Source organism: Rhipicephalus sanguineus, unplaced genomic scaffold (genome assembly GCF_013339695.2).
Source record: "Rhipicephalus sanguineus isolate Rsan-2018 unplaced genomic scaffold, BIME_Rsan_1.4 Seq654, whole genome shotgun sequence".
Classification (NCBI taxonomy): domain Eukaryota; kingdom Metazoa; phylum Arthropoda; class Arachnida; order Ixodida; family Ixodidae; genus Rhipicephalus; species Rhipicephalus sanguineus.
In genome coordinates, this window is record NW_023615699.1 from 22,776 (window position 1) to 94,864 (window position 72,089).

General features: G+C 45.0%; 3 protein-coding genes and 1 pseudogene across 4 annotated transcripts in view; 2 read left to right on the forward strand and 2 right to left on the reverse strand.

Annotated features, from left to right (window-relative positions):
- The window catches only part of LOC119378006 (uncharacterized), a 9,655-nt gene extending 8,816 nt beyond the window's left edge, over positions 1-839 (forward strand). The window contains exon 6 of the mRNA XM_049411690.1: positions 13-839. Within this exon, the coding sequence (XP_049267647.1) occupies positions 13-239 (227 nt within the window). The 3' untranslated portion in view covers positions 240-839. The remainder of the gene's footprint in view (positions 1-12) is intronic.
- A 1,973-nt stretch (positions 840-2,812) lies between these two features.
- Positions 2,813-44,189, reverse strand: LOC119378001 (inner nuclear membrane protein Man1-like). The gene is given in 15 exon segments (XM_037647273.2): positions 2,813-3,108; positions 5,609-5,687; positions 9,614-9,719; positions 15,175-15,228; positions 15,230-15,430; positions 16,432-16,477; positions 16,480-16,518; positions 18,179-18,280; positions 19,838-19,989; positions 21,550-21,608; positions 22,628-22,719; positions 32,740-32,821; positions 36,696-36,781; positions 38,486-38,632; positions 43,316-44,189. Coding segments are annotated over 15 exon segments (1,959 nt in total). The 5' UTR covers positions 43,878-44,189; the 3' UTR covers positions 2,813-2,956.
- Positions 44,190-45,303: 1,114 nt separating this feature from the next.
- LOC119377998 (uncharacterized) lies at positions 45,304-52,060 on the forward strand (annotated as a pseudogene).
- A 10,731-nt stretch (positions 52,061-62,791) lies between these two features.
- Positions 62,792-72,089, reverse strand: part of LOC119378002 (uncharacterized) — a 15,808-nt gene continuing 6,510 nt past the window's right edge. For both annotated transcript variants that reach the window (XM_049411693.1, XM_037647274.2), the window contains exons 8-11: positions 66,070-66,184; positions 65,499-65,658; positions 63,429-63,523; positions 62,792-62,982 (exon numbers count right to left, since the gene is read on the reverse strand). In XM_049411693.1, the coding sequence (XP_049267650.1) occupies positions 62,891-62,982; positions 63,429-63,523; positions 65,499-65,658; positions 66,070-66,184 (462 nt within the window). In that variant the 3' untranslated portion in view covers positions 62,792-62,890. The remainder of the gene's footprint in view (positions 62,983-63,428; positions 63,524-65,498; positions 65,659-66,069; positions 66,185-72,089) is intronic.

The following is a 72,089-nucleotide window of genomic DNA, read 5'->3' on the forward strand; positions in this document are numbered from 1 at the left end:
CTTTCATTTCAGAGCACGACCACATGCAAGGAAACCAATCCACCAAGTCGGCAAGCCCAAACCAGAATATGCAGTCTTCGTCAAGCCCAGCTGTTGGTGGCAATACAACTACAGTCGCCACCCCAGGTGCTGCATCAAATGCTTCCCAAAGAGCACGAGCCCAGTATGACGCCCCACTTCTACATCAACGGACAGACATTAACGTCCCGCAAAGCCGGCCACGTATTGTGATCTTGTAGTCTGGAATGCCATTGAACTCTGGAAATTTGTTGGTTAATGGGCAGATTATTCTATTACTAGGGAAGAACTGCTCCATAAAGTAGTTTAAAACGCATAAACGGGGTGGAGGGATGGTGAAAAGCAAGCTTGTGGCACGCTTTAGTACAGAAAACCTACAGTGCTTGCCTATTGATGAGAAAGGTTGCTGCCTCTACAATTGTACAGCCGTACCTGCACAATGTGAATAACACAAACTCCAGCACCACTTGTGGTTCGTTCTTACGAAATGCATAAACATAAACGTTGGATGTTCAAAAGTGAAGCTTCAGCACTTATGGCTGGTTTTTACAAAATGCACGAACATAAATTCAGAAGTGCAATATACAAGACAAGCTGAAAACGAGGCGGGAAACAAGTGCTCATTGCTTTCATCTTTGGCAGTGAAACGATTTCACTGAAAACGATGTAAACATAACTGCAAGTGCAAGAAGCTTCAGTCATGAACTTAAGGAAGGTCACAAACTTGCATATTAGTTATCAACAATGCAATGGCAGTGTTCACGTCTCTTGCACAACTGCTACAGCACTTTTCTCCCCAGAAGGCCACGTACAAGCATTCCTCCAAAAATCTCTTCACACAGAGCAGTGCTCCTCTTCCTTCCTTCCTTCCTTCCACACATGCACGCACGCACACACGCACACGTCTGGGTGCTCTCCTGGTTGCCACCTCAGCTTGGTGTAGACCAAAATTGGCACGGGAGGGTAAGAGGGTTTGACAAATATGACTGTCTGGTCATGACATGAATAACGTAAAAATCCTCTCACATACGTTGTCAAACCCTTTCCTCCAGACATGTGTGGCACATACCTGTAAATGGTAAGCAGGTATACGCCGCAGGAGATTGACGGTTTATATCTTCCCAGGAACGGCGAGAACAGACAATGGTAATTTAAATGCGAGAGCATAAAAAAAAACACATCAGCAGCGTTGATCCGACGAATGCAAAGAATAAAAATCAGGATACCAACAGGAATCGAATCCAAGCATTCTGCGTGGCAGTCGGGTATTCTACCACAGAGCCATGCCATGTCTTGAAACTGCTTTGGAAAAAGACTCTATGCAGGCATAATGTCGGTGCAACGTCAATTGTGGTTGCAGTGCAGGCTATCTAATTTTGTAACAAAGCAATAAACATTACATATGTAATCTTGTGATACAGGTGTCGTGCCGGGTTAACATCGATTGTGGTTCTAGTGTTGGCTCCGCTTTCATAGAAGTTTAATAAACATTAAATTTGTAATCCTGCGATTCAGCAACTATATATCCAAGCGTTGCTTGGTCCCCAGAGGAATACGCTAACGAAAGTTACGCATAATATTCACATCATCGCACCGTAAAGTGCACTTCGTTTCGATAATACGTCTGTGCTCTAACTTGAGTGCTGACATTACGTCAGACCATGAGTTACCCTTCAAACGCCAGTGTAGTCGGCGTACCTGGTAAGGCCACGATGTGCACACAATTGCTGTGCTTACAAAACCACGTCAATCCACCTTGTAATGCTTGGCTCAAAGCCAAAAAATGCAGCATAGACTCACAGATTGCTTTGCATGAAAGCGATTCCTACAAGGCGTGGGATCTGCCACACTTTTTATTGAGAGAAACTGAAGGTGAGACTTTGTCTTGTTTTCTCCCATGCTCAAACCATGCCTACAACAACATAATTATGTGAAACCCAGACTTTTCAGTAAGGAAAGCAATTTCACATCACAGTGCCAGCAGAGAATCAATGTTTAGGCTTCTCGCTTTGCATTTCCCTCACGCTCAAACGTCGGCCACTGGGACCACATATCTTCCCAAATTTCAGTCTTCCCCCAGTCTTGATCTCGTTTTGGAAGGAAAAGCCACTGAGATTGCTCTTTTTGACAATAAAATTAATGGTAGACCCGAACAGAGATTACCACTGTTTGTCGCATTACATTCTATTACTTCAGGAATCTGAAAATGTTGCACCGTGGCATTCATTTTGTTTACCGCTTATACTAAACTTTTGTACTACCTTGTCAAGTGTGACCATTCCAAATGTTCAACCTCAAAATGCAGCTTCGTCTATGGTATGGAGGTCCCTTTATATAATTTCTTTATGCAGTTGGGAAGGATTGCAACATTGGATTGAAAGGCCAAAGGTTAAAAGGCCTTCCAAAGTACCCATGCGTTAATATTTTTGTTTGCAGTGGCCATAAATAGCCTGATGATGATGATGTTACTACCAAAAGTAACACGAGGCTGAAGCTTGGAGGATAACAAAAAAAGAAGAAACTTGACAAGCTGGAATCAAGAACACTTTACAGCAGTGCCTGCAACGAAATGTTATAAATGTTTTGAAACATTTTTGAAGATGTTAAGGGGCACTTTGACATCCAATGTGTCGGCAAATGCTGCCTTCACGATTGTTTTTCTCGTGCACTGCACACGTCGGCTGCACCACACTGCGACTGATGATTGCTGTGCAGCAAACTATACAAAAATCAAATGCCCACCATTTTTCACACCTGCACTCTAGAAAAAAGAGACGCCGCTCCATTTCAGCTGTTAATTATTTTCATTTTTTATTATTATAATCAAGCTTAAATTTTGAGTGCTCTGTGCAACTCAGGCGAGCTGGACCACGTGCCCAAAGCCCGCAACAAAGCAAGAGTGATAATTAGTCAGTCATCCTAAAAGTCACCAGGTGCCTCAGAGTGTGTCCTCCTCGGGGTTGGGTGGGCTGCTGTCCATTGAAAGCCTTAACGAGTTGCTGGGCCGGAGCGAAGAGTGGCAGTATCGTGCCTCTGGAAAGCGATCGTGGTATCGCTCCAGCCGCAGGTACTTCACTGTGATCAGGTTCCCTGCAGAGAATTCGTAAATAAAAAAAAGAAATGAAATCATGTGATTTAATGTTCCAAAACTGCACAGTACCGTAAAAATTCAGAGCGATAGCCCACAAAAAATTTAGTGAAAGTATGAGGTGGGCTAACTTTCAGATAGCAGTTAAAAAAAAGAAGTCGAAGAATGTACAGCAGCCACAGAATGAACGTCCATTTATAAGCACTGAATTCATTTGCCATTAAAACCTTTGAACTAACAGCCGCTCTCATTGTCCAACAAAAAGTCGACAACCTTCTCGCGCACGGTGTTCAACGTGATTGACAGGGCATCGGAAGTGGGGACCACCAAAGCGAGCCGCTCTTCGTCTTCAGATCCATCAAGGGCGGTCTATACCACTGCACTCTCTTCTGACAGAAATTCAAAAAGTTCATAATCAATCTCCTTGGGAAAACACAGGTTGACTGCTGTTTGATAACCGCTCCTGAAGGAGAGTTTCATAAGCAGAGTTCCACTACCCGACTTGCTTTCGATTTAGCCCAAGTTGGCATGCAGTCTTACTCGTGATGCTGCCAGCTAAAGCTGTGCGAATAGCAAACTTTTGGGTGCGAAGCAAATTTGAATATTGAAGTGTGAGTGCGAATCGAATCGAATATTTTTCGAATATTTCTCAAATATTTCTAGAATATTTTTCGAATACTTCGAAGCGAAAGTGCAGAAAAAAAAGTTAGAGAGGATTCCTAAGCATATTCTTATGAGGTAGCAACATGAAAGTGTTTCTTTTCGCTAGGTTGATGAAGCACTGGTGCGGTGGTGTTTCATAGTTGTCTCATCAAGAATGAGGCAATGTAGAGGCCGAATTCTATTTATGTACATGATTTAGTGCAACCAAAGTGTTGCCAACAACACTTTACACGTGACAGGCAAACATGCCATTTTCTCAGCCTCTCCTCCTCTTTCAACTTCTGTGGAAGCCCAACTGATGTGGTGGACAAGGGTGTGCTCCCTTCAAGTCCGGAGTTCCAAATCTGCCTCGTAGACGTCAATATATAAGAACATCTGAAATTTTGGATGCTAAAAGCTTCGGCGTCCGATTTATCAGACTTTCTGCCCAAATTTCAGGTCCAAAGCAGCATTAATTGAGCCCCCAACTCTGCCACATCTTTCATCTCCATGTTGGAACCAGCATTTTTTTAGTTAATACATTTGCGACCGTAACGGAGCTTGAAAGGCAGCTTTGCCCCAATACCGGGATGTGATGAGGTGAAGCATATTGAAAATCTAGGGACCACTTCTAATCGGACGTTGACTGTCTTGGCAAAGTCCGACAGTAACGGAGCTCGAAAGGCAGCTTTGCCGCAATACCGGGGTGTGATGAGGTGAAGCATATTGAAAATCTAGGGACCACTTCCAACTGGACATTCTCTCTTAGCAAAGTTCGACTGTAACGGAGCTTGAAAGGCAGCTTTGCCGCAATGCGAGAGTGTAATGAGGTGAAGCATATTGAAACTTTGAAGGGGTCACTTTCAATCGGGCGTTGACTGTATTTGTTTTGGGAAGTTCGAATAGTTCGAATAGTAAAATTCCAGTGCGAATCGAATCGAATAGGAAACACTATTCGAAAAATATTCGAAATTTCGAATATTCGCACACCCCTACTGCCAGCCCTTCAGTGCCATCAGACTATACCTCCAGTTTCTTTCCGCTGTGAAGCTGTGCTGTATCCTTGTGTTCCCACCTCGCAACAAAAACCAATATGACGGGACCCAGCACATGTTATATTATAGATCCTGCATGTGACCTGTTATCGCAGCAAGTTTCCGGCAAGAAGCTATTGTTCGGGTCGCCTCCCACGCTAGCTAACCTCGTTTCCGTGGTCATCGTTACTGAAAGGAACAACGTTTTGGTCAGGGGTGGGTCATCTTTTGGGGATGGGGCCTCTCTTGGCATTTCACGGTAGGGTTATGAAGGCTACTGCAGTAGGAGGTTCCTCAGAATCGATACCGACTGCCGCTATCCACCTAAACCTATGTACGCAAGCAGTTCTACATTATGCCTCATTGTAATCGACACCCACGCCACAACGGTAATATACAAGTCTGAACGCTTTTCCAAGTACAATCTGTACCACATTTCCTGTTAACCCAAATCTTGCAGCTTCCAGTGCTCTTGCTAATTACAGCAAATTCCACAGACTTAGTAATGATCATGTTGTAGAGTAATTAATGAGATGCAGTATTAAAGATAATTTTATTTATTAGCATAACCTAATAACTATTTTAAAGGGCGAATCATTAAATATACATGACTTTATTTGTATGATTTGGTGATGTGCATGACTGAATGAAACACCCCTCTTCCTCTTTTTTCATCAGTCAGGCATCATCTGGCAAAAAGAATACATTTGGCCATTATAAGCATGCCTGCTGATATCAGCGAAAAAACGTATAGATTTCACATCGACCTTGTGTACCTGTGTACATTATATTTGTGCACATAAAGAAAAGAAGAAATAACACTTACCATCAAACCAAGAGCCATGCAGGGAACGATATGCTTGTCCTGCTGACTCCAAGCTGGAACACTTCATATAGACACAGCCCTGTTCAATAGGAAAAGATCGTTAAATGATGGTCATGAAGGGGAGACCCCGCTTCAGAAACATGTTTTTTTTTTGTTTTTGAGCATATCATTATGAAATTTTCACAGCTTATGTATCTTTATGTGCTGATTTCAAAGGTGCAATTATTGTTCTAATACAATATGTACCGCATACACTCAACTAAAGGCCGTACTCGTGTGAAGGCCGCTCTCCCCAACTTGGCAGTCCAAATTTCGAAAAAAATAAAAAGTAAAAAAATATTGGCAGCAAACGACAGCGTCGTCATGTGCCGTGTACGGCACATTTCGCAGGAGCCACCAGATGGCAATACCTGTCCTGCAGCTTCGTCACGCAGTGCGATCTGTGAGCTTCGGGTGCACAGCACTATCTGGGAGATCTTGTCGCTTTTCTCGTCAGCGCCCTTGATCCTTTGTGCCGCCATTCGTTTTGACGACTGCCTAGATGCTAGACGCCAGATATCCCATCGTTAGGTATACATGGCACAATTAAATAGGTTTCTCCATACGTGCATCGAAAATGAACAAAAATTACACTTCCGTGGAAGGCGGGCCCGCACCCCATCATAATCGCGGAAATAAAGTGCGGCCCTTACACGAGCGTATATGGCAGTTTTAAAACTATTAAACAGTTTTTGTATTGTTGAGAGCAAGCTTTATTTCTAAACTATGACAGTTATGAAGCAAAGCAAGTCAGCATATCACAATAATCTGGAATTGAACGTTGAACATTTGCAAGTGAGCGATGTCAAGCTAGGTTAAACTTGGATCAAGCTGGGAATGTTCAACGTACCATAACTTTTGTTCAAATGGGCCTAGAACATCTATTCTTGTTTTACTGCACACAGTATTCATTCCAGATTATTGCGATATGCTGATTTGCTTCATAACACTCACAATTTATAAACAAATCTTGCTCCCAGCAATATACATGAAACGTTTGATATCTTAAAAACAGCAAATTGTACCAGGAAAATAACTGCAAATTTGAAATCAGGACATAAAAATACATAAGCTGCAAAAGTTTCATAAAGAGGTACTCAAAAATAAAGAAATATGTATCTGAAGCAGGGTCTCCCCCTAAATGATCACTAAATGCAAAGCCATCCTTAAATAACTCTCAGAGAGGACGACCGCTGCGGTCGTTCTGTCTTTCTTCGTTCCTTGTCGTGCCTTGTCTAAGTGCGCTGCTTCCCACGTAAACATTAAATAACTCTAATGATTGTCTTCCTTTACGTTCCTTTCTTGTATATCTGGCAGCTTTCAGTAAACAATATGGCAGCTGGCATTTTGTAATGATCACTAACATGGTCCATAACAGGTGGAATGTGAACAAAAAACATAAGAGAAAAAATGGATAGAAAAAGAAAGTTGCAAAACCTGGGCCAGGTACGACCAATCTGATATTTGGAGGGTGCTTAAAGGGGTAATGACAAAAAAAATATTGGTCTCGTGTTTTTTTGCTGCAATGTGTTGCTGGGGGCCTGTTAATTATAACACGGCACATCACTTGCTGCAGTGCACAACAGATAATTAACTACAGGCTCCTCATTAGTGACCAGTGTCAGTTTCGGTTTCAAAAACAACATGCCTCCGGGTGTAACTATCACCACCTAGCGGGTGCAGCGTTTGATCACGTCAGCACACAGAACTGTGACGCACTTCCATGCGGTTCGCGAGCAGCCGCCGAGAAGTAGGCTGCTGGAGCAAACGCGGCAAAAAAAAAAGTGGTGGCTATGACGTCGTCATAACTTGTTGCAGCGTGGTCACGTGAGGGAAGTAAGGGGGTCACCGAGGGTCACCTTTGAGGGTTCCAATAGCGCGAGGGTGTCGATCACTCACGCAAACTTCAAAATTCATTTAAAATGCCTTCCAAGCTATATTCGATGTTGATATTTTGCAGATGATATACGCATGTTCACGGGAATTGATCCCACAGGCTGTCTTGGCAGCGAAATTTTGTGTCAGTAGCCCTTTTAAAAGGCCACGGAAAGTGATTAATACTAGTTATTTACATTTTGATGGGCATTTGCTTTTAATATGCAGCTGTAGTAACCACAGTACTTGGAGAATAGAACTTGTGCATAAAGAGATAAAAATTTCTCTTGCCATTTGAGAATCATTGTCTTTATGCATTCAGGTATCTAATGCCCTGACGACACGACCATGAAGCGTTAGTCGTCTAAGAGTCCAGCTTCAATACCAAGAAAGGTGTCCTTTTTTTTTTTACTTGTTTTACACAAACCAAGGGCCATAATTTCCAACAATTATTTCATTTATGTTCTTTTCGCCCTTTGTCATCTACTTGGTGCAATGCACAACAACAAAAGAAAAACAAAGAATGAAATGAAGCATTAAAAAATATGGGATGTAACATGAGAGTTACCATCTGTACAAAAATTCACAGTGTCCCTTATGAACACCCCTAAGATGACTTGAAGGCGGAAGCCATCCGGTCTGGCAATTTTTCACCGTGCACTTCATATCACACAAACACAGCTTTTAAAAATGTTTAGTCATGTAAACGCTGCAAAGACCAAGTGAATGCACCGCTCACGTGCATCGATCTACGCTCGAGAGGAACACCTCTTCTTTGTTTATTTTGTTTATTTTATATTTTTTTATTTTTTATACCTGTGACACACGGGCATGTTTGAAAGGCCATTGAGTCAATGGCCATCGAAACGCTACAACTCCATCGAACTCGATGGAGTTCTCGCGTTGCCACACGACGGTTTTCAACGGCCGTTGAGTGATTCAGGTGTTTGTCGCAAAAATTTTGTGGCGCTGCTAATCTTATTTTCGTTTTCATGTCGTTGTAAGTGAACTAAAATAAATCCACTTATAAGCACATATTTGTGCGTTGTTTTGTTCTAAAATATAAAAAAAAAATGTTTATACATAATTATAAGTGCATTATTAGTCATAAGCAGAGGTGGTTATAAGTTTGTTGAACAGCGAAACTGTGGCTACGTTACAACCGCTTTACCCGTCCTGCCACTTTTCCGGGTTTGCCACGTAGTTTTGCCGTTTTGCCTGGTTTTGCGGTTGCATGTACTCATTTCGTTTCATTACGTGCTTGTTCCGCTGTCATGAGTGACCGCGAAACAGATGACAAGGCCGCTATGGTGTTCTACATGGCTGTGATCATGCAGCTTGATGCTGGGATCGAAGCGGCGAAAGAGGAAGCCGACGCCATCGAGGATGAGCTGCTGCTGTTATCGCGAGCATGCGCAATTCCTACATTCCAAATGGCACAAATACGTTAGTAAATAAGTTATAACGCCCATGCACACTACTTTTAATGCATACTCGTTAATTTTTTTTTTTTCTAATCATGGGTATGAGCACACTGGGAACGAGAGGGCGCGGTGACGCTGTTTCCGCTTCCGCCGCTCGATGGCCGTCGAAATTTCAATGGAGTTGTGGAGTGCTCCGTCGACTCGATGGGCCACTGACTCAATAGCCTTCGAAATTGCCCGTGTGGCAGCGCGTGCATGCCCGTTGAGTCAATGGACCATCGGTTCAATGGCCTTCGAAACACCCGTGTGACACGGGTATTAGTCACATGAACACCACAAGGACGAAGTGAATGATCAGCTCACAGAGTCATGTGATATTTGCGCTTCTTTTTTAAAATTTTTTAGTCACGCAAATGCCGCAAAAACGAAGTGAACACGTAGCCTACGATCACTACGACATCTTTGCTTCATTTCGCTCAAGCTGACTTCATTCAAGGTCATGTTCGCGCGAGACATACAAGGCTTTCGTCTAATTCTTAGCCAAAAGCAATGCCGCACAGTGACTTTCACATCCTGGATGCAGACACATAACAGGTCATGTAGTACCACAGAACGGTAAAGTCTGCTGCCACTAGCCGCTAATGCCATCACCCCGGGTTGTGCTTACCTCTCTAGATGATGTGTCCACATGTATGTGTACGATGCCTGTGTTTCCTTCACACTTCTCTAGTATTGCATTCTCAATCTGCTTGGGCCAGTCGTCCTCGTACTCCCTGCAGTACCATCGGATACAGCAAAAGTTAGACAGTGCAGATACGCTAATTACAGCCGATCCTCATATAAAAAAGCTGTATCCAACATGAAAGTACTGTAAAAACCAGAATATATAGGCCAAATTTTTTTCAGAAAACAGCCTTAAATGTCAACCCCCGTATTATATACCGGTCATTGGTAGAAAAACTTCAGAAGTCTGGCCACTATGAGCAACTGAAGTCAACCGCCTCCATCGACATCGCTATCATCGGCGTCGCTTTGTTTACTACCAGCCTTGTGCCATGGGTGGAGTCATTTTGCGCTTTTGTTGTTGTCTTGTGAATCTATTTGGACTCCGAGCTGCTTTTTTTTTCTTGTTCTCGACCAGTGGCCGACGAGAGAAAACAAAGCACGAAGAAATCTGGTCTGAAGTGTGGGAAAGATGTGTTGGGATGCTAGCACACGTGAACACAAGCGGAAGCCGTGACTCACAAACAATAACTGAAAGTTTATCTTTCAACAGGTGTTCACGTTGCTCGATCGCCGGATACTCTTTCTTTGTTGCTTCCTGCAATGCTGGCAGGCACGTATGGCTATGATCAGCAGGCAGATCGAATGCATCACAGAAGCGTTCGCTAATGGTGGATGCTGAAGGATCACATCACGACACGCCACACGCAGCGATCAGAAGAAAACTTTGTTACGGTGCCACACGCAGCGTATCTAGAGCTGGAGACGAAGGTTGCTCAGTTTAACCGGGAGCCGCGCTTGCGCTGTGATTGCTACTGGTGACCTCAGAGTGCATCCAAATTACACCTGTCAAGATGGTTGTGATGTTTTCCGAAGATAATGCTTGACCCCATCTTTTGGCTTTCTGCCATGTGGAACTTACGTGTAAACGCATGTGTAAATAAATAGCATTTCCACTGTGCACCATTTGAAATTGCGTTTGTTTCACGGTAAAAGCGCCTTCTGATATTTTGGCCATTCCATGCACTTTGTATTTATTTCAATTTTCAGTAGTTAGAAGTGGGGGGGGGGGGGGTCGACCTATATTCAGGTCCGACCTATATTCCGGTTTTTACAGTAAGTTTTTATGGTACCTGATATTCATAACAGGTATACATTTGCAACATGTTAACATATATAACACATTTTAAATTTGCTTTTTTATGCAGTGAAGGACTGATTTTTCGGACATGTTCGATAATTCCGACACCTTTACAGTGTTGCCATGTGCCGGATAGAGCGAACGCATAAAGACGCCTGAAATGTCAAAAGTTAAAACCCCTTGCAATTTGATTTTCATCACTCTTTGCTACGGCTGCAGCTTATAAATGCCATTAACTGAAGCCACCACCGCCTCTGTGTTATTTATTTCGCAGCCCCAAAGCAGCGCTCTTGCATGCTGGTCCGCTGATAACCGTAGCAGATTCTAAAAGACTGCTTCACTGCAGTGCAGAAGTGTGGCCTAGTCAAACATACACAATATGTTGCCGTGGTGCATGCAAAGAATGAAAAGGGGCTGTAGCCACAGGGCATTAGCATGCACCTGCCGTCTACTGTCAAAGTACGAGCACTGAGACACTTTGAAGTGTACCAGCAGAGACACTTTTAAATGTACCCGGCACGCCTTCCGAACTATTCCAGATATGACTGAGGAGGTTAAATACCTTAAGGGGAGATGCGGGTCGAAAAATGCGAGTTTTCTAAAAAATTATCGAATTTTTGTTTTCAGCTGTTTTGTTAAGATTAGTACCTCTACTGTTCTGAAAAAAAAAATCAATGTCGAGACTCAACTGGAAATGCTTTAAAATTGCGTCTAAAGAGCACAAGGTGGCTGTCAAAAGGCCGAAAGTGTGTCATCTTCGAGCACCTTGCCGCTGATAATGCGCCGCCGCTCGCCATTGTCTACCGCATGAGGCGAAGAGCCGAGCCTCACTCTTCAAATAACGACGGTTTCCCGCGCTGCTGCAGCACAAGAAATAATAAAGAGAAGCACGCTTTTGCCGCCTTTTTCGAGCGCCGCGACTGGCTTTAAATCACGTGGTACGGATCGGGAGCCGCCATTGGCCGCTGCGCGCCTGTGTGTGCTGTGAAGCCTACTTGCAGGATCCGTGTCTCGTCGAGCAGCGCAGCTGAACAACGCTTTTCTCGAGTGCTTATCCGTTATGGATGAAGAAAGCCGTAGGAAGCGTGGTCACCGGCCTGTGAAGTTTCACGCGGCGCACAAATTTCGAGGACGCCGGCGCAAATCAAAGCCGAACACTCAAACCACGAAAAGATCGTCTGCGCCGAAGGCGTAGTGGCAGTGACGACGATGCATCCGACGAGTTTGCTGCAGCATTCGAATATGTGAGTGCCTCCCAGAAAAAGATCGGACTCTTCGAAGACGAAGAAAAATCACAGAGCGACGAGTCTTCATTGATTGCTGATATGACAGCACTGAACGTGTTGGTTTAATCGAGGGCACTCCAGTTTTGAACGTGTTCTGGAAGAGCTTGGCGTGCTACCGCCTCATGATCTGGTTGCTCTTGGCTCATTACGGGACAGCACACGCCAGAAAAAAATGTCTCAAAAACTAACAGGAGAAGCAAGGGCTCGTCGGTGTGCGCTCAAGAAAAAATCTCTTGTCGAGGAGTCAGCTCGAAAGAGCCGTGAGGGCCAAACCTATGGTGCTGGCGCATTTTAATGGCAGTGGCCACTGCAAGGAGGATTGTTCTTTCTTGTGTACAAATTTCGTCGCATTCAATGACATCTTTGATAAATAAACATGCAATTTTGACTTTAAAACTCGTTTTTCTCAAAACACAAATTTTGCCATTTTTGTCAATGTGCCCCTCCTTTTTCGGGTACTTCTGGTGCTCAGATCTGCATGAAATTTTCCCAGATTTTTTCCAATGTACGAGAAATGCAATTATCTTGTTTAAGTTTCAATATTCTTATTATATAATAAAAAAATGTTATGTAAACTTTTACTAGGGTAGGAGAAATATGAACTTCCCACATTAAAATTTTTCACGTCTAGTACATATTTTGTATGGACTTCCTAATTAGTTATTTGCATTCCACACTTTATTTGAAACATTATGAACTATCAATTGTAAAAAATTATTGAAGTTTAGGTCTGAAAAGAGGGGGGGCAAAAGGCTTAAGTTTTTCACTTTGTCATGTTGCAGAACTAAAAGTATGCAACTTGCAAGAAAACTAATTATATTTTGAAATCAGCATAAAAAGTTCTATAAGCAGCTCAAGTTTCATTGCTCTAGGGTGAATATTAAAGAAAAAGTGTCTTCGAGTAGCATCTCCCCTTAAGGGGAGATGCTACTCGAAAAATGGCCTTTTTTGTGGAAATTGTCACTTTTGACATTTCACTTGTAAAATTATGTTTGGTCATTAAACTTTTATTTCCCCGAGTATCAAGGCTGAATTCAGATTAGAAATCGGTGAAAAATCTATTTTATTTGGGCAATGTCACTCTGGCCTCAGCCACAGCCGGTGCTGAGGCAACAGTGTATGGTAAGTAATGTGGTAAAGGGGAAAGCATGAACCATGTGGCCAAGCACCAAGGCAGGGCACTCCGTAAACTGCCATTACCATCTGCATGTGGGGATAAGTTGAAAGATGATGCAACACAAGAGCTGCAAAATTGCTACGAAATTGCAATAGCACCCACATTAAATGTCCAGGAAATGTATCTTGCCATGCGAGCATCCTACTTTAATTCTAGCAACATGGCAGGAAGTCACCAATTCTGTTCAGAAGGAGTGACTTCCTGGTGTAAGCACGGGCGAGCCAGAGCTCTTTGGGAGTCCCTACCAGATTACACTCTAATCCTGGCCAATGAACAGGTGTTGCCTGTACATCCATTATATAAGCACCTCACAGATGAAAAGCTCTTGGTTCACTGTCTACAAGGAACGATGCAAGGTGCTGTAGACTTGCTCAACAGCAAGGTCTGGCTTCTGTGTACAAAGACAACACTCCCATCCTGTACAGCTGTGGAAGCTGCAACAATGGCTACCTCGTTCTTCAATAAGGGATATTCAAACTTTGAGCACATCCTTCAAGAGCTTGATATACTGCCACCTGAAGAACGTGTCACCCTGGGCCACTCACATGACCAGAGGCAAATCAAAAGAGTGTCTGTCTGCATGCAAAACAGCCGAGGCATGAGCTCATCACTGCCACATGGTGAAGAAAGTGCACCTTTATGGCTAATTTAGGGGCTGGGAGGGATTAACATGTGGAGCCGGATGTTTTTAGGTGCGCTCGCTGTTGAGTGTGGACTGTTCTATGCTCTCACAATGCTAATCACACTGTATATTGAAGAATACACGCATTTATAACTTTCAAATGCATTTTTCTCAATTTCCATTCTGAGGCAATTCTGACATGGTGCACAAACTTTCATGCACTTAAAATAGTTCTATCGTAACGAAATTTCACACAGAGCTTCTTCAGCCCTTCTAAAATACAGATATCTATATAAAGTTGCACTATATTTACATATTTTTGGTTTCATTATTGATATGCTGATAGGGGAGATGTAAAATATACATTTGGTACCCTCGATTTTTTTTATAAAAGGTAGCAAGTTAAGCAGACATTTGAGGTACTTTTCAGTACTGTACTGCTCATGTGCAGCAAAATGAGCCATCTTGGGATTCTGTGTGAAAATTTTTAATAAGCTAAAAAGTGTGCACAAAAAACCCAGTATTTCGTTGTCAAAGTTGTAGTAACTCTGGAACTATTACAGTTACCAGAAAACTAATTACAGTTTTGAAATCAGCATCACAAACTACTATTACCTAAAATTTAAAAGTTCTAAGTCAAAAATTTTTTAAAATCTTTTTCGAGTAGCATCTCCCCTTAAGAAAAAAGAAAAAGCATGCATTACTTTCAAAATGCCCCAATTTCAGAACAATTTCAGAGTCCCTAGAAAGTACGAAAAATCAGACATTAACTGTATCTGACAATTTTCTATAGCCCACTTTGAGGCTTGATTGAACTCTTTTTCCTCAAGCTGATAACAGGCTTCAAGTACTCATACTGAGAGTTAGTGGCAAAATGCAACACTGTATGATTATTGTTAAGGCTTCATGTATCGTTAGATGCATTCAGATCAACACCTCCTCTAACTATATGCCTGGACCGTTGCTCCTTTTTCCATAGAGAGCCTCCTTCCGAAACCAATCACTCAAGCCAAGCCTCCTGATGCATGCTGCATGCAGGTGCCGTGGGAGAGCGATCGCGACCGTACTGCTTAGCCACGTGGCATAACGTTGGCAGCTGCAAGAGCTGTGCGTGTTTAAAAGGGAACACTAGAAGCCACTGTACCAAAAAGGAGGAGAGAGCAGGCGAGGGAAGGTCAGCACGTTCGTGGCTCACGTGCCAGGCATTATGTTATAGGAGGCGTTGACTCCGCTAGACAGTTCCTCCCAACAAGATGCCAACCTCGTAAGACATACTCACACTTCAGGGTCGAACATGTGGCGAATCTTGAGGCAAGTGGCTGGCACGCAAGGCGGTCCCGGAGGGGCACCCGTGGCCCCCTCTGGCTTTCGAATGCCTTTCCCTGCACACCTTGGAGCGTGGTGGGGAAGCCGTGCCCAACCAGCGCCACACCAGGTAGCTCTCTCCCTCGATGTGCTGTCGCTCCGTGCGCAGGCGGGATTCGTTCCGCTCGAGGAATGTGACCGCACTCTGCCACAGGCTGCTCAGCTGCTTCCTGCAGTCATTCCAACAGTGGGTAAGACTCAGCCCTCATTCAGAAACCAACCGTATCCAGTACAACAAAAATGAATGTTCTAAACCCATTTGAACAATAGTCACGGTATATTGAACATTCGCGAGTGAGTCAATGTCAAGCTGGGATTCGCACACAAATGTTCAACATACCATAACTTCTGTTGAACTGGGTTTAGAACATCCAGTTTCGCTGTACTGCATACTGTTCCGATTCCAAGTTATTGTGACATGTGATTCACTTTGTAATTCTTCAGTTTAGGAAAATTTGCCCCAAAAAGCACATGAAATGTTTTACATTTTAAAAACTACATATTTACTAAAAAAAATAATTCCATATTGAATGAGTACACAAATGCCCATACACTAAGCAAAGTTTCATAAAAATCGATCATGGAAAAAAAAGTTGAGTGCCATGTACCCCCTTATGAATCTTGAGTGCCAATGCAGCATTTGATAGACGTTCAATAAGACTAGGTATATCGTTCCACATTTTAATACCACAAGCAATATTGTATGACAACTGTAAATATTGGGAAACTATCAGCAGGTTAATGCTATGCTCTGCCCTCTGGGTGTTACCATCGGGTTTCATTAAAACGATATTAAACTGAACAATCTTGGAAACTATTGATGTGTTAATATTATGCTCTTATATTGCCTAATGAACCAGATGGCATTATTTTGAGTACTGTGGCTCAAAACATGTGTGCTTTGTATGCTGTCACGTGTTGCCATGTAAATGGTCTCCTGCGTCCTGTCAAGCTGTTATTTTGTGGCTTTTAGCCCATGAGCCCATCCAGAATATTTTTGTTCTATTAAAAGAGAATTTCACTGAACTTATTGAAATGGTGGCGTAGCCATGCCCATGTGAGAGAAATAAGCATTAAAACTTGCTCCTATCGAATGTGATCATGCAACATGCTCCCATCACCGGGATCCCCCCCCCGTCAGGTGATATCATGTAAGGAAAATATGACGTACCGTTGGGAAGGGCTGATAAGCTGTCTCCCGTGCATTGTGCGGGAAGGGTTCTCTGCGTTGGCTGCTCTGCGTACTCCTTCACAATAGCTGAAATGGTATAAGTACAGTCTGTGACGTTCTGACATCCCCACTGGCATTTGAGCTAATCTAGTGCCTGGAATTTAACAGAATACTCCTCCCCCTAAAAGAAAAAAAAAGCATGCTGCACTAGACTCCTGTCAAGTACAAATAATACTGAAATAAACAGATCGATTGATTAAGCTACCATTTGCACAATAATAGCACCCTGCTTATGATATATACATGTTACAAAGTTTTAGTTTGCAATTTTCGTGAACCTAACCTAACCTAACCCAACTCACCAAAACCTAACCTAAACTAACCCAACACACCATCTGCACTGGTTGAGCGAAAGGAGCCATACTGAAAGTTGTCATCATTTGCAATACTAGACGTAAAAATGAGCGCGGTATCAGTGGTGCCATCCGGCAGCACAGAAATCAACCAGGTAAACATTACAGTAAACAAGTACATTCTCATCACTGTTGGTGTGAACGTAAAGCAGTGTAATTGCGAGTGCATTCCCTAATTTAATGTTTCTATTGCAAGAGCAATTTTCAAACACACAAAGAATGCGTCTATAAATGATGTTGCACGAAGCTCCACAATATGTCCCTATACTTGCAACAACCTATCTTGGCAGTGGAGCGAAGGCTACGGAGGGGGAATCTGCACATTTCTGTTATTACGCAAGCAGTTTGACAGCTTGTAGCTGATTTCAGTTCCAGTTTCGGTTTTGCTTGCTCGCAGCATTCGTTGACCATTCAGGCTGACGGCACGTTACCCCAACATAGACATTGCAGATAACTCGCATGGTCTGTTTTGACAGACATCTTATGTTACATTTCGAGTATACCTTCCTCGCAGAACAAAACAGCGAGTTTGTGACCATACATGGTCCAGCCGGCATCGGGGGCATCATGTTTACTGTGAGAACAAGTGTGCGGAAAACGTGGCGCCGACCAAGAAATGAAAAATAGAACTTGGAAACGGGTTGCCAGCAAAAACACAGAAACACATACACAGGAAGAAGGCGTTACACACGGACGAACGCTGGACTTTCACCTGTGCTTTATTGGAAATTGCATTGCCGCACAAGACTTCTCACGCATGCGCATTGCCGTCACTGCCCACGACATGTGACATTTCAAACTTATTTTTCTGCCAAGTAGGCATGCTCTTTCGATGTCAGAGACAAGGACGTATCGCTGACACAATTATTTATGATTTACAAGATGAAATGCTTCTAAAATCTCCCACTCATATCTTGTCTTTCCCCTACCCAAAATGGTCGTGCAATCGAACATCGGCAATGAACAGCCAAATTGCTTCCCAAGTCCCCACTCAAGGATGTATTATGTTCTTGCAACCATTTTATACACCTTCCCGTCTTCCCAATATAAACTTTGCCACATGCCAGCGGAACGCAGTAAAAATATCAGTCTTAAAAATAGAAAAAATCTAAGATATACAATTTTTTTCCACCAACGGCTTCCCATACACGTTTTATTTTTATAATGAAAGCTTTATTTAGTTGACTAGGTAACTCTGATGATTTGAAAATAAAAATACATACTATTTATCGGCACGCACGTGGTCAAGCATGCGGTAACGTGGCATTACGCAAAAGCCATTGTGTATACCACTATACGGGACAGGCTAAACACCTCTGTTCACAGTCACCCACCTGTGATCTTTTCTGCAAGGTTGTAGACCTGCTGCTGCCAGCGATCCCTCCGTGCCTTGTACCACACCGCGCACATGTAGAGTGCCGCAAACGTCACGATTACTGCAGTCACAGTGAAAACAAAACAGCAAAAAAGAAAAAAAGAAAAAAAGAAATGCATAAATGACTAACCCTGAACAGTCACTGTCACATTAATCCACCTCCTTTTTTTCCTTTTAAATTGATAATACACTCAAACCTCATTATAACAAAGTCACATCTGCCACGAAAATAACTTCGTTATATCCGAAAATTCGTTATAAACGTTTATTTGGAACACTGTAGCTATGACCAAGACTATTCTTCATTTACTTCGTTATAACCAATAATTCATTATATCCGTGTTCATTATATCGAGGTTTTGAGTGTAGTACATGTGGCTTAGCCTACGGTGAAGGTAGAAAACCAGAGGCACTGGGCCGGCCAAAGTATAAATTTAATATACACACACACGAAAAAGGATGTTTTTTTAGCCTACTACAACATGTGAGTTATTGCAAGCCCTGCATTCATCCATTATGTCTTCATCCAAACTTTTTCACTTCATGCAGGTGTTTCAAGTTATCTCCTTCAAGCATAACCTGATGAAACCAACACACAAGCAGAAACATCCCGTAAAGTGGACGGTAGAATTACTGCCGCTGTAGCTCAATTGGTAAAGCATCGGATGCATTACCCAAAGGTTGTAGGTTTGGTCCCTACTGGCGGCATTGTTATTTTTTATCCACTTTAATTCATTTCCATTTATGTCACAATTACCACACTACAGTTAAAGACCACAAACAATGTCCCCTTGTCAGTTGGTTTGATCAGGTTATGTCTAACAAAGGAATGAGCCCTTGATCCATTCCCCTTCTATTCTTCCTCAAGCATGTAGTTTAATGGTACTAACCACCATTTCATAGCATTTCTTGACCTGCACTGCACTCAAACCTCATTATAACTGGGGCTGGAAAGAGCTTTACAGAAATATTTCTACAATTTGGACCAAACATCCTATTTCTCTTTAACCAGTTTCCACTAGGTCACAGACATAGAAATGAAATGCATGAATCGCTGTCAACTTTACCAACATGAACATCGCCCTGCATTGAAAGTTGCTTCATGAAAATAGTAAAAAAATGCCAGCTCCCGTGTCCCACTGCGGCAGCAAGCACTGTAAGATATTGTACTGTCCTCATCACCTTTGGAATCAGCCCACATTGCCCAGTCCCTTCATCATAGAAGTTAGCATTACATTGTGCTGTGCAACAATGTAATGCCTTCGGGTTGGCCCAGGTTGTAACAGTTTCTTTGCCAGAGTACAACGCATTCTTCATGCTATCGCCACCATTATAATCGTCACTGTTCTGATGTTGTTATCTCAAGCATAATTGCTTGCCTTACGCAAACATGTTGGTCCTTCTAGCAATGCTTTGCAGAACCCTAAATGATTCTAGATAGCCAGCCACTGACGAAACCAGACTAACATACTTGCTAGCTCGATGGAAAGTCTGTCATGTATGTAATTGTCAAGATGTCATGCTGAAAACAAAAACAGGAGATTGCCGCTGTTCTACATTGAAACCATGATAATAAGGTATCTCTTGTTCAGTGGACAACGCTGCATTTCTGTCTTACCAAAAACAACCATAATGATCTGGTTGAGAAAGCTGTGCATCGCGAGGCGCAGGCAGCACCAGAACGATTTGACAGCTCGGTTGGCCTCCAGGGCGGACACAGCAGTGATTGGAGTGTAGGTGCTCAGCAACTGCCCATCAGAATCGAGGAGCCTGCAGCACATTCCACTGGGTCAAGATCTACTAAAGAAAAAAGTTTTACTTTGACCTCGTTAAACGAGTATGGACGTGACATTTTTTTAACACGTCAGTTTTTGTACACCATTTCTTCAGCTACCCTCAGTGACAGATGCATTGCCTAGCCTGGAGTGATGTCAGCACCAGGGGCAGTTAAGCAGTTTAACCCTTTGAGGTTTATACCTAACAGGCACCAAAGGGCTTTCGCCATACATGTACGACATTGCCTGTATGTTTAAAACGCGCGCCTTTTTCGATCATCTCTCTTGCTTGGCATGTGCTACCACACTTTGGGAATACGTGGAATTTTTTTCATGCACCGATGTCTCTCCAACGTATTTTCCTTCTTTCCAAAGCGGTGCGCCGGTTTTCGCTTGCTCATCCGAGCATGTGCAGTGCAGCTGGTTTCGGTTTTGTCCTGCAAGTGGTTATCGCTTCTCGCACCCGCAAAGCTCATGGCTGTCTGGTTGCTAATCTCTCAAAGGGCTACCACTTGTTACTCTCTCGTTTAATGCTCCCTGGGGCATGATTACATCTGTTTCCATACGGCGCTAAATTACACAAATGATGCCGCCGTGGTTGCATTTCCTATTTTGAGGACTCGGGAAAAATTAACTCCGTCTTGTTGGCGAGAAGACGAAGGATTATTATAGCTTTTCCACTCGTTCTGCCTTCCAGACGGGCACACAACCATACAGTTTTCTTCCCTGCGCTCACTCACGCAGTTCACTTACGCTATGGAAGTGCACGCCGGTTGCTCTGCTAGCAGTGAGTTGAGCGGCGATTCTTCCGATGTGGATTATTCCCCAAGTGTATTCTTGTATGTCTGTGAGCTATGTTTAATACAAAGCATAATTTTTATTTATAAAAATCGCAGAAGTGTTTTTTTTAGGATTTTGCCTGATGTTACTCACGAATAAACCATGTGTATATAACAACAAAAACGATTTTTTTGTCACTTTACGGTCACGCAAAAAATTTGACAATTTTTTTCTTAAATAGATTCGTCTGAAGAATTTAATTCAGCAATAAGAAAAACACACATTTTTGGAGTGCATTTCACGGAAAAATTCGACCCTCAAAGGGTTAAATGGTCTGTTTAACCATGAATGACATCACACACCAACATACACACACTCTGCATTCTTCTTGAACTCCTCGAGGAGTGCCAAACTGTGGTGCAAGTAGCCGAAACGAGAGGGTACACAATCAGCACACCGCACCTCCACCAGAGAGAAATGCAACAAATGTGTGGAAGCAGCAAATGGACAAGCAATGGTGCCATCTATTTCTAAAGGCACGGCCTCTCTGTCAACTTCCAAGGTGATGATGGCTTACTTTATGTCTAGGCTTAGGTTCTGCTAATGAGGTAGCGTGAACATATTGTAATTTTCTTTTGAGATGCCATTTCAAAGTTGGCTTGTACGCAGGACTGTGCTTGGCCAAATTTGGCACAAGTGGCGCAGTTAGCATCTCGAATTCAACACAGATAACTCCTCAAGGTAGGCACAAAATGTACTGGTCAGAGTATCTTACTTGATTCCCCAGGCAGGGTTCTCAAACAACAGCAACAGGCTGCTCCCAAAGGCAGTGTCCTATACAAAAAGCAAAGAAAAAAAAAAGCAGGCAGAGTTAACATTCTCGGCATTGTTCAGTAACTTTAAACTTCGTTATAATGAAGTTGTGTGCAACACAATAGCAATTCCATTATATATCTCTCATTCATCATAAGAATATGTTCACTATGCAGATATCAGCAGATATCGGTGACAAACTTTTAAAATTTAAATTAGTCTATGTTATACCAAGACGATTATAGATAGGACAAGTTGCACTAGTACTCTTCTATATCTATAGGAAGGTTCTGGTGAACACAAGAACTAAAAACGCAAAACAGGTGCTAATCCTGCCTGAAAGGGGCACCAAGGAGAAAACCGATTTCCATAGTGCCAGCAGTGAACCCCCTCCTCGCAGTATCAAGAGCCCCATGTTTGCCTAGGAAGACGCTTGGTTCTTGCTTGAACTTGCTGCGACACCATAGCTTTTCACGGCATCTGCTAGGGTCTACATAATTCCATAATGGTATATAGTAATTACATTCTTCCAAGGGAGTGAGAGATTTAACACAAATAATTTCAGGAAACTTTACTGACAAGCCCGAAATCCAAAAAGACAAACAGACTCTAAAATCCGCAATTTTACGTGGATATTCAGATACCAAGGTCTCGACGCGAAATTCAAAAATTAAGCTTTGACCTTCATATCGTCCTCTGATAATGAGCCTATGATTGCGAAATTATTGATGGTAGAGTTCTCAGAGAATAATTTATCAGTCTAACCTTATTTGACGTTTCAACTTTAGTGTCCCTTGAACACTAGCTCTTACACCAGTTTCCTGTCATGTCAAGGGACCTTGACAGCATTGGCTTAGACTAAATTGCTCATTACATCAACAAAGCAGGGCTAAGTTCTATTTTGAAAGTTAACAGGGACTCATCTGGTGACCTTTGGTAACTTGCCACAAGCACAGGAGTGTACAAGCGTGCCAAAACACCGAAAACCTATCCCAACGCATGAAGAACGAAATGGCCTAACGTGCAAACAAACAACGTACAGTGATGGGCTCTATACTGTTGGCTCGCAGAAATTCCAGACAGGATGCAGCTGTGAGAGAGCGGTATGGTGTCTGTCCACACTCGTAATTGCCTACAAGGAAATCGAAATGGCTTTCAAACTCCAATATAATGAAAGACCCAACAAAAGAAAGGAAAGAAATACTTTACCCATTGAATAAGTGCCCCAATGCCAAAAATGGTGCCCAAATAGCTATACAAATACAGTAGAACTCCTCTAATAATAAAAAAAAAAGCAGCATCTGGGAAGCATAAAAGGCGAATGTGCGGTTAAATAAAAAAAAAAGAATGCTGCTAAATAATAACAGATGCATTGCACACAACTCTACTTCAGAAGATTTTATTCTTCAGTTTAAGGCTTAAAGAAATCGTTGATGGATGTCTGGCGTTTCTTTCACACTTTTGCCAGAGCCAGGCCCTGTTTGGGCACTTGGATGGGATTGTGGCCATCCACATAGCTAAGCTCACTGACGTACCTCCCCAGCACATCCAGTGCAGTGACAATTCGCAGCGTATCAGGCAGGAACGCTGCGGGAACTACGTGTGAAAAGGAGATTCTAATACACAGGTGTCTGTAGATTCTTTGCTGTGGCCAGACGCCTGAAACCTTGTACACGGGAAGATGTATAAGTGAGGAATGTACAAGTGGGGTTCTAATATATCAGATGTAAGGTGTAAACTGGGCTAGTTGAAAAGTCGGTGTATTAAATCGCTGGGTAAAACAATGGCAACGTAAACAAGAGCATGCAGGATCAGGACTGTTTTAACAAGCTTTTTCACGCTGATTTGAAATATACAACAGGAGGTTCCAGCAGAGAGAGAAGAGAAAATAACTGATACAAAGTCGGTACAAGCACATAATGGCCACTAGCCGAATTTGCAATGACGAAATCAACCTGGGCCAACAAAAGGGTTACCATATTTTCTCGCGTATAACCCGCCCCAGCATATATCCCAGACCCCCAAACACAAACTGTGGGGAAAAAAATTTAAATATATTCCTGCGTATTGCCGCAAAGCTGCCTTCCTTGCATTCCTTGGTAACCGTACGTTAGTAAACAATTACTGGCCCGTATCCTTGACGTCGGCTTGCTGTTAAGTTCTAGAACATATAATAGCAACGCATATTCTTAGTTTTCTTGATTCTAACCAGTTAGTTTGCGCAAACCAGCATGGGTTTCGGCACGGTCTTTCTACGGTCACACAATTAACATAAACGCTCCATAATTTCTATAAGAACATCGATGCCCTTCTGCAGACTGACGTAACTTGTGTCGATTTTAGGAAAGTCTTTGATAAGGTTTCTCACCGTAAATTACTTTTCAAGCTTCAAGGATTACGAATAAGTGAAGATGTATTAAAATGGATAGAGGCCTATTTATCTACGCGTCAACAGGATAGAAGAATTGAAAACTACACTTTAAGACCAATAAGTGTGTACTCGGGGGTTCCCCAAGGATCTGTTTTAGGATCAATTCTTTTTCTGAAATTTGTTAATGATATACGTTAATAGTTGAGGCTCCTATCAAAATGAAACTTTTTGCAGATGACTGCTTGATTTATTCCCCAGTAACTTGCAAAGGTGATCAAATTAATCTGAACAGGCACTTACAGGCATTAGATGAATGGTGCATAAAATGGGACATGGAAATAAACTACAGCAAGACACCCTTTATGCACTTTCACTCAAGTGGGCAGGAATTGTGATTCATGTATCACGTCGGAAATCACCCTTTAAATAATGCCACTTGTTTCAAATATCTAGGAGTTAGTATGCACACATTGAAATGGCACTCACATATAGATAACATCTGTTCTTAGGCAAACAAAAAAATGTATTTCCTAAAGAAAAAACTGGAACATGCCACACCGGATGTAAACCTAACGGCTTACAAAACATTCATACGACCAGTACGCTAGTATTGTGTGGTCTCCTCACCAGATGGTTTTGAGGACAAAAATCGAGAGAATACAAAAATTAGTACTCCGTTTCAAATGCGGTAAATACCGATGCACACACTCAGTCACGGCTTTGTTAAAGTCTTGTGAGCTTGAGTCTTCGAAATATCGCAGGTGCAAACATTGCCTCAAATTTCCTTTTAAGATAATAAGCGGGCAAAAAAAAAATAATTAAGGACTTTATCTTCAGTCCCTGGAGAGCGATGTGATCGTTAATAATAGTAGGCTATTCAACCTTATTTCACACGCAAACTGCTTTCGCTACTCCTTTTCCCAGACACAACAGAAATGTAGAATAAGTCAACTGCCGTTTTTTCAGACTCCCGATTTTCCAGACATACTCGAAAAGTCAGACGCTTTCACGGCACCGTCACCAGCCCCATAGACATCAATGTATAAGAACGGCCGAAATTTCAGACCCTGAAACTCTTCAGCGTCTGATTCTTCCGACTTTCTGCAGAAACTGCGGGTCCGAAAGGCATTAATTGAAGACCCATCTCTGCCGCGTCTATCGTCTCGTAGGTTCGAACCAGCGCTTTCGCGAGTTGATCTGTTTGCAACAGTAGCAGAGTCCGAAAGTCAGCTTTGTCGCAATGCCAAAGTGTTATGGGGGGAAGCAAACCAGAAATTCAAAGGGGCTGCTATTGCGGCGCTGTGCGGCATTGTCTTTAGGGATAAGCAGTGGAAATGCACGGAGGTGTGATGGCGGCAGCTTGCAAACACTCTAGTACGGCTTAATCGCTGACAACCCTTAAAATAAGCACCTTCAGTTAACTGCTCGGTAGTGCATGTGGCCTAGCACAGTTGCATGCCTACTCCACGCATTTAATAGGCGAGAACCCAAACGCGATGCGCCACCATTCTGCCTCTTTGTATCTCTTTCATGCTGCCTCTTTGTGCGAGACTGCTAAGGCGCCGCAAAGAGCATTGCATTCACAACGAAACCAGCTCACCATGCTGCGCCGTATGCGGTCAGGAACGGAGGGGCATCACGAACCCTTACATGATATGCGTGTACAATACAGCAACAGTACATTGACGGTGTCAGCTTAGTTGGCGATGTGCTGCACACAAGTAGAAACGATCGGCTTCACATGGCAGCAAATGCTGCGTATCGGAAGAGATTCGGCAACGTGTGTTCGCGCGCTTACGTACGCACACGCGCCGGGCAAAGCCGGACGAGTCGTCCGCTCTTCCCCTACAGTCTTTGTGTTCCGCGTCATGGTTTCCAAACGCTCCATGCGAGAGAGCCGTATAATCTATTGCGCGCTTTGCTGATATCAGCGGCGCTGATCACGAGATGCGAACTTGCAAGTTGCGGTTGGCACGTAGTTAAGCGGGGTTCACGGCAGGTGCCGAATGTATTTGCGAGAGCCTGGGCGCGCATCAAAATGCCTGATAATTGTACTGCGACGTGGCTGTGGCAATTTCACCGCTTGAGCGGAATAAAAAAGCATGAATTCGTTTTTTCAGACTGCCCGATTTTTCGGGCAATTTCGCGGTCTCTAGGGAGTCCGAACAATAGGACGTTGACTGTAGTTTACCTAATGCAGTTGTTCAACAAACAACGTCAGTGGATTGAGAAAATGCGTTAGACAGTTTTCTCTGTAGTGATGCGCGCTAAATCCTGCTGCGAGCATTTATTCGTCGATTTTTATCTGTATAGTCATTGTTGTCTGTTTCTTATTTTTCTGATGTTGAATATTCATCTTATTCTTATGTGCTATTGAATGTTGCTTTTTTGTGCGAATGTTATGCATTATGTGACAGCCTCCCTTTAATGACCCCAAGCAAGGGGTTGACAGTATCAAATAAATAAAAATTAAATAAATAAATTACCATGAAGCCATGCAGTGAAAAACCTGTGCACCGAAACTCACATACAGCTCACACACCCCTTTATATTGTCACGTCGCTTCAGAGGTCCAGGCAGGGTTTATTTAACGTAGAGTAACAGGGCTCTTGCCAGACGCGTCGGTTGAGCTTGTTCGCCAAAAGGGCGCGCGCACTTCTTCTTTCGTGGCCTGTGCCTCGCCTTTGCGTATAACCCACTACTACAGGTGGCATTATTCCTCCTCCGCGAAAAAAGAGCATCGGCTCGATGCTGCAAGGTAGTTGTAAGAGAAAAAAAAAAACAAAGCAGCTTACACAACGCGAATGGACAATGGTGAAATGTTACGCGCGCAGTAATGAACGGGTGAGGCGATGCTAGTGGCACAAATAAAGGAAACAAAAAAATGAACGTAGGAAAATTATGAACGCGCAAAATAAGGCTTCATGCGCACGACATGAACTATGTCGGAGCTCGGTTGTCTTCGTTGTGTTCCAGTTGACGACGCAGTGTCCGGAACCACTTCGTAGTTTACGTCGCTCACGCGGCGTAACACCTTATACGGACCGAAGTATCTGCTCAGCAACTTTTCGGAGAGGCCACGGCGACGAACAGGGGTCCACACCCAAACTTTGTCTCCTGGACTGTAGGATACGTCTCTGTGGCGGACGTTGTAGCGTCGTGCATCTGCCTGTTGCTGCAGACCGATGTGTAGTCGCGCGAGCTGGCGAGCTTCCTCTGCACGCTCTGCAAATTCTTCGGCGTCAGTTGTTAACTGATCAGCGTCTTGACAAGGAAGCATAGCGTCCAACATCGTCTGAACCTCGCGGCCGTAGAGAAGGCGAAATGGTGTGAATCGCGTTGTCTCTTGCACGGCGGTGTTATAAGCGAACGTCACGTAAGGTAAAATCCGATCCCATGTTTTGTGTTTGACGTCGATATACATGGAGATCATGTCTGTGACGGTCTTATTTAACCGCTCGGTAAGTCCGTTGCTCTGCGGATGGTAGGCAGTCGTCTTTCGATGTTTAGTGTTGCTTAATCGAAAAACTTCATCCATGAGCTGCGCAGTGAACGCTGTGCCTCTATCGGTTATGACTGCAGAGGGAGCACCGTGACGCAGTACGACGTGGCACATGAAGAACTGTGCTACCTCGGAAGCCGTGGCTCGTGGGACCGCCTCCGTCTCGGCATACCGTGTCAGATAGTCAGTTGCGACAATCACCCATTTGTTGCCGTCGGTAGACAGAGGAAAAGGGCCGAGAAGGTCCATGCCAACTTGGTCAAATGGCTTATGAGGAGGGTCAATTGGTTGAAGTAGTCCAGCCGGCTTACGGGATGATGTCTTCCGGCGCTGGCATTCACGACAGCCTTGGACGTACTGCTTGACGCTTGCCGAAAGTCCGGGCCAATAGTAAGTCTCGCCTACTCTAGCGAAGGTTCGTGAGTAGCCTAGGTGGCCAGATGTGGGCTCGTCATGACAAGCGAAGAGGACGTCGTCCCGCATGTCCCTTGGAACCACGAGGAGGTAAGCGCGGCTCGTAGAACGAGTGTTTTTTTGTACAGGACATTGTCTCGGAGGCAGAATGATGTCAACACGCGGGATAGATGGCGTGGTATAACTGCGCTACGACCCTCTAAATAATCGATGACCGGTCGAATTTCTTCATCGTCTCGCTGCCGTCTGCTCAAGTCCGATGAGCTAAGGGCGCCCAGGAAACCGTCATCGTCCTCTGCTTCTTGGTTGACGAGATGAATGGGTGCACGCGACAGTGTATCAGCGTCTTCGTGCTTCCGGCCAGACTTATAGACGATGGTTACATCAAATTCCTGTAGGCGCAAGCTCCACCGGGCCAGTCGTCCTGAGGGATCACGTATGTTTGCCAACCAGCACAGGGCATGGTGGTCTGTCACCACTTTGAATGGACGACCATAGAGGTAAGGGCGAAACTTGGTGATCGCCCATACGACTGCGAGGCATTCTTTCTCTGTGGTCGAGTAATTCGCCTCGGCACGGGACAGGGAGCGGCTGGCATAGGCTATTACTCTCTCCTCTCCGTGTTGATGCTGGACGAGCACTGCGCCGAGGCCGATGTTGCTGGCGTCAGTATGCACCTCGGTGTCAGCATCATCGTCAAAATGTGCAAGAACGGGTGCTGACTGCATGCGCTGTCGTAGTTCGGCAAAAGCAGCCTGTTGCTCGTTATCCCAAACAAATGGCGTGTCGTCTCTTGTAAGGCGAGTCAAGGGTTCCGCTATCTTGGAAAAGCCTTCAATAAACCGTCGATAATAGGCGCACAAGCCCAGGAAGCGCCGGACAGCCTTCTTGTCGGTAGGAGCCGGAAATGTTGCTACAGCGGTAAGCTTGTCAGGATCGGGTCGGACTCCTCTGGCGCTCACTACATGGCCGAGGAACTTGAGCTCTTCATAACCAAAGTGACACTTTTCTGGTTTGAGTGTGAGATCTGCCGATCGAATAGCCTCTAGGACACTACGCAGGCGGTGGAGATGTTGCTCGAACGTTTCAGAAAAGACGACTACATCATCGAGGTACACGAGACAAGTCTGCCACTTCAGTCCAGAAAGTACAGTGTCCATCATTCGCTGGAAAGTTGCCGGTGCTGAACACAAACCGAAAGGAAGTACTCGAAATTCATAGAGGCCGTCGGGGGTCACAAATGCCGTTTTCTCGCGGTCCCTCTCGTCTACCTCGATCTGCCAATACCCGCTTTTTAAATCCAGGGAGGAAAAACTGGGCACGGCGTAGCCTATCTAATGAGTCGTCGATACGTGGCAGCGGGTACACGTCTTTTTTAGTCACGTTGTTCAACTTCCGGTAGTCGACGCAAAAACGTAGCGTTCCGTCTTTCTTTTTGACTAGGACGACCGGAGATGACCACGCGCTGTTGGAAGGTTCGATGATGCCGTCGTCAAGCATTTCTCGGACTTGCGTTCGAATCGCTTCGCGTTCTTTTGTTGACACGCGGTAAGGTTGCTGGTGTATCGGGCGTGCGTCGTCGTAAGTAATTATCCTGTGCCGAGTGATGGAAGTCTGGCGCACCTTAGAAGAACTGGCGAAGCATGACTGGAATTCAAGCAAGAGCCTCCGCAGTGCTGTCTGATTATCGGACGACAGGTCAGAATTTATATCGATATTGGCCAGTGACGTATCTGCGGGCTCGACTGCCTCAGATGTGAAGCAGTTCCGAACGTTTGCTATTTCGTCTGCAAACGCTAACGAAGTGCCGCGCAAAAGGTGTCGATGTTCGTTACTGAAATTCGTAACAAGCAGTTGAGATCGGCCATTACGAAGCCATATGATACTCCGAGCCGCACAAACACCTTTTGTCAGCAGGTGTTCGAGGTTACTTTCTGCGAGCGCTTCACCATTTCGTAATCCACAGCATGTGACGTCGACTATGACACTGGCTCGTGGCGGGAGCGTTACACTGTCGGCAGAAACGCGAAGAACGTCGGCACGCCGTTGATCGTCCTGCCCGTCGATTGCTCGGTCGACTGAGAAAGTGATACGACACTCTTGGAGATCAATAACAGCCCCATACTCCTGCAGGAAGTCGACACCAAGAATGACGTCGCGGGAACATTCACGTAGCACAAGGCAACTTGCTACGAAGGTAGAACCGCAAATCCGAACTCTACTCGTGCAGGTTCCCAGCGGAGTGACGACGTGGCCACCAGCCGTTCGGATCTGCGAGCCATGCCAGGGCGTGATTACCTTCTTCAAAAGTGTGGCCATTTTCCCGCTTAATATCGAATAGTCAGCCCCGGTATCCACTAAAGCATTAACCGCATAACCGTCAATCAGCACCGGTATATCGAGAGAACGCCGGCCATCCCGTTGAATCGTATCTGCACCCTTTCTTGTTTGCGTCGATCGGAGGTCTTCAGCACGTCGACTGCCAGCGACCTCGCCTCCAAAGGTCGCTTTAGTTAGTTTTCCCGGCGGGGACTGGGGGACCGAGCGCCAGCATATCGCTGGGGCGGAGATGAAAATCGCCTCGGCGACGGTGAGCGCGACTGCCGCCCGGCAGGCGGTGGCACGCGCTGCTGAGCCAGGTAGTCCTCAATGTCCCGGGGTCGCTGGCCATACCGGGGAGGCGGCGAATATGCAGAAAAGCCCCGCAGTCCGAGGCGCCGGTATGGGCACTGGCGGTACAAATGATCTGCTTCACCGCAGTGGAAGCACAGAGGCCGGTGATCTGGAGTGCGCCAAACATCGGATTTCCGAGGGGACGGGCGTCTATCGTCGATGTAATGTACTGGTTGTTCCGAACGATGTGCGACAGGACCGGCGTAAACGAAAGGTGGCGATGTACGTGTATCTTCGCAGTACTGTAGCTGCTGCGCCGACTGGAGGGAAACCGTGGGAGGTGCATGTACGAATAGCGGGGGAGAGGAAGCAGGGCGCTTCAAGGCTTCCGCGTAGGTCGCACGGCGGTATTCAGTCGGCACTGCCGTGGTGTTATCGAGAGTCACAGGATCCCGGAGGGCCTGGTGTAACTCGTCCTTTATGATGCTTGCAATGGAGCTCACCGTAGGTAGGGGTGGTGCGGCAGCCTTTTGCAGCTCCTCGCGTACTACAGAGCGAATGAGTTCTCGCAGATACTCGGTGTTGCTCCCGATAGCCGTGAAAACCTGAGCATCGGACGTACTGTTGACTTGCCGCTCGTACAGGGTGGACCGATGCTGAAGCATCTTTTCCATTGTGACGGCCTCGGATAAGAACTCGGCGACCGTCTTCGGAGGGCTCCGTACAAGACCAGCGAAAAGCTGCTCCTTGACTCCTCGCATCAGATGCCGCAACTTCTTCTCCTCCGCCATTCTTGGATCAGCTCGTCTGAACAGGCGCGTCATATCTTCGACATAGGTCGTCACAGTTTCGTTGGGCATCTGGATGCGGGCCTGTATCGCTCGTTCCGCTCGCTCGTGGCGATCAGCACTGGTGTAAGTGTCTAGCAGCCGACGGCAGAATTCGCGCCACGACGTCAGCTGTTCCTCGCGGTTCTGGTACCACGTACGTGCTCCGTCCTCCAAGTAGAAGTACACACGTCGTAGTTTCGCTGCGTCGTCCCATTCGTTCAAGGCAGCCACGCGCTCGAAGTCGACCAACCAGTCTTCGACGTCTTCGAGCACGGTGCCATGGAATGGCGTCGGAACTTGTGGGCTCTCAAGTGTGTAGCGATTCACCATCGTGCTTTCCGTACCGCTTGGGGTGGTTTGAACGGAAGTGCTGGTCATACCGCTCGAAGTGGTACGCACCGTAACGTCCGCTTCGGCTTCGGGAGGCAATCCCCTGATCCTGCGGCTGGCCCGATGCACGGGAGTGTTGACTGGCACTGGGCTTGTGGTGCGACTTCCAGGAGGGGTCTGCAACATTCGTGAGGGCTACCCAGCACCTCCACCACTTGTCACGTCGCTTCAGAGGTCCAGGCAGGGTTTATTTAACGTAGAGTAACAGGGCTCTTGCCAGACGCGTCGGTTGAGCTTGTTCGCCAAAAGGGACAGCGCGCGCACTTCTTCCTTTCGTGGCCTGTGCCTCTGCCTTTGCGTATAACCCACTACTACAGGTGGCAATATCTTGTGTGGGTTATACACACAAGATATAAATGCATGCCCAAGAAAATGCATGCCGCATTTTCTTGGGTTATACACAAGAAAATGCAGCATGCCCTTAAAGCAAGCCTAAAAGAAGAAGCACAGAATGCCCAAAACCAAATTTTCTAAAACTAGCAGGAATAGTTGATGTCATCAACTACTACACCTGCTCCATAGTCGACGACGAGATGGCCGAAGAGAAAACAAATGATTTTTGGCTGTTTTCAACATGAGATAGTAAATTCCTCGATGTATGCAGTGCAATAATACTTGGTCCACATGTTGACGAGAACCTTGACTAGAGATCAGCAGCATTTTCTGACTGCTCAAAAGATGGTGCAGAGCCCATTTAAGCACAATGGTGCACAAGTAATACATGACTCGACATAACCTTGTGTCTACAAGTTGTAATCATAATATACACATCATCATTCCATAGGAGGTTTCACCAGGTCTAAAATAACGGTACTCCAGCATGCACAGCCTTCGCAGGACTGCCTCGTTTGCACAAAACAAAGCCCAAACAAATGTGAAAGCTCGAACAACTGACCCAGCGAAATCAACGAACTTATCTTTTATATGATTATGCTAAGATTGCCCAATCAATTTCGCAGCTTCAAGCAGTAATACGACACAATATAAAATACTGCAAATTGCTAGTATGTGAAACCTAAATCTACGTCTTACCTGCAGTCTGGCCCAAAAGTTTCTGCATCCTGCCAGCCAGTTCTAATGCAGCCGGCACATCATTTTCATAGATACAGGGTTTCTGCAGGCCACACACAACCAGCACATTACTTTACCGCACATTTACAAAGAATACAATGCATAATTCAGGATACTGGTTTACACTCCATACTGCATGCCATTCCCATGCGCTCTCAATTTTCACATGGGCAACACCCCATATGCACTACCAATAAGCTCAACAAGAGGGGTGCTGAACCGCAACATGCTTTCTATTATCTCCACCACACACAGTAAAAACACTGAGCGAGATAAATACAGTAGAATCTCGATGATACGAATCCCGCGGGGTCACGAAAAATATTCGTATTAGCAGAAATTCGTATCACCGAAACACATGTAAAACTAGCTAAATTAACAGTCAGAGGCAAACTCATTTTTAGGAACACACAAAAAAAACATTTATTTCTTGCAGAAAAAATCTCTAATGTCTTTCTGCTTCTTTTTTTTCGCGAAGTCACTCAGCAGACTTCTTTGAAATCCGTAAAAACGCGTGCACGTGTCGTCGCTGATTTCAGCGGCCATAGCACGCCTCAGGACGTCGAGCGCGTGCAGCGTTTCAGCCGCCGGTGGTGGTCCTTCACCATCGCCCTCGTCTATGTTGTCGCCATCATCGCTGGAATCGGCAACCTCGCATGTGGCCTCCTCAACAATATCCTCCACCGTGCGCGCACCACAAGTGGCGAGGTTGTCATCCGCCGTGCAGAAGTCTTCAGCTGTACACCCAGCATCAAGCAGTTCCCAACCCTCAATTGGCTCTTCCTGCTCTGAGGGCACCTCTTCGGAACTCCTGAAGAAGCCGCATTTCGCAAAGCAGTTTGCTATGGTAGTCGGCGTTACTCGATCCCAAGCCATAGCGATAAAATGGATGGCGTCCAGGAGGCTTATTCGCAGGTCGCCTTCGTGTTTTCTGTCAATATTGGCAAGCAGGCGGCGCACAAGAAGGCCCTTGAAATGATGCTTGAGGTTTTTATTATTCCAGCGTCAAGCGGTTGCAGGTGCGTCGTCGTGTTCGCGGGCAAAAAGATCAGTTTGACGTTTTGGAGCGTTACTTGCCTCGGGTGGGCGGCGCACTGGTCAAGAATCAAAACAATCTTCCGATTCTTGCAGGCCATCCTTCTGTCAAGGAGCGACAGAAATTCTTCGAACAGGGCCGCCGTCATCCACGCCTTTTTGTTTGCGCGATAGACGCACGGCAAATGGCTCTCGCGCTTGAAACACCGAGGCTTTTGGGATTTGCCAATTACCGTCAGCTTAAGTTTCTCCGACCCGTCGGCGTTACAGCACAAAAGCACCGTTATTCGCTCTTTGCTTTTCTGCCTCCTTGGCACGCTTCGCCTTTTAAGCAAAGGCTCTTCTCAGGCTGAAGGTTAAAAAACAGGCCAGCCTCGTCTGCGTTAAAACATCACGAGGCTCATACCCAGAGATGAGTGACTGCAGCTTCGCGAGCCAGTCGCTAACAACGGTCTCGTCAGCCTTCTTCGCTTCCCCACAGACGCTTTTGTAAACGAGACCGTGTCTCGTCTTGAAACGGTGCAGCCACCCACCTGAGGCCTGAAATCCGTCGATGCGCAGAGCAAGTGCGATCTCGTCGGCTTTCTCACGCAACACTTTGCCATCGATGTTCACACCAGCTGCAGTAACCTCCTTAACCAGGTCAGAAGAGCTTCTTCAAGCTTCACGTGTTGGGCTGTCTTCGCTTGCCTCGCGTTGACGTTGAATGAAAGTCCCGCTGTCCAACAATTGTGCTTAATGTCGACGTTGCGAGGCCTAGCTCCTTAGCCAACTCCGTGCGTTTTCTTTTGGGATCCTCATCGACCTTTCGAAGAATGTCCAGTTTCTCCTTAAAGGAGAGGGCTTTCCGCTTGCGAGACATAGCTTGCTGCCACTCGGCAAAAAAGGCACAATCACAACAAAGCAAGAACGCGGGCTCGAGCACAGCAACGACAACCACTCCGCCGACGGCACGCATAGAAGAAAGAAGCTCCCGCGGGCCGTGCCTCTCCCTCTCCGGCGTCTCCGCCTGCCGGCCTGCCTCCGCACCAAGAAAAACAAAACAAAAAAAAAACGAGGCCAGCGCCATCTGTAATCTTCAAGAGAAAGCAAAAGGCACACTCCGGCCTCCGATACACGCAGATCTTGGAGGCTGTCGCGCGCTGCTCGCCGGCGGCGCTGGCAACATGCCAAACCGGCGGCGCCGCACGCATTCCAGCGCCGTAAGTGCACGCTGCTATCTTCCGCGGCCGTCGGTGGGGCCAACGTTGCGTTGGGTGGGGCGGCGTTTATTCGTATCAAACGACGCGGTCAAAAATCAGTTCGTAACAACCGTACTCAAGCACGTTGTAAATTAATGGGCCTTGGCCGGGACCACAGAAAAATTCGTATCATCCCGAAATTCGTATTAGCCGTGATCGTATCATCGAGATTCTACTGTACTATGTTGCATAATGAGGTATAATGATGGAGGCTGGAGAAAGAAAAGCAAAAAAAGTATGGCTCAACAACAGTTCAGACAAGCTCATACAAGCAGTACACCAAGTAAAACCAGGGAGCCGGTAAGGAAGAGCAATGGATCTCCGCTTACAGACCTGCACGTCGTACCAAAACAACATGTGGCTATGTATACTCAAACTTCATTATAACAAAGTCACATCTGCCACGAAAATAACTTTGTTATATCCGAAAATTAGTTATAAACGTTTGTTTGTAACACTGTGTGTATGAAAAAACTATTTTTCATTTACTTCGTTATAACCGATAATTCGTTATATCCGTGTTCGTTATATCGAGGTTTGAGTGTATAAAAGCACCGACAGAATTGTAACGACATTTTTCAGACATAGTACTGACTGACACTGACGTTAGTTTGCTGTGCGTAATAAAATAAAACTGAGATTAGAAAAGTAACCACGGCAGGCATTAAGGAGTCACCAAAACGATGGAACAGCTATAGAGCCTATGAAAATACTACGTCCTTGCTTGTCAGAATCAGAAAAGAAACAAAAGTAATGAAGGGAAATTATGCACACATAGGACAGCAGAATGATGCCATCTCACAAGTGGGGCTACTTCAACTCGTCTAGTATGTATTCCTTGTCTTTGGTGATAGTGCACTAACATTATTTGGTAAACAACAATTCAGCCTTTTCTTTTGTTTTATTTCACCACTGATGACAACGTCCAGCAACAAACTGCAACCAACCATGACATGCAAGAAATATTTTTGAACTGCATGAATCTTCTTCTTTCAGAAAGAAACATCATAGAAATATTCTTGCAATTACATCACTGTCAAAATGTTTGCAGCAAAAGTTTTCAAGTGTTTTGGTTACACAACATGGAAGCTGATGAACAGTAAAATAACAAATGCTGGCTCAGACAAGCCCCTTGGTCAAAACATTGGCCTCATTTGTTCACTCTCTTCGTTACAAATGCCGACTGCCATTGTAGTGCATCTGCTGCTTGCTGTCTAGCATCATTAAATTAATTTGGTCCAGAATGCAAGAAATCTAGCTAGGTGGTAGGGATTCATCACTGAAAAAGGTTAATTAAGTGAGCAGAGACAACATTCCTGTTGTTAATTTTCCTTCACTCATCTCTGTATCTGCATGCCTGACTTTCTTCTATAATCAATGGTTGTTATAAACCTTGAATTGTGGTCACCTGGCAAACAAACGTTAGTTTCCTTCGTTTACTTAGTGATATTTCAATAATGATGCTTTTCTAGTTAGCTGGCTATGACCTTACATTTGCTCACCCGAAGTTAGACACAAATATCAGCCTAATTTGTTTACAAAGTGCTGGTTGAACAGCGTCAAGTGATGACACCAGAAGCCCTGCGCTTTTCTTCTACATCTCCTTGTATTCCAGTACATATCAACATGCTGTTAACCTACCTCACGGCTGTTCTCACAGAGTGTGACATTAAAAGGTGCATCCGCCCGTGGCCTGCCTGGCGCCTTGGCATCGGAAGGCAGCTGACCTGGGGCGTACAGAAAATCCAAGGATTACTTTGTGCTTCCTGCGGAAAAGTATCTGCAGATGTGGCAACATAAGATGTAGTGTCATGGGCCTGAAAAAAAGCTGGCTAGTTTCATACCCTAGGCAGGCGCAGGACAATATTCGTATTCCCAACTTGTCGCGTATACTCAAGCAACTCTCTAGAAAATCAACTTTTCGCAGAATCCATGCCTTATAAAATTCTGACACTTTCTGTAGAACTACCTCATTTCATTTCTCTCATTCCCTCTTTCACCTTATGTTCACTCCTCAGTGACTAAAAGAGGCCTGGTAATTCCAATACAGTTCTCCAAAACAAAAAAGTCTAGGAATAAACGTCTGCGCCATGAGAACACTCACCCACATTAGTTAGGTACACAGAGCATCCTTTCTCTGTCATTATGTAGTTGTGCCAGAGGAAAACTAGTTTATTACAGCACACGGATACTGGCATGCATCCTGTTAGGTCATGCATACTCATTTTTATGCACAAACTCTTATTCCTTCGACAGCAGACTTCCTTGCTGCATTGATTACTATAGAACATTCGAGCCTTATCGCTGGTACTTGCGTAAGCTCTCGAATGAACTTGGCTATTGGCGTCCTACGCGTAATCTTAACAGAATGGTTTTGAAAAAATCCTGAAGCTTCTCAAGCATTGCTAACAGTCTTTGTGGGAACACATCAAAATAAAGCACTAAACACGCATGGCAATATGTTGTATATGATACCGTGTGGAGCACATAAGCTTGAAACCAGAACCATATTCTAAGAGCTCTACCACACCTGCCTACAAGGTTTCTGTGAAATGCAGATATTCCACTCAAAAATATTGCAGGAAAGCCTTCCTTCTGCTTTCTGGCCTAATACTACACCAAACAATACAGTGACATGTTAAATGTGTAAACGTAGTGCCAGAAACATAGGTGTAAAAATGATGCTAGTCTCAAGATACCTATTATGTGAGTGCACCTCAAATGCTGACCAGCTTCAGTTCTGTGATTTCAATGTGTTCTATATACAAATTAAATCAAGTTACTAGGTCACTGTTAATTAAAGAACCCATCAACAATTATGGGAGTTTTCTATATCTGTCAGTACAGAAAAATGCACATAAGAAAAAAATGGCCTTCTTGTCTACACTGCTTTGTTTTCAAGAATCACTGAACGTGTTTGTGAACTTCAGTATATTATTTATAGACAGTATAATCATAATTGCTGAACTCACCAAAACCGCAATATGACTATCAGGCAAGCTGTAGTGGAGGACTCCGGATTAATTTTGAACACCTGGGGTTCTCTAACATGCACATAGATCTAGGCACATGGGTGTTCTTCAAATTTTTGCCCCCATCAAACAATGGCCGCCGTGGCCAGGAAGTGAACCCACACCCTTGAGCTTAGCAGCGTGACACCTAACCTGCTAAGCTATCATGGCAGGTAGTATTCATAAATAGAAGCTTGTGCTTTCCAACACCACAAGCTGCTTGAATGTGCGACAACCTATCACCAGGGAAAATGAGTTTAGGTCAATAGTGGAAGGCTTCATCCTGCATTGTCCTTTGAAATTCAAGCACTGTCCTTTAAAATTCAACCAAGAGTTCAATGACCTTGAGAAACTTTTTACCACAAGGCTTTGCACATGAAAGATTTTATTGCCTTGGCACATGGGAAAATACAAGCTTACCTGATTGAGATGGGTAGCGTACACCCATGTATGCTGCACCCAGGAACGCAAAGAAAAGGCCAGCAGCTAGCACCAGTACAAACGAGACCCACTGGTACCGGGGCTTGGGCTCTGCAAGTGCCGTATAGCCATTGCCCCGACTGGCCTCTGCAAAACAGCAGGACGACATAGTATAAGTACTTTGTGACGCTTGCCATGGCAAGACAATAAAGGAAGTGGTCTGCAAATTCAACATTAGGTGGACTTTCAAAAACCTTAGGGGGACACCGAACAGCGAGTCAGTAAGTAGCTAGTTTTTACACCTGGGACTATAGAACAACCAGTTCTACTGTGACAGGAAGCTTGGCAAAGCTAGGAGCATTGAAGAAGCAAAATACCTTCGCTCCAATAGTCCCCAAATGAGCATGGCTTTTCACAACATACTGTTTCTGGTTACTTGGTTTTTAAAAACTTAATTCTGGGCTTTCACGCACAAAAACCACAGTCTGATTTATGAGGCATGCTATAGTGGGGGACTCAGCATAATACCAATGCCAAGTAGTGCACCTTCAATTGAGATCGAGTCCAATGTGGACTGAACTTCTTGACTATAATCAGCTTTTTTTTCCACAGCTTGCGCAAAATGAGCCTATTGGGACCGAGAAATTCAAACAAATTGGGCTTGATCGCCTATGAATATCTATCACGCCATGCCTGCAGGGGTGCAGCCAGGAAGTGGCACACAGGACATGTTACCCTCCCTAAATTTCTTTCTGCCTTGAGACACAGAGCCAAAAATGACGTTCGACCACACTTGCCTGCCCGGCCCCACTTCTGAATAAGGAAATGCCCCTAGCAAAACAAATTTCTGAACTGACATGGCTCTGTGGTAGAATACGTGACTGTCATGTAGAGTGCCCGACTTCAATTGCGGCTCGAGCCTCAATTTTTATTCTTCGCACCCGTCAGGATTTTTCGCTCACGAACAATGCCACCGTCGAAGATGACACCGGATTTTCTGTGACATGGGCTCCTTAACACGTTCACATTAAAACATCATCTGATCACATTTTTCTTAAAGGGGTCATGAACCACTTTTCCAAGTAATGATCTAATGGCCTCAGTGTCGGAGTGTACTGCCTCCCGAATCGATTGCCGCAAAAATTTCTCGAATCCGTCAAGAATCAGCGGAGTTACGGGGGTTTGGCGCACGCTCCCAGCACTTTCTCTCTTTTCTCGTGCCGGCGAGCGCACTGGAAGCTAGACAGGGAGGGATGGCATGAGGGAAAGAAGTTACGCCAGCGCGCGTCTTGAAACGCGATCGCTCTCCCGCTGTGATTCGCTTGCGCGAGTGCGGCTACCGTGTACTGAGGAGCGCAGCGCCGGCAACTAGCGGCACACCCCGCGGCAAGAAGCGCATCTGATCCGAACGCCGCTCTCGATTTACGTCGGCTATCGGCCAATAAGCATGCTATGTCTCTTGCGACGTACAGCGGACAGACGCCCCGCCCACCGACGAGAGTGAGAACCGGCCTCTGTTTGAAAAGAGGGTGCCTGGGGAAACGGCAACTTCGCGCTCCGCTTGTGGCCATTACGCGGCGCGCACGACTGTAATATTTGGCAGAGCAGTTCATAGCCGTGTCAGCTTTCCGCAGGATGTGTTTTTTTTAATCAGCCCAAGGGGTGCTTCATGACCCCTTTAAAGTGGCTGGACAGATCTTGGTGAAGGAAATTTCACTGGACTCTACACATGTCAAGGAGTGCAGCGAGTGTAATGTTATGATTCTGGGTTTTCTAGAACAAAAGTTGTGAAGTTTCAAGGTTCTCAGCCGAATGAATGAGAAGTACTTATTTCAACCTTTCAAAACATTTATAACGTCCCAAAGTAACAGACGGTCACACTCTCTAAACATTGTTTTTCAGTACAACAAAATTTGTCAAATGGAGTGTGCCAAAGCTGAGAAAAGCTTGTCAGAAGATCGTAAGGTTATCAAAAATGAAACTGAGAAAACAGCAAAAACCAAAACTACATCACATCAGTCACTGATGTGATATAAAAGGCTGTTCTGACTAAAATAACGATAAAGGATGAGGTTAGGTTAGACATAGTAGCTTCCACAAATACCATTTTCAAACATTTTTTTGCTGGTTCTCTATTTTCTTTTTGCAACTTTTGGACTGAAAGAGCAACTTCCACACAATGCCCTCTCATTCAATGCGATAACTTTGTATTCCATCAAGGGCACACATACAGGGTCAAGCTGAAATTCTCGAACACGTCTATTCGCAGTCGAAAACTTTTTACTGTCCCTACATCCTCTGGAGGCTTGCCTGGATGTCTCTGAGCACCAACTTTACCAGGTTTGCCTGCAGTTCAGTGGCATGTGACTGGGTTACTAAAAGCAAGTGTTGCACATGCTGCACTATGCCTTAAAATGACAGAAGGAGGTTAGCTCCATAACAACAGAGAAAGCTGCACCAGCAACTACTGTTACAAGAGCTCCATCAAAGTACAACGGCAGTTATTAGAGTCCCAAATGCTTAATGCAAGCAGAAGGTTAGTAATAGTACCAGCCTTGAATCTGTGACAAAGAACCCATACATATTGCCCCCGCACGCTCCTTCTTGTATTTCTATGTAACCGGTTTGTTACACGTAGTACAACCGCTGCCTTTCACGAACCATATGCGAATGCCTGGGAACCTCCTAGATTATTTTAGAATCTTCTGATAGGCCTGAGTGCGTAAATGCGAACAGTTGGGTTTTATTCGGGAACTAGCATGGCCACCAGCGATAAGACTCAAACATTCGATGCCACATGTATAAATGCCGACGCGCCTAAACCACAGATCAAATAATCGACGGCCAACACTGTGTTCGCCGCTATCAGTGTACAGCGTGTATTGCTTGTAGTCTGACTTCTCGTTTACTGGGCACAGGTTCGCCCAAATAAAAGGTTTCGTCTTGAACCTGCTGACTGCTGCCTTCTCCAACGTCACGTCCACGAGACAATATGTACTCTCAGCCTATGAATGCAGGCAGTCACCCTTAGCATTTATCTGTGAGATACTACTGCTAGTACTCTGGCAAAATGACGCAGTAGGAGGCAAGTGAGATTCTTATCACACACAACTAGTTACCTAGTGCCATTCACACTGCTGCCTAATTGGTTACACATGGGTCTATTACATCAAAGTACAAACTGTCAACATAAGCACACAGGCATGCTGTGGTTTCGCTTTAAAAGAGTCAATGCATGGCTCAGTAACTTGAAGTGCCTGCATTAAGTCTTTTGCACGTCTCACATGCTGAGGTGGCAAACCCTCACAGAGGTCATGGGTGGGAGTGCTTGCTTGTGGGTTATATGTGGTAAAAAATAACAAGACGACACCACAATAACTGTATAATTCCAGATCGGTCACGCAGACGAGCTGCAACGTCTTTGTAGCTCATAAAGCACAACAGTACGGCTACAGAATATTCTACACAATCCAGAAGCCTGCCAGTGAGCAGAGTTCAAGATGAAGTTTAAATAATCAATGTTGAAGTTATGTTTGAGCCACTGAATGTAAACTAGTCTAATGGCATCCATTCACTTGTTTCAAGCCAACAAAGAACCTAGGCCTAACTTGGCCAAGCCAATACAGTAATGATGCTACCTGTGACAAATATGAGTTAATGAACAGTGAATCAACAAGTGTTTTAAATGAGAGCCTCCTTTAGCAGCCTCAGTTCAGTTGAACCTGCTCGATCAAGTAGTAATCATATGCACATTGTTCCTCTACCAGGACAAGAATTCTTGGTTCTGAGCACAGTTTACTATTTCTAGCTAAAATGTTCTTTCCCACTAATGTCAAAATGCAAAACTGTGAACCAACACTTTAACATGTGGCGTGCAAACCTAAGAGGTGGAACTGAAAGCTACTCCACTGTCATCTAATCCACAGCCAAATGAAATCACTGTTCTGTGGAGAACAAAGCGCTTTTTACTTTTGATTGAGGTCAAACAATGTCCTTGCAAAACTAGCATGGCTTCGGGACAAGCCTGTGTTTCAATAATGCTGAAACACTCCTAAACACTCAGCACTGTACTTTTCTGCAGCAGGGGCTGATGTTCATACGCATTTTTTCTGACAGTCCCACGATGCTACACATGCCAATGTATTGATGCTGCATCATATGCCCAGTGAGCACTATTAGCATTCCTAACCATTATTGTGAAAGTATTAGAATGGGCATGTCAAGAATACGATTGACATGTACCCCTTTTACTCTGGATGAATGTTGTGCCCATCTTCTACACAAATGCTTCACACTGTATAGCACAGCTATACATATATGGCTGTGCCACACAATGTGAAGCAGTTTTGTAGAAGATGTATATATCATGCATACCTGCCCCTGACACTGTGTCTGAACGGAAGTCACCACATAAGCAGGCAGTTGTAACATCAATAACTTGTCAGGTTTTAATTTAATCAAATTGCGAGCGGCTCAGTTACCAGTTCTATTACGTTCATCTGAAGTGCAGCCTGAACCAAAACAAGCGAGGCGAACCTTGCGAAAGTACATTTTGAGAGCTACTTAATAACTTCTGCGTATTCAAGTATGCATAATTACGTGTGTGCTTGTGAAAAATCTTTTTTTGATACGCGCACACACTAAACGCCGTATTTTGCAATGTTATCGCTTCGGGTGCGCTAACCAGAGGTACTACGTGCAGGTGCTGCGTCGAACCTGGTCGCTTTTCCCTGCAACGAACGCAAACACAGTGGTAACGCAACGATGCATTCCATGCACAGCTTCGTTTACGGGCCGCTTCGTACAGCGGAACCACCGAGCAGCCCTCACCGTCAGATTTGTGTACCAGAAGGCTGCTGTTGGACGACGGCGTCGTCTGGGGCAGCTGGTAATGCGTCGTTCTAGTGTAAAGCGGCGACGACTGTTGCGGTAGCTGGTAGTGCGGCCCCGAGGGCAGTGCGTGATCACTGTCCGTGTCCGAGAAGTCATCAGCGCGAGTAGACACGTGCACAGTGCGACTCCGCAAGGTGGGCCGTTCGAGCGGCGTCGCGGGCAGCGAACGGCGCGACGTCTTTTCGGGGGCCGTCGGAGTCTTTTTACGCGCCGGCACCGCAGACCTGCGGCGCGTGCTGCGTTGACCTGTGCCGGAGTCGTAGTCGCTGTCGTCGGAGCTTAGCGTCGCCAAATTTCTGTACGTTGGTGACGAGGCACTGCCACTCCTTCGCGCGGCGGGGCTGCTCTTGGTGCCGTTTTGCTGGAGGTGCGACAGCCGTCGCTGGTACAAAGCGCGCGTAGTGTCTGTGATCGGGCCGACCTTTTCGCCAAATCCGCTCAACTTTTCCCGCAGATCGTCGTCCTCCAGTTCTTGCTGGGCGCGACGATAGTACGCCATGATCTTTGTCGCGCGCGCGCTCGACGCCGCCGGAGCTCCGAAGGAACGTGGGACGGTCAGAAACAGCACGCGTTCGTCATGGCGCGCTCCGCGCAACACTGCCGCTCTTGCGTGGGCGTCAGCTTAGCCGCCAGCCCTGACGCCACTCTGCCATCGATGAATGCAGATTTCGCCTGTTTTTTTTTTTTTTCGGCCAAACCGAGTCTCCTGCACGCGAATACAGGGAGGCAGTATACCGTATACTGCTTATCTGAGGTAGAAATGCAGCTCCAGTTAACAACAGCGGAAAAAGGAGACGGGCAACGTCTACTACCCGTCTATGGCTTGTTTTTATTGGCTTTTGTTTTCGCTCGGGTTGCCAGCATCGCACAAGCGAATCGCGCTACGCACAGGCGAGAAAATGATGCAGTGAGGAGGCACTGGCAGTGCTTTCGGATAAAATAAGCCGTTATAAAGACCAGTTAACTACGATCTGTGTTACGATATATTAATAAATATAATACGAGTTGTTAAGTGGCCCCACTAGCATTGTGCAACATGTGCGATGTGGCTTCATGCGATGCAACTTCTTTAGTGGAGAACGGTCTTTTCTCCCTCCCTTTTCATTTCTTGACGACTGCGATTACTCCTTTTATACCGTATACGTGAAATAATTAGCTACTAGTTGTAGAGGGCACGTAGAAAATAATAGCTGGCACCAACAAGCTGTCGTCGCATTGAATCCTTCGAAACGAAGTGGTTATTTCAATCTAGTTTGTGGCATGCGCACAGTACATGTATGTTAGTTCTAATTAATATTAAAATTGTGTCTAACAAATAAAAGATAATCTTCTTTCCTTCACAGTACATGAGAGTCATTCATGCATTCCACGGGCTTCAAAACACAACAGCGACAACAGGCGGAGCGACCATGCCTTCACTTTAAATGTTTATTTATCGGCGTTTACAGAGATCTGGCGCACGTCAACGAGCGGACTGCTCGCGAATATTGCGCTCTTAAGAAACGGAGTGGCAGGCTGCCCGAAATCACGGTGCGCTTGAAGTTTGAAGGCATTTCGAGCTCTTCGCGCTCCCGGAATCCTTGCAACGCGCTATGCCAGTTTGTGCGGCGAAGCTAGCCAACCTCAGCAGGAGACGCTGATGTTGTCCTAACACGCTTTCAGTGGTGAAACCAGTGAAACTCTCTAGGCATAACCAAAACACTGTTTGACATAACAGGTTGTCCTCTCACCTGTGCTAGAGTTAACAACTTCCAAGCAAACTAGCAATAGTAACGTAATAAGTAGTTTTTTGTTTAGCCAATAGATGAAGCATGCATCTGGTAGATTTTTAGTGAGTTACAAAAATATAGCTGCGTATTTAACTGTGTTTGTACAACTATTGAAGTTTGAAGTCTTTCTTTGCCATGAGCGCGCGCCGAGTTGGAGGCTGGGAAGGCGTTGCTATATTTGTAGACGGTCCCCCGAGAAGAGTGAAAGTTGCCAAAATAAAGATGCCAGAGGAGCAACAGGACCGGAGGGAGGTGGATCCACGCCCAGTTCGGCGGCAGCGACGAAGATGGCGTCCCGCGAGAAAGCCAAAGGACAGCACGCGACCACCAAGAGCGGACGACTCCCGCGACGATGGGTGGCCTGCTTCGTGCTGGCCATCATCCAGCTCATCATCGGCCTCGGCCTCCTGGCCGTCGGTGCCGCGGACGTTGTCTTCACGCTAGACCACAAGTGTAAAGACCGCACGGGAGCCTCCTTCTTGCAGGCGAGTCGCGCGCTCCTTTTGTTGTCCACGATCGCACCGCGGTTTTCGATCGTGCAGCTACTTTCGCACGCGCGCGCGTGCGCTGGACCATGTGCGTGGAAAGCGCCAGTGTGCCTCGTACAGTCGCCTCGAGGCCCTGCACGCACACCTTCTCCTCCAGCATGGGAGTCATCGTGCGCAGCGTTTCGTCGTACATGCGCGAAACATGGCTAGAAACACCGTCGGCGATCGCGTATTGTTGCTAGGGCTGTATTCGGTATGTCGCGATTTCCGGCGCTTTGGCTGTAGTTCCCGTATTGTAGTAGTGTGCTATCAAACTAGGAAGTTTCATTACACACTGACACAAAGTTAAATGTTGCTCAGCTCGAAGTTTTTATTTTTGCCGCCCAATCACAAGTTTGAACTACGTGATAAATGTGAGAGCACGCAAACTGCGGTATCACGAGTGGGCGCCGTGCTTAAACATGCATGTCAAATGATTGAGATGACGGGCTACATACTCTGGCTGCTTTAAAAAAAAAAAATAGTAGAGATATTATACTATTACGTGTCCCCAGTCACTTGGGAAGTAAACTGGGGTTTCAGAAGCAGTTTTCGAATCAGCATTAAAATCTATACATATTCTCGAAGCTATTAAGGGGGGAAAATTTTCTATTGGTGTAAGGTAGAACATACAAACTATCATATAAAAATATAATCACAATGAAATATACACCAGAACATTCATGAATTTTAATAAAATTGCATGTTCGTGCAAAGACTATTGTATTTATTTCCATAACACCAGCACTGGCTTATGTTGGCTAGTCAATATACTATTAGTGCTGTGGCATTTATAAAAGTGTAGTAAAGTATGTGGGCACTGCTATATCTTTGCCCCACTCCACTAAATGCTTCACACTATTGTAACAATTGATGGTGTAGCTTAGGGAAGCTTGCTGCAATTAAAAAAAAAAAAAAACCTTGGTTTTCAATTAAGCTTTGCTTCAAAACCTTGGTCCCAAAAATATGTGGGTTCCATGGCAGTGCACCAAGCCATTCACAGTACTGCCATCCAACAGGACTGTTGCTGAGGGGTGTCAATTTTTGCAGGGTGTCGTGTGCGTTGTGTCTGGTGCGTTTGCCCTGGCTGCATACTCACCACGTCGGGTTAGAACACAGGGACACCCTAACACAGTCCTGGTCGCGGTGCACGTTCTGCTGTCCTTCCTTGTGGCAGTTGTTAGCTTCAATGTCGTGACGTGCCTGGCCACCTACACCGGTGACAAGACCACAGGTAGGTCTTACTTCCTTGTAGACACCTCATGTCTTGGAGCCCACATTTGCCACTTCCTTTACTGAACAAGTTTTCCTAATCGACTGGCATCTGAGCAGGTGGCAGTGATAAGTGTGATAGTGAGAGCCATCTCTTGGTAAATGTTGATGTAATGAGCAGTGAAGTGGTGTAAAGACACACCATATTGCCACCTCTGAAATGCATTGTGTGACACCTGTACTGCAGCTTCCCTTTGGACACACTATGCCATTTAGTTGCACACCCACAAAGTTGGGGCCTCCGAGATCCGTGAACCTCTAACTGCAGGCATTTGTGGTGTTACATATCAAATTGTTGAGCTGCTGTGTTTGAGGAACCCATATGACATGTTTTAATCCGACCAGCACCTAAAAAAAATTTTAAAGGACTGTTGTTTTTTACCGAAAAACACATGAAAGCGATCATGGATGTGCATGTGTGTGTGTGTGTGTGTGTGTGTGTGTGTGGGTGTGTGTGTGTGTGTGTGGTGTGTGTGTGTGTGTGTGTTTGTGTGGGTGTGTGTGTGTGTGGGTGTGGTGGTGTGTGTGTGTGTGTGTGTGTGTGTGTGTTGTGTGTGGTGTGTGTGTGTGTGGTGTTGGTGTGTGTGTGGTGTGTGTGTGTGTTGTGTACACAGCACAACCTTTACAGCCCAAATTTCTAGACTAATATCTTCGGGATTGGCCCATATTTTGGGTTAGGCACAGATGTCCATGCTGACAGGAAAACGACCACAGCATCTGAAGAATGCTGATCGCAGTAAATGTGCTGTGCAAATTTTTGGCTGAACTAGCGAAAGATACAAAACTTATGCCGTTTGGCAATGGTTGACAGAAGGCTATAATGAGAGGTTGACTCTGTACAGTTCGTGTCCGCAAATAAAAGGGAAGCGTTTCTGTTTATGTTGTAAAGCACTGCACAGCTTGAAATTCATGGCTATGCAGTGTTTTCCCACTTATAACTTGCACAAAATATATAGGAAACAGGGAGCTAAAGTCAGAGTGTGAATTATACACGAACTTCTGTGTGCAAGTTGGCTTCACGGCATTGCTTCATGGTAAGGCAAGGAAGGTAGCTTCACAACAATAAGGGTATTTTGTTTGTTTCTTTGCTTTTTCTCCCTTCAATTTTTTTTTACATGGGTGTGACTTATATGCAGCGGCGGGTTATACGCAGGAAAACAAGGTATGCTCACCAAGCAAAAGTTTCTTGTTCATATATTTTTCATTTGCACCAGTACTGTGTTCTCATTTCCTTTATTACAAGGGCCGTTTGAGACTCCACAGCTTCTAGATTAGCTAACGGAAAATTGTCTTTTCTGTTGCATACGCTTGCCTCTCGGCGATTTCGGCTTGGCAGCCCTGTTTGCAGTCATCCTGTCCAAGGTGGTGTTAACCTACGCGTGCCATGTTTTGGGAGGTGTCTGTGCGGGCGTGGCAGTACCCGACCTGTGCCGCAATGGTGCCGGCCTCGTCACGTTCGACACGTTCCACAGGGATGTCGCTGCTAAGCAGGTGGGTGCAATTATGAGAGAATGCATTGACTATGACAGACAAAGTAAAAGGAACGCGAAGTGACATTTCAAGCTTGTACCCTTCACAAAGAGAAAAAAGTAAGCATTATGAGTTATTTTATTCAGAAATGAGGTTTGCACACATTCTGTTTTGTATTATAGGCCTAGTGCGTTGCAGCTTTGAACCGAACAGGCAGCGCCATCGGACGGCCACGGCGGAAAACTTAGGATTGTCGTTTGTTGCTCCCGTGCCCGCAGTCACGGTAGAAACGCATGGCTCCTCGCCGAAAGGACGTAAAAACGTCGCAGAACTCTGGTAATTTTCCGTACTTTCGCGTGCATGGCTGGCACAACAGCTGTAGGAACACCGTTCGGAAGCAACTAGCTTTAAAATTCTGCGGGTTACCTCAGAAGTCGGACGAAAATGAAAGACAACTCTACCGCAGCTGTGTGGGGCTGCGTAAGCAACGCCTCGAATTCCGTCCATAAGTGTCCCCACTCTCGTGCGGTTTTTTTTTTCGCCTTTTATTATTATTTTAATTGTATACACAAGCTTACAAGGTCACAAAGAAATAGGAAGATAGCAGGCTGACAACGGCCACCTAGAAGGGCAATGTGCCTGTCTGCGTCTTCTGCTCTCACGCGTGATTTCTCGCCAGCCAGAGTGGCGAGCAGGGGCAGCCGGTGCGGAATCAGACACAAATTTGCCGCGTCCTCTTCGTTAGGAACGAAAACAGTTCGGTATGGCTCAGCACACGTAGAGCACTGAAAAATTAAAAGCTCACTCCGTACGTAATCCACGGTTTTCGATTGCACTCTGCATTTCCCAATAATGTCGGAAATTCCATCGCGCACATCAATTCTTCTTTCAGACCACACACTGACCACTCGCGTGCAACTTCGTACCAAGCGACCGAGAACTCCTTTTGAAACACACGTTATTGCCATTTCAATCCTACGGAAACAGCAGAACAACACACGATCGTCGCTTCTTCTCCTCACGTTCACGCGCGGGCTGGCGGCCTTGGCTGGCGATGCGCTTTCCTAGCAGACGTCAACCAGTGACGAACTGATGGGCGCTTGCAGTTTCACTGTCTGTGCGCTCGCCTGTGTGTGTGTGTGTGCGTTGTTAGCCTGTTTGTGTGTGTGTGTGTGTATGTGTGTGTGGGGGGGGGGGGTCATCTACTGTGCCCCGCGTGGATGGCTGGCACAACGGGACGGAAAAGAACTTGTTTCCGGTGCAAGCAGCTGTGTTTTGTCGGCTTTTTCTTTTCTTTTTTTTTTTGTTGTTGTTGTTAGGGCTTGCAGTTCGGTTTTCAGCGAAAAGACGGACTGAGTGGGGCCTCTCTCTCTCGAATGGCTTGAGGAAAAAAGGGGACGAAGTTTTGTTGAATGCTTACGTTAACAAGAGTCGCTGCATGCTGGTTTTTCGGCTACAGCTTTAAACGGCTGTAGTTTGAAAGGTTTTTCAGGCAGGAAAAAAAAACAAAAACAAAGGCGCAAAGGCTCTCATTGTTTGTCGTTTCCGGTGCACAAAGCTGTTTTCCCCCTCCTCATTATGGGAAGACGAGCTCGTAGCTTGGTTCTGAGTGACAAGCGGCTCTCTGCCTCCCTCGGGTGCCTCGAGGCGGAAAGGGGACGATAGGGTGGTTGAATGCCGACGAGAGTCGCCGACAGACCGACTTTTCGACAAAAAAGTGAAACACAAGTACACGAGTCTATACTCGCAAAAAGAAAAAAAAAATGCCGTTCTTGGCGAAGAGCGGCCGCCGCAAACGTCGTCGCCTGCCTGAAACATGCAGGCGCGCTCGTAGTCGACAATCCTAACAGTCCGCCGCTGACCCGATAGAGGGCGAGAGCAGTAGCGCCACCATACCAGCTCACGAGGCCTATACATTGTTATTGATTGCACAACTATGTGTACACACCAGCTCGCGTTGTATCTGTCTGTACTGCATCAAACTGGGGCAAGAAGCTGATCAAGCTGCAAGCAAGCAGCTCTCAGTTATCGTCCCAGCGTTCATTCATTTGTGAATTAATGTGAAATAAAGGTTGATAGAACGAAAAATACAAAGAGAAGAGGCACACTTTATCTCTCTCATTTATCCGCACTGTATGCCACGTTGAATGAAAACCATCTTGAGCAGCTTCGAATGCTCGTTGAACTTGCTTGCTCTTCCCCGATTTCAGATGCCACAAAACCAGACTAGTAGTGCCCCCACCACCGCGGCTGCTCCCAGCAGCGCAGCTGGGCCAGTGCAGCTGCCCGAGGCACGCAGCCACGTGCAGGAGGCCCCTGGCACGGGCGAGAAGCTCACGGTGGTCACTCTTCCCGAGGCCGACGTCATCTATGCCGTGCCCGAAAACAGCTACGTGGTGCGCCGCCCGGAAGGGTCGTACGTGGCTCTCCCCCCGGCAACAGCCGACTGGCACCGTTCTTTCCCACCTACACACGAGTTGCAATTGAATGACATCATCTGTCGCGTGAAAGTCGCGCAACACTCTGAGGCCAGGTTGTAAAAAATTAGCATTCTGATGGATACAGCCACCAAAAATGTCCTCGTCCACTTCTCCCACCTCTCATACAGGCTCTAGTTGTTTCGGCCTTTGCAGATGGTTACTACCGAGACTTCATTTGTCTCCTGTATGTTTTGCCATATATGCGGCATTGCTGTTGTGGCTATCTGTGTTGTGACCTGCCAGAGGCGTTGCAGCTGCGTGAAAGTAATACAGGCTGTATATTATAGTAGTACTAAGAGACACCTGCGCTGTCTGATCTGCCCATCACTTGCAGCTAAAGCTCTGTTGCCTCTAGTTTCCATTTTCCTTTCCTACTTCAGTGATGATATCAAAGCAAAATGGTCCAGTTAAATGTTCCGTGATTTCGGTGGCACTAATTCATCACATATGTCACATGCTAGTTTTCTGCCTGGCAAAAGGTCTTTGTGCTGGTTTGATGTCTCCTGTACACCTTTTGCTATCTTGTTCTTTGCTTCTTTGTTGTTTTTTTTTTTTTTTTTTTGTATTGCGCTCACTCATGAGAGGATAGAGCATGGTATTTGGAAAATGCTCATTTTACACAGGATCTACTGCATAGAGGCAAACTTCTGAAAAACAAAGCATGCAAGACTTATTAATGAACTGTTGTATGCAACGGCAGTGTTCTTGGTGTGAGGCAGTGAATCAACCCTGAAAGGAACTGCAGCCTTTAATCTGTTCCTAAACAGTGGGAAGTTAAGAGCCAGAATGGCTGGTAGATTTAAAGGACCCTCGACAGCGAAAGCTTTGTTTGCAACTTTTTTACTGTAATTTGTAGCTTTGTGTCTGGTAATCCTGAAATTGAATTGTAAATGCTCTAATGCATTGTATAATTAATGCTAGCATCGTTAATTAAGAACAGTTTTGAGTCAGTTTGAAACGCACAGCTAAATACCATAAGAAACTAGCGCCCTACAGCGGGGGAGCGCCCAAGATCACGTGCACTCAAGCTTTGGTGTCGTTGAAAGCACATTTTTCAACTCAGGGCCCTGTGCGCGGTTAAGAATGAAGTTATGCGGGTGATTTGGTATGTTAAGGGGGGACGTGGCTTTGGAAAACCAACTTTCTTATAACTTAACAGATGTTGATGAAAATTGGTACAAATATTCAGCATGTCTCCCTGCTGCTTCTAAAAAAGTTTCAGAGTGATATCTTCAGAACTTTTTATTCAATTAAATTTTACTTCTTGCATTTTCTTGCACTTTGCGCAATGCCTGGAGAGTTTAAAAAAGGACTAGAAGGCTAGGTGAATTTTTGCATAGCTAAATGCACGCTGAGTGTCATGAAATTCTTGCTTTATTTTTTTGCAACACAATATTCTTGCATTGCGATTCTTTTGACACCTTCAAATCGGGCACACTCTTGGGATGAACGAGTAGTCACTTTGTAAAATTACAAAGCGTCAAAGTGAGAAAGAAAGAATGTCACGACATGCATTGTAGTCTAAGAAACATGACAAAAGAAACGGAGTCAAAATACGCCAAACGGTTAGGAAGAAAATGGCTGCGCAAACTTGGCAGGCAGGCAAAAAGGCACTTTTGAGAAAACGGCTCTCGAAGTTTCACCTTGCGTCCAGTGATCTGGAATGCACCAGGATCATAGTTTTTGGTGTTCTTAGTGATGTGAGGTCTCTTGAGCGTTTGGTGCTTGCTTTGGTGCACTTTTGATGCCTTTTTTTCCCGTGTGGCATCCTTCTCTGCAGCTCATTGAGTGGAGTGCTTTCCAGGCTTCGGGCCAAGTGATGCACAAAACTCTCTATAAGCATGGAGAGTGCCAGTATTATACTTGCAGACTGCCTCATTGACAGCTGTTTCGGCGGCAATCAGTGAAGCGTTTAGCTCTTCTGGTAGAATTGACCAAACTACCGAATGAAGACTCTCGGCCGCATTTGACTTTTTTTTTTTGGCAACAGCCGAGCAACTGAGTGTGGTCAGGTTTTAGTAGACTGGCAGCAATGCAGTGCTGCCAATTTATACGTGTGCGGTGGTGGAGCCTTGCCTTCAGCTTCTGCAGCACGGTACTTGCACCAGCTCAGGGACCCAAGTGGGCAGAATTCATGGCGTGGCTCCTCTCTCGAGGTGACATGATGGAACGTTGCCATTATGGCCTTTTGCATGTCATCAATGTCAACGTTGTCACGGATAGCCATACCATAACCAGTCAGTCTTTAAATTAATCAGGTCTTGAGTCAGGCCGGCCCATCCTCCAAGTGGTTGATCTTTTTTGCTTCTTGATACAGGTGTTGGCAGAGCTGTACCCATCCTATTTTTGACATGATTTATACAGTCTCTTTAGCCAATGGAATAAATCCGTATGTTCTTTCTTCAGAAAGAGTCAGGGAAGTATCACTGTCTCCATCAAACATTGGATGTGTGTCGGAGGTCATTCTTTCCAGTGAGCTTCTGAATAAAATTAAGGTGGGGGTCGTGGCATTCAGTACCAACTTTCTTATTCCTTCGTAGGTTTTCATGAAAATTGGCACACTTATTGCAAACATTTCTGGGATGAAATATATGAGCAGTTTATTCAATAACGCGAGTTGGTCAGATATAAATTCAACTCCCTGCTTCACACACGCCACGCTCATTTGCAAACCTCGCCTGTGATGCGTTTCGTCATCCACTCGGTCGCGGAAACGGTAATTTGCGAGGCTTTCGTTATTTTAGAAGATTCATCAGAGCTAGCGGCGATACCAAGCACGAATCCAAGCGTGCCTAAATTGCATCACCAGCGCTTTCTTTCATGCCGATGTACTCGGCCGCGGGGTCGGGAAGTCGCGCACTATATGCTGGCTGGCGGCATTCGGCGACAATACGCAGTGCTCAGCCGCGGCGACGAAAAATCGGCGCGCGTAACGTACTTGGTCTCTCATTTTGCGGCGCCGACGCGCGAAATTGCTAGCCGCTGCTCGGAGCGGTCAATGCGCGACGAGCTTGACCGGGAGTCCGCTGCCGATGCGTAAAGTGCCCATCCGCACTTTCGAGTAGCCAGCGGACGATGCGATTGTGTTGCTTGCGACGAAGCACAGTGCGGCTTGTCGCTAGCGCGATGTCCGTGCCCGCAAAGTTCGGATTCGTCTCGTAAACCAGCGCCGTAAGCGGAGTTAGGCCTAGCCACGACTCCGAGCAGCAAGCTCGGTCGCGGTGTGCGTGGCCGCGGTGCCCGATGTTTCAAAGCACGTCATGTTCGATCGCGAGTACAAAGAGTAGTCCCGCGAAGTTCTTCGTCACGGAGGACGAAGTGCTGACAAGCTGAACTACCCGAGACGCGCATCTGCGATGTTCGCGACAAGCGCGGCACGCTACCGTCTATCGTACACTGATGACGGCGCTTCCGCTTGCAGCTGTCAAACTACAGGGTAATCATATTCTAAATTATCGTCGACCCATGTACACAGAACGAGAGCGGACGCGTCACTAAGTAGCGTGATTTTCGACAGTCGTAACATCAGGTAACATCGCGACGCGTAAGCAGCAGACGACTGTCCTCTCGAAGCGAGCATCGGACCAATGGCGAGGCGTCCTAGAGCAACATGGCGGACGCGGCCAATCGGAGGCCTCGAAACAACCTTCAGAGATTTGCTTTTTGTGCGCTTGTTTTTAAAGGGAGGCGCCAGCTGAGGCGGGGAATTTGAAAAGGAAGAAATGCCCTTTACGGCGAGCTCAAAATGGCGGCGCCCGGTTGTACCGTTGCGGAGCAAGAAATTTTTGAAAAGCACTGTTTTTTTGCGATCCCAATAATTTTCGACACCTCAGCCCGCGCAACTAATTTTTTAAAGCACTTCTAGGTGGTTTTCAGTGAAGATATTTTGGAATCAGATAGAAAAAGGGCTACAGAAACCGAAAATGTGATTTTCAAAAAATCGATTTTTTTGCGATTTTGCGCGATACGAAAGCCGCGTCCCCCCCTTAAGCGCATGCACCCCCTCCCCCCGCTACCTCCCCAGGAAAAAGAAAAAAAAAGCATTCCTGGGTGAACAGCCCAACAACAGAGCGAGAGGGGTGAAGAACAATAGTCCGCCGGGTGTCAGTCGTGGTGTTGTGCCCGCCCCGCAAATCTTCTGACGTCGACAATACTCGCTTTACTTGTGGAATGTCACACGGGGCCACAGCCTACGTCGTACCAGTGGCTATGTCGCGAGGTGCTGCCAACTCAGATGAGCGCTCACGCTTACTTTACAACCAAATTAAAATATCTTAAAGCTAACGTCTGGCAATAATAATTAGTCAGGAGTGCCCCCCGTATACAGGACAATCAAACAACAACACAAACATCTCAAGGTTTCAATTTTGGTGTCAGGGGTCCTTGAAAGCATAAGTTGCAGTGAATATTTCTGGTATATTTTTCACGTGCTGTTTTCAGGATTGCATTAGTCATTTCACACTACGTCACAGCCACAATGTTATGGCTTAAAATTCCTGCTAGGGGGAGGGGGGTATTTTGCACCAGTCATAATCAAAGCGTCAAATACAACTCAGGCAGTGTTATAATGCAGTCAGCACAAGCATAAAACGGAATGTTGGATAGAACCACACGAAAAGTATTTTGGTGATACTACTTTCCATTTAGTGGTTCATTAAACTGTTGCTGTAGTGCCTGTCAAACAGAGCTGAGAGAGTAAGTAGCTCTACACCTGACCTAGATAATGCAGAAAAGCATGACTAGGCATCGCAATCACACTAGCATATTTAACAGTATGCATATCACACTATTTTCTTCTCTTTTTCCCATTTGTAGACTCATTTACTGGTCGAAGGCAAGCCACAGCAAGTGCAGTGCCTTTCTTGAAGACATACTCAAACACTACTTATGTTTGCTACTTAATTTTTTTTTCTATCATTTCTCAATTTGCGACGCCTCAAGCCCGATTTTTTCTGGTGAATTTACTGCGCACACTAGTAGTTGTATCTAGCGAAACGTACCTCTTTTCGCAGCCGTCCGCAAACACCGAGGTCTGCTTTATGAATGTTGTTGCTCGTGTTTTACTGGCTTTCTTTTTTTTTTTTTTGTAAACAGTGTGTCGGTTTGCCAGTTGTTGTTTACATTTGCCTTCACAAAGTGCCTTCTTTTCTTTTCATGCAGCTGTTGACGTTGTGACAAAGTCTCTGCCCTTTACTGCTATGCTGTAGAAACCTTGTCTTGACAAATGTAATGCTACCACAAATCTAACACGTGGATGAAAATTTTTTGTTCTAAAGTTGTGAAGGGATACATGGATGATTAAGATGCTACATAACACCACATACAGCCATGGCCGTAGGCTTGGAAAAAGCTCTTTGGTTCATTATATCCATCGTCACCACTTAGGTCCTGCAGTTAGGAACACTACATGTACAGCCTTTTACAAAAGTGTGTGTGCTGCTCTGCACTTTCATCGCATGTCTTGTGGCTGCTTGGCGTGGTTCCTTTGGTACAACAGCTGGGTGACAAGTACAAGAGTTCTTTTCATTCCTAAAGGCATTGGAACTTATTGCAGGCAACATAGCCCATATAATTTTGACAAAGACTGTATAAGAGCAGCGTAATTCCAAGAGTTCTCTAAGAAGTACCAACAACACTGCAGTATGAGATTTATCATAGTCATAACTTTTCTAGTGCAGCATAGAATTGTGCAGCTTAATTATAACAACTGTCAATGGAGAGCACTGCTGCAACGAACAAATTGTGCCCTTACTATTTTCAATCGTCAGGATTGTACGTTTGGGCTGCAGCTCTGAAACTTTTGCAAGGACCGCGATGTACACGGACACCTTGACGTGCCTTTCGAGTTTGGCCCTTGCGATGGTATGCTTTTGTGAGGTTGGCCACCATGATGTATTCCAGTCCTGTACCCTGTTTCCTTCTGTTCCACTGCCATGGTAAACAAATGATCCTTTGTGCCTTTTTCATGAAACAGCACTGCCAAAGAGTGTGGTTAACAACAGTGAGATGGAATGCAGTAGCGCCCAACTGCACGAGATTACTGGAAGTGTCTGGGGATGGCATGTTGTATGTACACGTTGAAGTATTTCTAGATGTTTTCGCAAGCATACCTCTCTCTACAATGGTGTGGCCAGAGGGGAGCACTACATTGTATTGTTCACATTGAATTTTGGAATTTTACAAGATACCAGTGCCTCCCAAACAAACCTTAACCCCCACTGTGACACACACAGTCCTGTGTGATTGCGCTTTTTTCCCTCTGACACACATCGTCCACTCATGTATGCACCTAGTGAACAAAAATTCTTTCGAGAACCCAGTCAAGGTAGTTATGCGGTATTATTTGTTTCAATTTTGTTATATATTTCCTCTTTCTTCCTACACCCCATTTATCATTACATTGTTTTTGCAAAAGGCATTGCCACAGTGTGAACATGCTAAACTTAGTTCTCGCTCGTGGGACAGACCCAATTATCTTGCAGCAGTGGCTTTATGTCATAGATTTGTTTTTATCTGTAGATACGTAAACATGTGCTTCTATATCCATGTTTACGCATGCATGAAGTATTTCTTTCAGACTTCCTGGCAAGGTCTGTAGTTGGTTAACCTTGGGTCGCAGCTTTCCTTCCGTTATTCAGGGTTTGGTTGGTTCCTGTTTTACATAGCACTGTCTTTTTAGTGCTGCACTCTCCCACTGTATTCACCTTGCTTTTTTTGAAGAGCAGGACGACCTAGTGTTAATGTGTGAGGCTGCCGTTCTTGGGCGCCTGATTAGTCGGCTAAAGTCTGTTCTGCACCACCTCATTTTTGCACCTTTGTAGTGGCCTGTCTACATACCAGAAGAGTGGCGAAATATTTTGTGCACGTTTGTACGTGTTTGTCTGCGTTATGCTGCGTGAAATAGATGTGTCTTAAGCCGACCCTCACGGAGCACTGCTCACTTGCTTAGTTATGTGCCCGCATCATCTTGCACTGCTCACGGTCCGTATGCATCTGTTAGTGAGAAGGGCAAGTAGTAACCCTCACAATTCATGTATCTAATGGGTTCCATGTGCCTACTAATGTAACAACCTGACGTAACGTAATGGAAGGGTATGGCAGCTCAAACTGCTCAGCCATCAGTCTGATCACAGTGAGTGACCAGATTTGATGATCAGTTTTTCATCAGTCTCATATTATGCACCACTGTAGTAACAACACCTGCAGTTTCACTGACAACACACGAGCGTTGCGAGATACCTGGTATATGCCATGGTGCTGCTGTTTCCCTCCAGCAGTAGTTGCATTCTGTGCTATGTCATGTCATCACACCCATGTATAGTTACAGCACCGTCCTAGGAGCCCAAGTACAATGTTAAACCTTGCTATCACTCTCAATGCTTAGCCCTGTTGGTGAAACTGCCCAATTTTTCGGGCGAGTTGGGATTGTGAATTTCAGTGCAGAATTACGCAGAAATAATCAGAATGAACAAGCAGGGCAATTTGTTCTGTTTTATTTAATGACTTCCGTGTAATTCTGCACTGAAAGTCTGACATATTTTACAAGTAAGCAGCCAGGTAGCATCAGTCTTCAGAAACTGTTGTCCAAGCTAGCTACTGGGCATATAATGTCGCACGTCGAGTCATATGTTGGAGGACATGACATTGATACCTAGTGAATGCGGACTTGTACGCCTTGTACGTACATGTCTATATGAGCATTATGTTGTACGACATCACATTGTGATTGCAAGGTGTGCAAGCCACCAAAGATGCATAACCAGACATGTGTGCAGTGCTCTGTGTGGCCCAGGCTTTGTCTTGATGTGTCACAAATGTGCAGCAGCTTGCAAGTGTGATAAACGTGTCAAGAGCTTGTTTTTTTGTTTGCTTGTTATGGAAAACACTGACTCGTAAAGCCATGCCTCCTAACTTATCCAAAAGCTTTGCTCCAATGCCAACAGATTGTCTACTCTAGTACTTCTTGCTGCTGGAAGTAATTTATTGCTCATAAGCATTCATCGCAGAAGCTCAATTCGTGCTCTTGCAGATCAACTCAGTACATGCACTTGTGTCTTCTGCTTCATCTTTATAACCAAAGCTCGAATTTCAGACAGTGGCAGCATATCATAGTGCAAAATCTTAAACAACATTGGCAACGATAGCCCCATTTCCTTATCACATTTCAGCGTCACACCAGAAGTAAAATACACAGACGAGTGTTTCCAAGTTGTTTACCCTCATCTTGTTTGGCGAGGCATTGCTGCAGGTGTGCAATTCCAATTTATGCTGAATGAAATGTTTGGGTACAGCAGCCAGGCACAGTATCAAACAAAATGCACTGTCGCACGACACCGCTATGGAATTCGAGGGAACAGGATAGTGGTTTATACCAGAGGAACTGGTTATACTGGGCTTTCTTGTCAACAGAACATGCAGTGAACAAGTTGAAGGCCTGCAGTTAATTTTACATTTTGTTTCTTGCTGTTACATTGTTGTCTGTTTGCTTGCAGTGAATAGCAAGGCAGTGTTGTGAGTGCACTGTGCTGGTTGTCTACAATGGCGCACATTTCCTGTAATAACTGCCAACATTTCTGTTTTTGTGAAGCCTCATTAAACATATGACTTCAGACAGCTGTCAGTCTTCTCACTGGTACACTTCCTGTGAACAATTGCAGTGTTGTTATTGCTATTTAAACAGATACAAAAGTACAGCACAGACAAGGATGAGTGCTTTTGTGTCCACTAGTGTGCATTACCACACTAGTATGTGCTTTAATCAACATTGTGATAATGCAAGACCAACTAGCCCAGCAGTCGGTCCAACTGAACTGCAATGTTCTCTGGTAGTACTTTAGTGGAGCACAGTGCCATCGGAATACTTAAAAGGTGTAAAGCCTTATAGGTCTCGTGTGAGGGTAGGCTTGGAATGAAAACTGGCGTGAGCACAAACGGTAAAAAAAAAGTCGCCCGACCTCTCAAGCTTGGCTTGAGGTGCGCAAGCTGCACGCTCACTTGTCTTTGTGAAAGCGTGAAGCCAGGCGATAAAGAAGATGAAGGTGAGTAAGCAGTGTGCAAAGTTGGGCAAGTTGGTAAGTATTCATTTTTGGTCAAACTGCGCGGTGGGATGGGACACGAAGAAAGAAGTGAGACAAACAAGCGTAAACTAACAACTGGGTTTAGAAGGATGAAAGCAGCCTTTTTAACAGTCTCAGGCCATATTACATGTCCCGCTAGGGGTCAACAATGGAACATCTACAAGCCATGAAAGAAGGTGCGTTATGGACTAACTATGAAACAGCTAAAATCTATCAAAAAGACACGTACCAGGCCATGAGAAAAACATGAAAAAAGCGCGATGTGCATGAGAACATAGGCACACACTTGAGCATATGCACCCATAACGTGCCTTCTTTCATGGCTTTTAGATAGGGGTGTGCGAATATTCGAAATTTCGAATATTTTTCGAATGGTGTTTGCTATTCGATTCGATTCGCACTGGAATTTTACTATTCGAACTATTCGAACTTCACAAAAACAAATACAGTCAATGCCCGATTAAAAGTGACCGCTTCAAATTTTCAATATGCTTCACCTCATTACACTCTCGTATTGCGGCAAAGCTGCCTTTCAAGCTCCGTTACGGTCGAACTTTGCCAAGAGAGAGCGTCCGATTGAAAGTGGTCCCTAGATTTTCAATATGCTTCCCCTCATCACACCCCGGTATTGCGGCAAAGCTGCCTTTCAAGCTCCGTTACGGCTGAACTTTGTCAAGAGACAGTCAACGTCCGATTGGAAATGGTCCTAAATTTTCAATATGCTTCACCTCATCACACCCCGGTATTGCGGCAAAGCTGCCTTTCAAGCTCCGTTACGGTCGAACTTTGCCAAGACACAGTCAACGTCCGATTGGAAGTGGTCGCTAGATTTTCAATGTGCTTCACCTCATCACACCCCGGTACTGTGGCAAAGCTGCCTTTCAAGCCCCGCTACGGTCGCAAATGTATTAACTCAAGAAAACACTGGTTCCAACATGGAGATGAAAGATGTGGCAGAGGTGGGGGCTCAATTAGTGCTGTTTTGGAGCTGAAATTTGGGCAGGAAGTCCGAAAAATCGGAAGCCGAAACTTTTTAGCATCCAAAATTTCAGATGTTCTTGTATATCGACATCTACGAGGCAGATTTGGAACTCCGGACTTGAAGGGAGCACACTCTTGTCCGCCACATCAGTTGGGCTTCCACAGAAGTTAAAAGAGGTGGAGAGGCTGAGGAAATGGCATCTTTGCCCATCACGTGTAAAGTGTTGTCGGCAACACTTTGGTTGCACCAAATCATGTACATAAATAGAATTCGGCCTCTACATTGCCTCATTTTTGATAAGACAACTATGAAACACCACCCCGCCAGTGCTTCACCAACCTAGCGAAAAGAAACACTTTCATAAGAATATGCATAGGAATCCTCTCTAATTTTTTTTTCTGCAATTTGGCTTCGAAGTATTCGAAAAATATTCTAGAAATATTCGAGAAATATTCAAGAAATATTCGATTCGATTCGCACTCACACTTCAATATTCGAATTCGCTTCGCACCCAAAATTTTGCTATTCGCACAGCTCTACTTTTAGATATTCCATTGTTAACCCCGAGAAGGACATGCCATGGGCTGAGACTGTTAAAAAGGCTGCTTTCGTCCTTATAAACCCAGTTGTTAGTCTACGCTTGTTTGTCTCACTTTTTTCTTCGTGTCCCGTCCCACCGCGCAGTTTCACCAAGAAAGATTATCCCCTGGCAGAGCAGATGTTGCGAAACGCTTCTGCAGAGTGGTGCCGGCTGCTTGGAGAGCATTAAAAAAAAGTGCAGTTTGCGTGACTCAGCCTACTGAGCGCTATGGAGTAACGCGGAAAGGGTGCACTATGGAAGACGCTGAGCCAGGGCCTAGTGGATACTGTGTTGGGCCGAAAAAGTGTGCAATGCCAGAGGAGGGTCAACAAGCACGAAATGAGGCATGACGAGCCAAACTGTTCGTCGAAATCTCGCTTGACATTTCAGTCTTTAATGCATCGCCACTAAGGCTTGTGCCTTTAAGTCATCTTAGACCCTCGAAATTTTCTTATTATAATGAAGGACACTGGGTAGTCCCCAAACATTTGTTGCGCTCACTTCGTCAATGCCTAACAGGGCTATGATGCAAATGTATTTATAAAAGAAGTGATTTCCTTGCATCTGTTTTCTTTCATGCCTAGCGAAATGAGTTTGACATTAAGAAATTTTAACACAGCAATGCATGGCAGATGCAAGAAGAGAACTGCAGAACATTGGTATTGTGATGTACAACTTTGCTTGCCCAGAGCATTAATTTGCACAAATTTTTTACTGCTGGACTGTAACGTGTTGATTTACACTCAAACCTCATTATAACAGCCGCATCTGCCACGAAAATAGCTTCGTTATATCCGAAAATTCGTTATAAACGTTTATTTGTAACACTGCAGCTATGACTAGACTATTCTTCATTTACTTCGTTATAACCGATAATTCGTTATATCCGAGTTCGCTATAACGAGGTTTGAGTGTACATTAGTGTGATGGAGCATGGCTGCTAAAACATGTCAGAACACATAGATGCTTTCCTTCCTTTCCTTGGCCTTGATACAAAATTGAGCGGCTCCAGTGATTTTTTTTCCTCTTCTTGCATCAGTCCCCGTAAAATCCGACTTCCTTGGCAATCCTACAAGGCCAGTTAGTCCACACTGCGTTCTCCAACCAAACAACCTTGTGCACTAGCAAATAAGTTGTTACTTTAGACTAGCCTCACCCTTGTAGGCTATTCTGTGCAAGGAACAGAGGCACAGACTCCAGGATGCAGGATTCAAATGCTGGTGATATCAAATAGTAAATGGAAATGGAGGCATAGCTGTGAGAAGTTGATGAGTGGCAAGTCTTTTGCTTCTTTAATTTATGCACTCTTCATTGCATCAGCAACAAACGCCATGCTGCAGCTGCTGCTGGCAGGCTCAGCAGAGCTCACAGTACTCCGTCCAACCGTGGTTAGGTGGGCCAAGTGGAAGTACCCCCACTGAGCGGTCCTTGGATGCGGTGATCAAGTCTGCCAGACTCGGTCAAGGACACCAACTGATGGGTTGCTTTGTCTGATGTACCAGTGCAAAAAAGACACACGGCAAGACGTCCCTTGCTAGGTGGGCAGTGTAGCAGCGGTCAAACTCGCTCTACCTTGCTTAATTGCAACTGGAATCTACTGGAATCACACTGGCTACCTTGTTCACGGTTGTTGTTGGCATAACACCACCTCACGTGACCAGTCGTGTGCAGGTTTCATTCTAAATGATTTTTCTAAAAAAATTACTCATTATAGTTCCAGGAAGAACTGCTTGCAAATGATGCAGTGTTAAATTGGTCCCTCTGTAAAATGCTATTGTGCCTGCGCAACAGGAGTTAAGTGGAAACATCCAGTGGCATAGACTGAAAGCCTCGGCACTTGAGATGATGAAAACCCGAGCAGCAGACATATCCTAGCTGATCATCAAAGGATACAATCATCGTACAGCGACAGATCCATGTCTTGAATGTTCGCTTCGTGCCAGAGCACCTCGCCCAGGAACTTGTGCTGATCGGGGTAGCGCCGGTACCTGCACGCAGCACGAGCGAGAAGTGGTCACCATAGGTGCTGCCGTTTGCTAAACATATAAAACGAAGATAGGAACACTTGCTGTGGACACTATAAGTGGCTCACTCGAGATGAACACAATTGTTCCGTGGCAAAACAGCAGGCATCAACACTCAACCAAGCAAGCCAAATGCTGCTCACCGTTGGCAAGATGCTGAGCGCTTGTGTAGTTAGCACAGTTTAGCCATATGGCACAGTCTGGCACCACTGATTCTTTAGATTTTTACGTACACTGAAATCTAGAGAATTCATGTATGCAAGCTTCCCAAGGGCTAGCTGCTACTACATTTCAGCCTGCAAAGAATCCTAGGTTCAGATAGTGTATATCGGAAACTGTCTGGTATTAACCAAACAGCCCAAGAACCAAGTTATTTTTCGTTGTTTGTCTCATATTACAGCAACCCTTTTACATGGTTATTTCCTTTGTAATCACAAGAGTATATCTGTTAGTGTATTGCCCATGGTGACCAGCCTCGTGCCGTTTTTGCCCGTTTTATTTGTATACTAGTACAATCTATTGACCAAGGTAATTGAGTTTCTTTTTTCACAGCTTCAGTATCAAAAAATGCCCATGCTTGCTGGCCTTTCATGAACCATGCAATTATATTTCAAACACAATACTTTGCATGGAGACTATCCTGTATCTATGCTTCATGAAACTAGCTTTTTACACACCCCATAGCTTTGCCCCAGTTGACTTCGTTCACTTTTGGATGAGTGTCGTAGGTAACAGAGCAAGAAATATATTTTATTTTTCTCGCTTAATTTTTAGTTTGAGTATGGAGTCCTTGACTAACTACTATCTTCAGCCTTTTTTGCTTATGCGCTAGCATTTTGCCAAAAACACTACAGACAAGTGGCATGCACACCCATCTGTATGTGTTTTTAGTAACACGGTAGCGCATAAGCAAGTATGAAAAGCCATTGACTAGCCCCTTTCATAGAGCAGTCTCCAGCCAACACTGATTTATACGTATCAAGCATTGTTTGTTGTAGGCTTGTGCAAATAGTAAATTTTAGGTTCGAAGCAAATATTGATTTGGTCGAACAATTTCGAACTGAATTCGAAAAGTATATATAACATATTATAAAGAAAAATGAGCATATTTGTCATGACCCAACCCAACTAACCTGCACAATATTTTTTAAAAATTGAAACAAGGCATGCGCAAATGTCATTCTTTTTGGTTCAAAGGAAGTGGAAGCAACTTTGAATTTGACTTTTCGTAGAATGCAAATGATAACCAGTAAAATGTGGTTTGTTTTAAAATTTGGTATACTTAGAGCATATATTCCAGTATAACAAGCTTTTAAACTTAAAAAATGATGACTCGATGTGGGGGTAATATGTTCATTTAACCTTGAAGTGGGACTTTGCGGCAGTGCAGATTTTCCCTGGATAGGTGTGTTCATGGTACAGCACCCCTCCACTGCAGTGAAACCAGCTTTACAGGGGGTCACATGCAGTTTACATGTCTATTCGTTCATTTCGAATACTTTGAAATTTCCAATAACTCAAATTCGTTTCGAAGCAATTCGAATACTTCAATATTCGTTCGAATATTCGTAGTGCTCGAATATTCGCACATGCCTAGTTTGTTGGATTAGGGAAGGAGTCGCTTTCTTTTTAAAGCTATGTCAGAGGATCAATGCGAAATCTCTGGCTTCAGTGGCACCAGACTAGTAATCTAGCGGAAATATACCATGTGGCTCCTTTTCCAATCTGATGAAAACTGTCTGTACAAGTTCCACACAAAGACATAGATGGCTTAGGTTGAAGTCCACTTTCGGTGTTTTGCCTAGGGTCGCCCGGTTAATGCTGAAAAAAGGAAACCTGCCCCTCTACCAAGCCCTAGTTGCTTCAGCCATTACTTGGGTGTGCTCAAAACATCCAACACTTACAGTTTAAAAAATACACTGCTGAAATGCCTTCTCACCTCCTGACAATGCCGCCATTGCAAGCGGTGTATAGCAGGCCTCCGTTGGAGGTGTACCGCAGCTTCCACACGGAATTTTTGCCATGTTCGCACAGCCTCTCTTGGACTCCGATGTCTGGCACGTATCCCGATACTGTGTCGCCCCCTACGAGCAACACACCTGCACAACACAATCATTGCAGAAGGGTGAACGAAAGCACGTGCACTCGTAGCTACAGCAACACAGGCTGCATCTACATAAGTAAAATAAGTAGTTATCGAGATATGGTCAGGTAAATCAAACTAGTCGAGCAATATGAACACCACATTTAATAAAAATGCACACTGTGCAATACAGTAGTTATATTCCACATACAAACATGACAGATGTTTGCAGAAATATGGACAGGGGCATAGAGCATGGACTGCACACCATAATAATTTTTCTATGTTACCCTGTTGTCACTTCTCCCCATGAGATTAAACAAGTCACACCTAGATATGAAGCTGTTGAAAGTGAAAATACTGACATTACCTACAAGATAACCATAGCAGAACACGATCCAAAAAAGGGCAGCATTCAAGCACTCACTGCGGAAGCCATCTTCAGCTGCTGCTGAGCCATAGGCCTCTGGAGTAGCTGCCACCGAGTTCGCACCGTGGCCCACTTCAAATCCGTGCAAGTACCGGCCGTCCAACGTGGTCACCTGGAACAGTGGACAACATCAATGTTCACCCATTCATGTGCATCAGAATGAGGATGCCGTTATTCACACCATCTGGCCACATGTGCAACTGCACAGCTAAAAGTTGTCAGCATCAGTTCAAAGGTAGTGTTCATGTCCCCCAATACAAAAGAAGGACCAGTGGGCCAACGTTTCATGTGTTTCTCTTTTTAAAGGCCAACTCCGGCGATTTTTTGGCCATGTCAAAGTAATGGTGCTTTTATGTTCCTGAGACGCTCCTGTTATGGGCATGATAGCAGAAATACTCGGCAAATTGGAGAATAATTTTAAATAAGCAAAAAAGCGCAACACCGAAACCGAAACCCAACCGAGTGTACTGTCTACGTATGACGTAGACGTTGTTACGAACGAACCCGGAAGTCGTGCAAGGCATGCCGGTCACGCCGGCGCGGAGTATGAAAACTGTAACAGCCGGGACGACCAGCGAAGCGCCGGCCAAACCAACGCTGTCTGTCGCCTTGTGCACAGCAGACGTTCGCTGTAGCGGCTGAAGCGCCGAAGTTAGCAGTGCCCTCGGCTGCGTCACTTCCGCCACCTTCCCAATACTGACGTCACAGACGCAATGTTGCCAGTAATTGTTGGAAGCCAGGAGGGCGTTTGCAGACAATCTTTAAAATTCATTTGCAAACAATCTGCGCATGTCTCAAGCCTGTAATTTGGCATAAATGACGGAAACGTGCAAAGGAACGTACCCAGCGAATTTCATTGAGATCCATCGACCTCGAAAAATCGCCGGAGTTGGCCTTTAAGCATTTACAACAGCTGTACAAACCTTCAATGATGGATGAGTAACATGCAAGTGACGCTAATTAACGACAGAAAGAGACCATTCCACAGTCCATGTAGCTCATACATGCAGACTGGTGTGCCCAAAGTTTGTGTCCAACAGGTCTTGAACAGCAATTTTTGAAAGCCAAGCCAAATACCAATAAAATGCACAAAACAAAATACAAATCACGCAGCAATGATACCAATCAAATATGACCTAAAATAGTTTCAAATAGTTTTCTAAGCAAGTTCTGAGCATGATGCAAGCTTTTCTGGTGTTTGTACAATTATGCTACACTATAACCTCATTATAACAAAATCACATCTGAGACGAAAATAACTTTGTTATATACGAAAATTCATTATAAACATGCATTCACAACACTGTATCTAATGACAGGACTATTTTTCATTTACTTCTTTAAAACCAATAATTCGTTATATCCGCATTCGTTATATCAAGGTTTGAGTTTAGTTGAGATTGTACTTAAGGCTCATCAATTTGCAAATGAGTGGGGACATAATCCCCCTATTTCATTCATACCCACTTGTCAAATGGTTGTATGCATAGCTCGGCAAATGCACTCATGGGTCGACTCACACAGGCTCACTCAGACTCGGATCGAGCTGTGGGTCTGAGTCGGAGTGAGTCCGGTTGAGGAAAATTTTGGCGAGTCTGAGTCCGAGTGGTCCCTAAGCACAAAATATATTTCTTGAGTGAGTCTGAGTGAGCTCCACATTTTTTGCCGACCTATGGTTGTATGTCAGTGTGAACACATTGAAGATCTGTTTGATAATGTAAATAGCAGTTACCCCACCTGAAAACCTAGCTCACTAGCAAAAAGTCTACTTTTTGCACCTGGCTGGGGCATTCGCATGCCCCAGGCAGGTGCTCTAATTACCTACCGTTGACAATAGCCCATTAGACGGCACAGCAGCATTTTTTTAAGAAGGTAAGAAAATGGTATAAATCAGCAGATAATGACAGCGTGAGAGTGAACCAGCTTCATCGGGCCTAACAACGCGAAAAACACAGACGAAGATGAGAGGTGGACACGGCACAGCGCTGACTTTCAACTGAATATTTATTGAAGAAAACAATATCATATACAGTACAGGAACATAACACCTTGTGACTAACCCAGCCTTGGCCATTCAACTAAAAAATACACTGCACACCTAAGCATTGTCAAATACATGCATAGAATGCGAAAAAATAAATAAAAATAAAAAAGGTGACCACTACCCAAAACCCGACAAGAGATAACGTAAGATACTCATCCACTACTAATATGGAAAGTTTGTTATCCAGTAAGGCAATGGATGGCTGGCTGACACAATGAGACCCGTTCTTATTTATAAAAATGCCTCCATAATCTCTCTTGATAGTTTGTCTGGGTGCCTGAAGAGCATGTTTGTTTTATCAAACAGCGGGTGGCACTCACAATCACGACAATGAATAGACAAATGCGAATGTGCAAAGCCTTTCGATGAACTGTGGCGTTCCCTCAGCCAAATATTCAAAAGCCGCCCGGTCTGACCTATGTACTGACAACCGCATGAAAAAGGAATTGAATACTACATGTTCCGGATGCAAGGAACAAACTTCAGAGCATGTTTCATACAGCATTGCTAATCTGTTCTACTCCCTTTTCTGTCTATCTACGCGCCTATTTAATAGGGAGTTTCAGCTTGAACGTATGCTTCTTTACGTTACCGTGTTACCGGATTACGTTTACCGCGTTACCGGAACTCGAGTTTTAGTAAAGTTTTTAGCTAAGCAAATGTAAATCTTCACGTACGTACGTAAACGTTTACGTTTGCACAAACCACTCAATGGTGATGATAACTGCATTTAAACTACATATAATTTAGATAGTATTGAATTACTGTTGCTTCAAAATCATAAAAGAGGTTTTTAGCGTTTGCAGTATCCTGGTATACTCAAAGGGGTGTGGCAATTCCGGGCTACCGGACGATGGTGTCGACATCTTGTGACGCTTCGTGCAACCATAATCATGGACGCGTTTGTTTTCGCCTAGTGATTTTGAGGGAAAAGAATTATTAAGAAGGCAACTCATTCGTAATTATGCCGCTGCAAGGCATTTACATTAGAAGTAGAATGACCGATGTTTCTCCAGTAACAATTTTGTGCTTGCCCCGCTAGATGGCGCCACCTATCCAGCCTGTCAGACGCCTTAGGCCTCTCACATTTAGGGATTCGGTATTCTAGCTCGCTCTAGTCTCCGTAATCCGGCTGAAACAAGGTGATCACAAGTGGCGCTCGCACTTTGGCTTATTTTGACTCGGCCGCTGGAGTCTCTGCAAAGCGGAGTAGCCATGAACAAAGGTGGATTTGCGAAATAGGGCCGTAAACGTAAAGCCTAACAGGCGAGTAGTTTACGTTCCGCAAGCCTCTGCGTTCCGTAAAGGTTCGCGCATGCGCAGAGTCCATTCGGTATCTCGTAACACGGTAATGCAAAGAAATATACATACAAGCTAAAAGTCCCTAATTCCTGGCAAATTTCCTTTGGCTTGGTTTACTGAAACCACGTTTTTCTAAACTTAGATGCGACTTTCTTTAATCTGTGAAAAGAAATGAACATATGGGTACAGAGAAAACAGCCATAATCTTCCTTATCGCTCATTTTTGAGGGCTGCCCCAGAAGCAACTTATCGCAGGTCATAGAAATAAGAGAATTAGGATAACCTGCTTCACGCAGCCTCGCCACCTGATTTTGAACGCTGTCAGGCATGCGATGGGGACAGCACTTGTTGAGGGCGGCCCTTACAGCGGAGGTTGCGATACCTTGTTTAATCAATCCGGAGTGCCCTGACCTGAAGTCAAGAAGACTTCTTTGACCTCGGTAGATAAGACCAACAAACATGATCTGCTTTGAAGGAGAGCCTAAGGTCTAGGAACTGCAACTCTTCCTTCTCTAAAACTTCAAAAGTAAACCTAACACCTTGTCCCTGTTCCTCAAACACGTTCACAACGTTGACAATGGACCTCGGGAAGTTAAGCATGCCGATAAAAACCAAATAGTGGAAAATGTGCGAAATAAGTCACCCAGGTTACTTTTAATTTTACGATCAGCGGAACTTAGAGAGATGTTGCTCAATGCAGGCGCTACGCAGGAACCTATGCAAACTCCAGCCCTTTGGATAACTGTCTTTCCTTGCCACTCAACGAACGTGTACTTCAAGTAAAATTCCAGAAGCTCTAGGAAGCCAGCGACCGGAATATGGCAGTTATCGACGAAGCCTAACTCACTCCTTTGCCCCTAGATGCAGTCCTTGACGAACTTCAATAGCTGTGCATGCGGCAAAGAATAATATAGATCTTCTGTGCCTATACTAAAGCCCAAGCAGCCCCCAGGGTTATTTTGCTCTAAAAATTATACTACTTGTTTACAGCGCTGGAGACAATGAACTTTCCAGGCATTAAATGGGTGCATAGACAGAAAAGGGAGTAGAACAGATCAGTAATGCTGTATGAAACATGCTCTGAAGTTTGTTCCTTGCATCCAGAACATTGTGTATTTAATTCCTTTTTCATCCGGTTGTCAGTACACAGGTCATACTGGGCGGTATTTGAATATTCGGTTGAGGGAACACCACAGTTCACTGAAAGTCTCTGCGCATTCGCATTTGTCTATGCATTGCAGTGTTGCAGAGTTGCCACTCCAGAATCGGAATGACTCCGGAATCATTCCACATTTTCGCGACCCCGGAATGGAATGGGGACAACGCTTGGAGGAATGGAATGGGAATGGAATTAAGCGCCTTTTGCATGGAACGGGAATGGGAATGGAATTAGGTCTTTTTCCAAAAATAGAGCACGTTTTCGTCCTATGCACTGTTTTTCAAACTTCAACCATTAGTAAGTCAGAGCCTCGAATTTAATAATAAAGCAGTATTTTCAAAATGGCTTGGCTGATTACAAAGCACCGTACATTTATAAGCAACGCGCCTACCACAATTCTGTCCTTATATAGACCGTGTTGCTCCGAAGTTTGTCTCTATTCTTCGCGTAACCGCGGCTCTGTGCCGTTGGCATCCGTCGTGCGGAACTACGGCGGCGGTATACCCTTTTGCAATACTGTGCCCCTGTCTAGGCGCTCCAGACGCATGGCAAAACTGCTTAGTCTTCTTGAGCACTACTTTTGTCAGCATAAAAATACGCAATGTCGTCATTTTAGCATTCACGCATCTAAGCTTAAACAATATTAACACCATTCGTTCAAACTTGCTGACCATGCAAACGCTATAGGTAGCGGGAGAACTGCCGCTATGGGAATTAGTGGGGTGGTCGTACTGCAGCAGATATGTCACCAAGGTACTATCACTTGACCTTGGTAACGTGTTTTGCGTACTTTTCCAGTTCTTAATGCATCTGATGACATCAGCTTTATGTTCATTCTTAACTCGATAAAACTATCAAGGTGCCTTTCCTACAATGAGGAATTACAGGAATGGAATTGAAAGGAATGGAACTGTGGTAAGTTATAATTCCCCGGAATGGAATTGGAATGGAATGGAGGCGCCCATTCCGCAACACTGATGCATTGTCACGATTGTGAGTGGCACCCGCTGTTTCATAAAACAAACGTGCTCGTCAGGCACCCAGACAAACTATGAAGAGATTATGGAGGCATTCTTTATAAATAAGAACGGGTTTCAATGTGTCTGCCAGTCATCCATTGCCTTACTGTATAACGAACTTTCCATATTAGGTAGTGGATGAGGATCTTATGTTACCTCGTGCCGGGTTTTGGGTCGTGGTTACGTTTTCTTTTTTTTTTCCCACTTTTTTCTCATTCTATATGTGTACTTAAGAATGCTTAGGTGCATAGTGTATTCTTTAGTCGAATGGCCAAGGCCGGGTTAGTCACGAGGTGTTCTGTTCCGTTTTCTTCAATAAAAATTCAGTTGAAAGTCAGTGCTGTGTCGTGTCCACTTCTCATCTTCGTCTGTGTTTTTCGCGCTGTTAGCCACGATGAATCTGCACCAACTCGCCCAGTATTCCATCCGGCTGAACCAGCTAATTCAACTGCATGCGGTGACAGACAGCCCACAATGTTCCAATATTGATATC